Source organism: Anticarsia gemmatalis, chromosome 11, assembly GCF_050436995.1.
Source record: "Anticarsia gemmatalis isolate Benzon Research Colony breed Stoneville strain chromosome 11, ilAntGemm2 primary, whole genome shotgun sequence".
In the NCBI taxonomy this organism is placed as follows: Eukaryota; Metazoa; Arthropoda; class Insecta; order Lepidoptera; family Erebidae; genus Anticarsia; species Anticarsia gemmatalis.
Genome location: NC_134755.1, coordinates 8,340,561 through 8,412,649, shown reverse-complemented (window position 1 = coordinate 8,412,649; position 72,089 = coordinate 8,340,561).

The following is a 72,089-nucleotide window of genomic DNA, read 5'->3' as shown; positions in this document are numbered from 1 at the left end:
ACCAAAACAAAAAGCCGTGGGGTGTGGCGTTATTTTCAAGAAACCCTAAACTTGGATAAGGAACGACGCATTTCAATAGTTCTTATCAAAGTGTAAAATAAGTAATACAAAAATCAGAATAATAAAGCAAATTTAAAACATGCTAATAATACGAAAAAAAAGTCATACAAAGTAGCAAAATAATATGGAAAATCTGCTACAAAACATCCACAAGGCTGAACACATGCAAACAAAACAGCAACAAAAAAAAAACAAAACGAAATTACAAAATTACAACACTTTATGAACCGTTCACAAAACGCATACCTACTCGTTTTCCAAAACCGTGTTCACATTACGTTGATTTATGAATACTTATATTATATAGTAGGCAACAAATAAACAGATAACACAATGTGAACACCTTTAAACAGAACTGAGTGGTGCTCAAGGCTGTTTAAATTCGGCTGCCATTAATTGTCCAGTGAGTAGCTCGCGGGTTCCGTATAAAGGGTCTTGACATTGCTCTCGCGTAGAGTAAAAATCGTTATCGTTCCCTTACTAATGTTTACTGAGCGTTTAGATTGTATTGTACTTAAGTGGGAATTGAAATCGGTTTCAAATGAGCGTTACAGCTACTTAGGAGATTGTGACACTAAGGTAGCGTTTAGACTCTCGTTACGGTTTCCTTAAAGATTCTGTAAAGTTTAATACGATTTTTTTTACCGTGGAGTTTTATGTGCAATTGGTTTAGGGTGATATAATATAGGTCTTTTAATTCAAAAATGTATTAGATAAGAACTAAAACAAGCGAAATATATTTCTATATACGAAGTATTTATTATTCTATTCGTGTAAAACTGTAATGAACGATTACCGTAAACAAATATGCCAGTTCATTATACGGAAACATGATAATGCAGTAGTAGGGGTCACTGTTTTAATGGAACCAAAAGCTTAGATTACGTAAGGCAAGCAATATAAACAAGGCTTGGTAACTGAGATAACGTGCGCCAGGGTATTTAGTCATCTATTTAAAGAAAGAACACCATTAATTTCGGTGGGGCATTATTTACTGAGCTAAGTAGGCACGAAACGGGTTCCTTGTAACACGATAAATCCGGTCGAACGCCTCGAATAAATCTCATTGGTACGCGATAAGAATCAATGTCTCACGCGACGTATTTATTTATTTAAACCTTAGTATATAATACGGAACCCGGAAGACTTGGTGTCGACGAACTCGATATTTCGATGCTTTCTCTTTTCAAAAATAAATCGAGCTTTTTCCGATTATGAACTGAGTTTCTCGAATATCGAACGTATCGATTTGGTTCTTGAACGTGCGAGTGAAAACACTGGTACGAATTTATTGGACGCGAAAATTATCGCTTCAGTTTTACATACGAATAAATCTGATTTATCGTGAGTTATCTTAACTACGGCCGGCGACGTGAGTTATAAGGCGACCGCATATAAAACGAGAGGTGTCCTCCCTCAAAGGTTTCTCGAAAATATAGTAGCCATGATTTTATGTACGACTACCCACCTAAGTGAAATTTCTGCAATCGAAATGGGACGCGATAAGCTTGTATTTCGAGTTCATGATACGCAAAAAAGATTTTTTAAATGGAGTCATAAATTCCACGGATTCATCATCATCATCATCATCTCAGCCGGGAATCGTCCACTGCTGAACAAAGGCCTCCCCCATCGAGTGCCAATAGGACCGATCCTGGGCCGCCCTCATCCATCGGACTCCGGCAACCCTTACCAGGTCGTCTAGGATTAATTAGCAAGTATTTTCCTGATGACTTAGAGATGTAAATTAATATACTTTATATTAACAATTTGAATTAGACTTGTTATTTATTAGTTAATATTTGGGTTAGTGCCCACACAGGTATGTGAAAATTATTTATGTTCGTAATAATTGACTAAAATCAAAATAAATTTGAGTGAGATCCCATAATCTAGACTAATATGAGTAATAAAGACAGTTTATGTGTTTGTTTCTTTGTTCCGCGGATCTAATCTGAGGAAGTTGTTTCTTTAACCGACTTTTGTTTGTTATATATTTTATGCGAAAAGTTAAAGGCACTGACAAATATCAATAAAAATCATACCCCCACGGTTCTACTGTGCCGGAGGTTTAGAAGATGTACCTAACCTAATCCAGTATGCAATTTTAAGGTTATATTCTTTAACCTTATACTGTTAAGGTTAAAAAATAACAGTATCTAACCCGAAACTTAAAGCCAGAAAAATTCAGGAGTCGAATTTATTCTTAAGCTTTGAATTTTGGAAAACCATTCGTTAAATTATAATAGCTGAAATAAGAGACATAAAAAAATGCGTTTTTCATATCCAGACATAAATAAAATTCGTTTTCATTAATTTATGTACGACACTACAGTGCCTCCTTAATAGACATCCAGTGGCACCTGCGTGATAGTTTATAAATATCTGCCAGGCCCATGATATAAACGCTACGTAGTTATTATTGCAAGAAAACAGAAACTGTCATGTAAATATTTCAGACAGTAGGAGATGAATATAATATAAGAAAACTATACAATGAAACAATTAATTCAGATCTGATGTAGATGTCAATTAAGAAGTAAATAAAAGTCTCGATAGATGTAAGTAGCCTATTTTATCGGATATATTAAGCATAAACGATAGAAGGGTAGCTAGAACAAAAATATCGGCCAATGATATACCCACTCAGTTACGTCAACGTACACTGTTCGTGCCCTCATATCTAAAAGGTTTATATTTATTTCATTCCGCTCTTTTGATTTATGTCCGACTTCCACAATTTATCACTCGAAATATCAAAATTTTCCAACGTTTCTTGATGTTAAAATGTATGAAATATCTACAATAAATTACCTGCGCTTTTAAAATGTTTTGTACCGTTTATAAATATCGATGGGCCATTTAGTCATTTGAAACATGCTTTAAGGAGAATTTGTTAGTAGAAATGAATAGATACGTAACTATATTTTTTCATTGGCTGACTAGTTCCTATAAATTGTGATTGCAGTTTGCCATTTGCAACATGCAATAGAGAAATGATGACTTAGAATTCATATCAAAATTATTTATATTTAACCTTTATAAATGTAAGTTATAGATTTGCGCTATTTCCTAGAGGGCCAATATTGTTTCCTACGTTTAGCATTGCAGATAATTTTATTTTTATTTGTGTTTTACACGCGGCGATAATACCTCTGATGATTTGAATTGCCTATGCCAGGAAATGTCCTGGTAAGTACTTAGTTGGGCCCAATGCAGTCCCTTGGCTTAAACCCGACATTTTGTCAAAATAGTTACATGTAGCATCATAAATAAAACGTACTGTATCATTTATTCTGTCAGACGGAGGGGTTAAATACCTGAGAAAATTGCCAAGAACAACAAGAAGGTTGAATTTATCAAGAATTATTTGTGATTACCTTGTTAAAGGCCTCTTACAAGTCGATGCACTGTAACGACCTATGTTTATACCGGATAAATCATCGTTGATTGCAGTTTTGTCTGGAAGACGAAAATGAATATTAAACAATTTTGCAAAATGAAAACAATAACCAATTCAGAAAGAGCATTCTTTTAAAATTTTACCCTAGCTTTTGATAAATATTATTCAATTGCATTTATAGAAGAAGGAAGAGTCACGTATTACTAAAATTACTGTGATTCTTAGTTGTAAATACATGTTTTCAGAAACATATATTTTTATTTACACATAAATATTACTGAAATTAAAATTGTTCGACCAGTACTTCCGTTTCTAAACTAATATTTTCTTCATATTCTAAACCGGAATCCCGTTTTTACGTAACAGTGATGTAGTGTGCAGTGTACACATGCTGTTTCATAACCGAAATGGCGGGCAACGACCCCTGCCTGGGGAGTGTGTCGGTTGGTCGAGGCCATTGCTAACGTTTATCATATCATATAGTTTATAAAATGCTATATCTGTTGCCCGTTGACATCCAAATTGACGTGTCGTTGAATTTTTTCATGCAAGATTTTTTTTGCATGTTTTTGTCGTGTACTTTTGTGCACCAGAAATTGAAGTAATGTGAAGGAATTACTACAACAATAGGCAATGCCTGGATGCAGGCAATTTTGTAAATTAGACTTTAAGTCAAATCTTCAGTATAAAAAGGTAAAATAGAATCATAAATATGTTTAAAAATGAGGAATTGTGTTTATTCGATGGTATTGTAAGTTAAGTCAGCGAATGTTCCGCCGATTTCAATCAGTGAAACATTTGCGTTGGTAAACAGTTTTGACTCACTGAAGCAATTCACAGCTCGGCTAGAATCGTACTTACAGGCGCACGCCAGCCATACCACAGCACAAAAATTTGCTAAGCTAAATGAACCATTATTTAATAACCGCTAAAGATCATAATCCTATGCTTATTGTTGCGTTAGAGAATACGGAGTGCATGGACATACATCGCGTGTTAGAGTTTAAACGAAGACATTCCGCATTCAAATTTACTCGGCGATATATTTTTTTAATGTCACCGGCATTGGATACTTGGCCTTTTGCCATTGTTACGGTGCGTGAGGTGAGATGCAAGCGGGGCGGGGGATGGGCGTTACGAATGGAAATCAATACTAACTGCACACTACTCCACTGCTGCATTGCTCCAATATAAATCAGCCCCTCTGACCGGCACCCCGTTGCTTGCCAAACTTTCCATTATTGTAAATGCAATTTTATTCCCCAGCAAGAGAGTTTAATTTCCTTTGTCCGCGTAATAAGAATGGTCGCGAATCTATTAGAAATAATGTACCTATAAGTCTCTTCTTTGACATTCTATATGGATATTTATTAGTTTTTTTGTTTTATGACACCTACGTGTCTATTTTTTTGTTTTGACAAAATTCTCTTGGCGATCAATATTTTACGAAAGCGGAGTTTCTACGGTAGGTGCTATTTTCTTCAGCATTTCTTAGATTGTGATAAACATTTAACTATATTTCCCGCTGGTAAATGGCAATGGAATTTGCGAATAAATAACAAGCAATAACATCTGTTAATGCAGGTTTTCCAGCTGCCCCATGTTGTTGATAACTGTTCACCAACATTATTTATTACTGTTTCGTTGTCTGCGTTTCATACCTCGTAAATATCGACATTACGGGCTTAAAAATGCTGTTGTTGACCTTTGGGGGCATTGACATATATTTTAATTCAGAAGTGTGTATTAAAATATGTCACATTTCTTTATGTGAGAAGTTACATTCCAACAAATCATGATAAAGTGATTTATTTGTCTTATACCTTACTTTTAAATTTTCTCTCATAAATGTTGACTTTTATTATTATATAGATTTGTATCAATCTAGAAAACATTTCTAATGTTAAGATTATCCATTTATTATTACTTAGAACAATTTAGTTATGCAAACTCTATACATTTCGAATGTAGTCCTCATAGAGCATTAGAGGCGTATTCTTACGTAGCTTAGTCATACATAGGAGATGCAGACGCTTTATTCTGTACATAACACGAGCAAGCCCGCCTACTAGCACCGGGTATAAAATATCTTCAGTAAACAGATACAATGATATACTTTCCGATGTACCTAAGCGTCTAACCGAGTGTAGGGTTACCCGGCCTAGTACACAGGCGGACAGATAAGGAACAAGCTCCGCTCACGGCGAGCACTAACTCTCCTCTCCTTTATTTATTACGCGCTACGTGCCCGAAGCGAGCGATCCTTGAACCAACATCTTTTTACATCCAACAAACTAATTGCCAAGCAATAATGATCCTTATTTCCTTGTAATTAGAACATTAACATTGATTTTAAGAATTGTTCGACGGTAAATATAAATTTGTTAAGTAGTTCTAATTGATAACGCGCACTGTATCTGGTATTGTCATGATTTAAAACCGTCTTTGGAATCCGATTCGCGATTTATGGGCAGTCTGTGCAATACATTCTGTACTAAGGTTTATTTACTACGTTTAATGCAAATATGATGTATGTACGTTGTCAGTTGCCTATATTTATCATTTATTAATTTATTTGTAATGAGTGTTCACTGATAAGTGTGAAATATTTGACTGACATTTTCAAGTTGCTTCAATTTATTTGACTTGAAACGGATGTAATTAACAGTATTTAGGAGTGTATGTTTGTATTCGATTTTATTTATTGTAAAGTTAAGTAATTAACATCGAAAGTAAGTATAATTAGGTGTGTTTACAATTTATATGTGACCATGTTAAAGGGAACCGGAAGAAAATGGAAACGATGCTTTAAAAGGTCATGGGAGAAGATCTTACTGGTCATTATATTTAATGGATGAAAATACGCTAACAGTGGAGCTTCATTTTATGAAAATAAATTGATTGTTGTAAGTAAACGATTTGCGCTTAGTTCAGGTTAATTTTACCATGATACCTTTTTTCTTTATAAAGGCGCTTTCATACGAGAAAATAAAATATCGATTTGCATAAAAAATACCTACTTCAGTTACAACATAAAAGTCCAACAATAAGTTCCTTACTAAAGTTACAATTAATCAAAAGAATGAGAGCAGACTGTCTAGAAATGTTGATCAAAAACGCCCAGCCCCTTCCTTCTCCTCTTTCACTAAGGGTGTCCATAATGACTCGACAAATAATAAAGACAGGCAGCAGCCGAGTTATAATTTATTAACGTTCGCAACACCGACCATATTTAAAATTCATACCATGCAAATTAGTCAAGTCCGATGCTAAAGCAATTACCCAAGCTTTAGCCCGTAAATCGAAAAATGTTTTATGTGCTAGCAACAAGTTAAGAAATAAATAAAACTGGAATCGCCGGTTTTGGTGTTACCTGATATTCTTCTCTCATTCACACAATAAAGCAGTTTAATAAGAGTGAGCAAGATGGAAGATAAGACGAATTACCCGTTCGGAAACCAGTTTATCATCGGGTCCCGAAGTTGTCGTTTTTTGCGAACGTTGTAGGCGTCGATGGCTGCGTTTATTGTGTTCTTCGAAATTTGAGGACTCGGAATTTATGCGGTTTTGTTTTATACCCACCTACGGGTATAGGTATAAAAAATTACCTGCCTGATATTGGTATTATTAACTGGTCTTTTTTCTCGACGAAACTTGTTGTGGCTTTAAGTAGGTATTATGATTACGCCATTTTACATGAAGGTATGTGATATAAGGTTGGGTTCTTGACGTCATAGCGTTGATTTTATCGCGCTTTTTATCTAGGTAAGAGAATTTGACTTGTGCAATCTTCAAAAGTCGTAAGTACTAGTAAATCTGGAAGGAGTTTATCACCTTTTGGAAATACTGCGGATAGCTGACCTCATCTCTTTCAGATGACTCACGTTTGTGTGACGTTTGAAGTAGCTGCATAATGCCGCGCGGTTTGAACTCTCGACATATGTTCCGATGTCAACCATTCAAGTGTTCAAGTGGACATCACTTGTTGGATGTGTTTTACAGTCTTATATGTGTTTAAATATGTACTTTGTGATGTAAGAGCTTTCAGACCCCTTTCGTTAGGTATACATATATGCAGAATGGACTATGTAAAAGGTTGGGAGCTATGTAAAATTAGGTTTTATTAATGTTACTGTTATTAATCCTCCATTTTAGATGTTTTATTGTTTATTACGCAGACCCTAAAACAACGTTGTGCATTTTGAAAAAAATAGGAACACAGATAGTTTACAGCTTGGATTAACACATGGAATACTTTTTATCTCGGGGGTTTTTACGCAAGCTAAGTCGCGGTCAGTAGCCAGTGGTTAATAATTATTACTGGTGAACAAAACTGGAAATTATCAAACAGGAAGAAGAATTTGCCCAGTAAATTAAAACCTACCTCATAAATAACTTGCAAAGCTTTTAAAGAACCACCAACTAGTCTCCAAGCTGTGAAGATTAAGTGTTTTGTTGGCGAAGTTTTAAAATAATGTTGCTGGCAATGCAGCGTGGTGTCGAGGCAGCCTGCTATAAAGCAGGCGCGGGTGCGATTTATAATCGTTCAAAACTTGGCCCGGCCAACGGACAAATGAGTGCTTTTTAATAAACGCCTACACTGTTCCGCTGGAAATTAAAAAGCTGTTCCACTTTGTTTGTTTTTGGAGTTATTTTGACGCTTATTTCTGTATGAGTAGCTGTGAGTTTTTCACGACTTATGTGTGGAAAAAGAGGTCTGTTTAAATATTTTTTTTCTGCTTGTGTTGAATGTTTCATGCTGGCGTGTATTTGGTCGTGTCTTCATAGCATACGAACGCTCCTCTTTAAAAAGTAAGGTTACCGATACAAATTAAAAAAAAATAAAAAAAATTGTGGGTCATGGTTCATAATCTGCCCACTGAACCCAAATGTATTTTGGAAAAGCAAATATTTCTTGGCAGATACGAAGGTTCAGATATCTGAACTAAAATGCAGCAGCAATCTGTGTTAGAAGCTAAAAGCTTCGCTACTCGGCCATCTAACTCACTCGCCCTATATCTTATAATGAAAATACTCCTATATATTTCGCAGCCGACTGAAACCTATGTCCAATCAGTGGAAACAAGATAAGTACCCATTATTCTGCGGCGTACTTTCTCTTATTATACACCTACAGGCTCGCCATCCATCGATTGTCTTCTAGTTTATAAACCACTTACTACTATACAATTACATCTGTATCAGATCGAAGGTAAACACTGCTCTGCTAAGATTACATTGTTGTACTGCGGCAATATGGAGCGATGAGCTATCTTTACATTGAACAATTTACTGAAGGAAACTCCTCCTGTATTGATTGGTGATTTATGGCAGTATACAAAACTAGTTAGTTGTGGCTCGAAGCCGTTATTGTGGATCGACCTATAACCTATTGGAATAGAATTTTATCATAATAATAATCACACCTTTGGTATTAAAATCGGCTATAGACAAAAGGGTGAATCAAATCATTACTTACCTTTTAAAGTAATTTAATTTGTCTTTAAATCAGCTGGGCATTACCTGAAACAATAAAGGAGAGTTTTTTCAATAAAAGCAAAATATCGGTTTCTGATTCTAGGAAAACCAATACGAATAATAGAGTTTCATAGATTACGATAATTCATAAATAATAATATCACATCTTCTCCCGAGAGCAAAATTCGTGAGAAACGGGTGAAACCACTTGCATGTAAGTATTTTTAGCAAACCAATGACCAATTATTTTAAAATAATAATCGTTACATATCAAGCCTGGCATTCCCAGCAGCCAATTTCTAAGTCTACAACTAGTCCTATATGAATAAATTCTAGATTGATTAGAATTGCAACAGAATTTGGAAACGTTAGTTGTTTACTACCGTCAACGCAGAGTTATGTACAAGCAATCACAGTAAATATAAATCAATCTGAATTTTAACTAAACATGGATTGAACTAACTTGATTAACATAATAGCTTTGAAACATGGAATTGCTTTGTTATAAAACTAGGACAGTATGACGAACCGGATAGCAATATAGAATGCTTAAGATTCATTTTAGCATTAAAACATGCAAGTCTTTTTGTAAAATAAAATGCTCTTGGTTCAAGGTTAAAATGGTAAATTAAATAAGGCTAAAAAATCATAGATGATTAAACTTTGTTTTCTATCTCGTATTTTATTTCTAAAATAAGTTTTTAACAATATGTTACAACAATTTTGACAGAATCCCTTAAATAAAGATTGAAAAAAGTCATCAATTTTTATAAGGATAGTTTCATTTTGACAGATTTGCCTAAACAATGTAAATTAGACACAGAATAACACAGATGCAAGATAATGAATATCCCAAATGTATTTAAAATAAAGAACGTTGTGAAGAAAAGCTCTGCTGAAAAATGACATTTTAATTTAGTTTCACGAACATCTGTAAACCAAAACAAACATTTCATAAACAAAAGACTATCTACCTCCAGAGACTGTCAAGCGTAGCATTTTATAATAGTAAAACAATGGCCAATAACTAATTATGGGTTTGGTAATAAAATATAGTGACAATATTGAATTTATGTTCAAATCAATGAGATGCCACGCAAGTCGACGAGCCTTGTATGGCCGGTTAAGTAATTATGACCAGGGGTCTTTTTGTCTGAGGTGACTAAATACCTATAGGTAAACTGATGTTTGTACGTCTGTACCTTATGAAGAGATAGGACGTAACTTGGTACGTGCTCATGCAAGCTTTGAAAATCTTGTAAAGTTGGATCAGCAGTTTACTGATGAGCCTCACATTTCCTACTATGGTGTGATTTCAGTAGATGTAAACTTTTTACAGCTGTTAGTAGCTTTGCTTTCTATGACAGGCATTCATTAAAAGGCATATTGCAAACTCATTGTGTTTTGCTGGTATTTATAATTTTGACCTTTTAATATGCCACAATAATGATATAAGGATATTTATTGGCTCATTAACAGCTACTTTAATTACCTTGAATTATAAAGTTTGAGAAAAAATCTTTAAAACTGAAACAACAATTGTAGAAAATTAAAGTTATTGTAACTACAAGAGATACAAGGAAATAAATTATCTAACTATTCGAAATTAAATTATGCTTACTGGGTTACGCCTCTACTTCGCTATAATGTATTTTTTTAAAGATAACGAGTACAACACCTGTATTTAAAAAATCGTAATCGACGGTATTTAACTAATTTAATTACATATTTAATCGCACCTGCTTTGTAGGGGAAAGCTTTTTGCTACACACTGATATAATTACATAGCAATAAATAAGAAAAACCTATAAAAATTATAATTTTATTGCGCAAGAGATCACTCAGACGTAAGCTTAAGTTTTATTAAAACTCCTTGCAGGCATGCGTTCAAAAAATTGGGGAAGGAATATTTACATCTTTTGAACGAAGTTAATCGCGACCTTTTAGTCTTCTCTATCTAGTAGTGTTTGCATTACGAAATATGAAATAAAAGAAATCTGGGTAAAAATATCCCAAATCGTATAAATAAATAGTAAAATATTCGATTATTTTCTGTCCATTTTTTTTGCGGTATATTTTTGCAATCGCAATTCTTTACGTCCCCAGTCTTGAAGGTTTCGTTAACCAGTGAATCAATGGGCGCAGACACGCTATCGGCATTTCTCGAATGTTTCCACTTCTTTTGAAACGGCCGCTTCAAGTTTCAACTTTATCTGACTTAACGGGAAACTGGTCTCGCTTTTTACCAACTTTTTCAAGTGCGGAGCCATGAAAACAGCGTGATAAACAGGTGTTGATACCCTAAAAATATAATGGCATGAATTTACTCATTTATAAATACAATTCAGTGATCAAACAACTAAACCTATATTCTTCCAAAAAATACATATGCTGCTGCACTACGTATGTGAATGTGATATTCTTTAAGTTGTCTTAAAACTCAAATTTGAACATTTTGTCGTCTGATTTAGTTCGGTAAATAAACCTATTTTGTTATTAATTCCAAAAGTGTTTATGTCTAAAAATCTTTGAGATTCACGCGAATAAAGTAGTAGTTTATTCACAAATTAAATATTAATGTATGCAAACTATACATCAAGCCAATTTCGCATATAAATTACCTTGTTTTACTAAAAATAACTGCGTTCCAAGTATTTTACCGCACGGTAGAGCCTTATTAAGTTTCAGTTGATCGCTTGTTCCGTTGCTTCGTTGCGAGATTTATTATTTCGAAAGTCCCTACGACAATTTTCGTGCCCGATAAGGCAACAATTTAAGTAGGCCTCAGCTGGGCCATCGGGTCCTGTAGAACATCAATTAAAGCCTACAGACTAACTATGTTTTGATTGAGCGTAGAAGATTACAATTTAACGGTGGATATTTTTATCAGTAAGTTGAATAGTTAACCGTGTGATCGCCTACTAGGAATAGTAATGATGGTTTGATTGCAGGTTAAAAGCCATGAAGCGATTACAGCTACGGTAGTGATGGGTTGAATTCGTTACGTAATCTGGGACTTTGAACTCGAATTGCCCTGTTAGGGTGTAATTTGATGGTTTCTTTTTATTTATACTGAACTCGGTTGACTATCTTTATTATAAGACTTGATGAACTTTATGACACATTGATTTTAATATTATAAGGAAATTAATAGCAAGAAAGTTAGTGTACTTGTTTAATTTCGTTTCAATTTATACTTCATTTAAAGTCGCCGTAAGCGTAATAAATGTATGTTTCTATACAGCTAAGGTAAGCTAGTAGATATGATTGCAACACGAGGTGATCTCTTGTGTGGGCTTGAAGCGCCATGGTTCATCATTATAATACACGGAGGCGTTCGAAGCTCTACACGAACTAATGCGAAGTCTATTAGTGTAGCTAGACAAGTAACAAGTAAAGCGTGCCCACGTTATTCCCAGACTTTCTAAGATACTTACTTAACACTATAAAATATTCTTATATCTGTATATTTTTGCTCAAGAAGCTAGTTGCTTTCACCAAATAGTAAGCATTTTGGAGAGTAAAATTTCGTTCCTTAGACTTTTCGTGAGGCGTAGGTGACATCGTATTGTCTTCTTACTGTGATCGAGTATTCGAAGAGTATATTATATTGCTTAAAAAATTAGTCGTTCGAAATACGCTAGAAACATTTATTAAATTCGACATAAAATGTCACAGTAGCTGGAACCGATTAAAATCTGAGCTCAAGTGTTTCTTCGTAATGGGAAATAAGAAATTAGGTCCATGTTGGTAAAATGTAACAACTACAAAATTTTACTAAGTACTTGGACAAAACCAGATAAACTTAGTTGAAATTTAACATTTTAAATTAGACTTGTCTAATGTTTTCTACTTGCGAAAATATGTAAGCTTCAGAATATGGAGTTTCGAAAGATTTAATTTTAGGTTTAGGGACTTTTGAAGCTCACTGTAGCTATACGATGTTTAATTCCAAACCCCATACGTTATGGTCACGCATAATAAATGAGTAATTATTATACCGTAACTTAAACATACGTTAAGTATTGTTCACGTACCGAAAAGGTACAGTGTACACCCAACTTTGTTCCGAAGGCAACATTTATGGGCTTAAATTATACTTAACATTATACCAAACAGTAAACACCGAATTGAAATCATGTTCGAGCGAGACCATGTTAAACATAATAATTGCTTTACAAGGAAATTTATTGAAGCTAATTTTAGATTAAATTTTCATTTATGTGGTTAGGAATTTGCTGTTTTGATGTACATTTTGAAATTGTTTGTATTTCTGCGAAGTTTCAGCAATTTTAAAAGGATGATTGATTAATAATCTGCTCGGGACTACTTTTAAAAGATCTTAAAAACCAATAAAAATAACTTGAGTAGAAAAAAAAGGTTAAGTATTTGGTACAAATTTTAAGTGTGCATGATTTTCAGAAATTGCTTATTTACACTTCTGCTCCATCTTTCACTAAAATATCCTTACCTAAAAATCTGTTATTATCTTACTTGTAATGATCTAAACCATAACTTCATCAATGCATCATAATACATTAATATGCCACAGACAGAACCAATCACTACAAGTAATTAGTCCCTTTAATGCTTGTAGTACCTGTTTATAATTAACAAGTCTCTGTCTAGTGTCTATGCAAATAATGTAATTAATTCCAACTGAGGATTCTGTGTGGGACTTCCTTATCACATTCCACATATTAAGGTAAATAAATATACGTCATCCATACTCCATTCTAATATTAAAAATGCGAAAGTAACTCTGTCTGTCTGTCTGTCTGTTACTCAATCACGCCTAAACTGCTGAACCAATTTAAATGAAATTTGGTATAGTGATTTTTTGATACCCGAGAAAGGACATAGGCTATATATCATCACGCTACGACCAAAAGGAGCGACCAGTAAAAAATGTTACAAAAACGGGGGAAAATTTCGCCCATTCTCTCTTATTGGATGCAAGCGAAGTTGCGCGGGTCAGCTAGTAATAATATAAGGCTTTTATTAGTCGTTTGCGCTATTTTATAAACATTTCGTTCAATACGCCTCTTCATAAAATCCTCTGACAGGAATTGTTTAAGTGCCCGTAAGTTTCAGGATGTTTCTATGCTTACTTTTCGTTGTTCTAGGGACACTTAATTGACCAGCTGTTAATTGCAATATTTTTTGATTTTGTGACTTTTACACAGATGTAAGAGAAGCATAATTTAACTTTCAGACTTTATTTTATAAACTTATTAATTGAAAGAAAATAGATTCAACGAATGGATTATTTGATTTCTTCTGAATTTTTAAGTGTGTCGTAAAAGCTTTTATTGTTTTATATCAAGCTATTGTTTAAAATCTATTGTTTTACGTAAATCAACAACTTTCTTTAGAAAATTAGTTGTTCGTGAGATTTCTAAATAAGAACCATCTAGAATTGTGCACAATTTCAGATTGTAGAATTACAAGAAAGTATGTTATTAATATAAAGAAAAGTTTTCTTAGGAATTCAATTTATCATAAACGGTTTGACCTTTATGGCCGAACAATATGGCAATATACCAAACTTATTGATATTTAATAGCCAATCTCCTACTAATTTAATATGAACACATATTTTTTACGACACCATCATAAACACATAAAACTCGGTTACAAATCATTATGCATCGTAAAACTCAGTTTTATACGTCCATCAGCTATTAAATGACTAATTTAATTTATCGATTCAACAGCTGATTCGATAGTCTCATCACTTTGTAATTAATAAGTTTCACTTTTACCCGTCTCATACCAATTAGGTATCGATAAAAGTGAAATGAATACAAAATGATAATGAAAATGAAATCGAATAACTTATTAACGAGATTTTAATCAATTTGTTGTGACTGAAATCGAATTTGGTGCATGGGTGATTGTTAATCACAACACTATTTATGCATTCGTAAATCGATTATACTCTAATCGATTTCACAAATGGTATAATCATGGTTTCTTACGATATTCTTCATCTTCTATGTATAATTAGCGTCTAATTCGCTATAAATTATCGATTTAAATATACAGATAATCGTGAGTAACTGACATTCTGCTAATAATATAATAAAATTATTAGTTTCCTTTACTTGACGCTTATAATTTGTTTTGTAAAACATCCGCTGCGACTCAAAACGCCATCACGTTGACTAATAAATATTTTACTGGTATGTTATAGACTTATGCCTGTCATACAAATATTAATTTATTACACTTGTATTGGCAACTCCTCTTAAATAGACCTTCACCTAAATTACGTATTATTAAGGACTAACAATATGGCCTAATAATATCAACTATATAAACGGTGACTCTTGGGATGGCCCAAGAGTCACCGTTTTTAGTTCAGTCCTTCAAGCCTTCTAAAGGATAATCAACGCCTGAAAAGGAGAAGTGGATCACTAGCTATTATTTATAAAGTAGCCTTACCTTTCAATGTAAAATAGGCTATATTTTTACAAGTCAACAGAAAACGAAATCTTCCCCAAAATGTTTGTCCTTCTTAATCTTACCCTGAATAAAAATGTGTTAAATCTACAAAAGTCCTAAGGTTTTATCACTTTACGATCCACGAAACGAATGTTTACGAATTCTAGCGTAAGAATCAGGGGAAAATATTTTGATATTTTTAGGCTATCACAGCTTCAGAGGTAGGGATCCAAACGACACGATGGAGGCTTATACGAAAATTATTCATGGGCGTCTCGGCGTAGCCACGCGAAAGCCTCTCAGTGTGACGCCGGATAAACTCACGGATGAATACATTTAAATAGTAAACGCGACACTACATTGGATTTACAACAGTATAATGCAGCGGGGTACATAAGTCCCATTACTCATGGATATAACTCGTAGTGTTATAAATATGGCGCTCTGACATGCTTTAGAGCCGAGTCGGCCGTTACTCTGTAGCCACAAAAGGGTTTGTTAGTAGAACTTATGAAGTATGGGTTTCGTGCTTGCCCACGCTTACGAATAGAAGCACGGTATTGTGTACTGTATATACTTTGATAGTCACACCTAGTTATGAACGGGGAAGTTAGTGTTCCCAAGTGCCTAGCTACCGATTTAACATGTTTGTTTATAGGTTCTCAAGTATGTTGGCGTCTGGCATTCATTGGTCTAAATGGCGCTGGTCGACGCCTATTAAAAGCATATAGGCTGCTTGTATAGACTTATGTTCTTCAGCGCGGAATTGTCGTAAGATAAATTTGTACACTCGTAGCATTGAACGACGATATTTATGTACCGAAGACCTTTAATGATCACAAGTACTGTATTATGTCTGTCAGCTGCCGTTCCTGAGAGTATCAGACGTTGTAAAACACAGTCAGTTGCATTTACTCATCTAAAATCAAAAGCATTCTTAGTGTCTTCACTTCACATTATGAAGGTGAGTTGATGTTACTAAAACGCGCAACAAAAGTCTAGTTCTCTTTAAAAAATCTCTTGAATTATTTACACAAAGGTAAAGTCAATATTTCCTGCAGAGTATGTTTAATCACGCAAACAAGAATGCCAAGTAGTATGTCATTTTAACGTACTAACAGCTACCCTGTTTATACTAACCTTCATTTGGCAAAGCACGCGACTCGCGCCATTAACAATATGAATCATAGCTTTTGGCAACTCTCTCTACCAGTTTCATATATTTCACAAATGCAATGAAAATTTAACGCTTTTTACAATGTATCGGAGTGCAGAGATCGAAAGTTGTGACATCGTATCGAATTGACCCCGATGTCGACGGTACCTTTTGAAGATCTTGATCGGACAGATAGCCCGTTTATATGGAACCGATGACACTGATATGGAAAGACAGTGGGCACGGCTACTTGGAATAAAACATATATTATTATTACCTTTATGGAATTTTGTACACAACAATATACTCACAAAAAACGTTTAAGATGTTATATTAAATACTTCCATATAAAGTCAATGAAGTAAGTAACACGACGTATTCGGCGTCGTCACGAAAATCAAAAGCCAATAATGACCGTGAAACGCAAACTCCAGAGCTATAATAATGAAAACAAATCATTCTAAACGACGTACTTCTAAGCAAAATGACTGAGAACTGCCTTTATATAGTCGTCCTTCATCAAGAAACATTTATGGGCATATAAAACGAAGCGGGAATTATATTCCCACTTCATTTAGGTGTCTATCAGCGGTTTGTGCGCGAAAGGCACAGAAGTGGGAACGTTCTGTAATTAACGTCAGAGAGGCCCTTTGATCCGGACACCTTAAATGTTCATGAATGTATGACGTTCATGCGTTCAACATGCCCCTCTAGAGGTACGTGTAAATCATAAGCTCCAGCGTTCTTCTACCGTTGACTATCGAAAACCAGCTGGTTTTGTACATTTTGTATGAAAATCTGACCTTTAATGTGCGCCGTTGGAACTATATTGGTTATATATGTATTTTAATTGTCAATCTCTCGATACTCGATAGTACCTTCTGTACAGAATCGCGCTGCAATTCTACAGAAATCACCTGGGAACATATAGCCTCAGGCACAGTAGGTGATTCTTATACTTTTTATCAGCTGAATTTAATGTCACACTATCATTATGGATTAAATGAGCAAAAAATCTCGTATCTGCTTCCGATACCACCTTAATGAGCATATTAATTAAGTTGGCATTAATTACCAGAAAATATATTCACACGGTCTTAACACCATATAATTTAATTAAGTTTTTACGCATTCCACATTAACCTGAATAATAATAAAATTATAACTGATAAGTCCTGACACGTCAATTAAATTGGTTATTTACGAACGGACGAAGAAAAACATCAATTTACTGTTCGAGTTTTTATAACTAATCGAATTACCTATATTCATTGCTAATGTTTTAATCGCATTTTCATCTTCATAACCGTTTAAAAAAGAGCACCTTTTTGTAGCAATGATCTGTGTATTTTCCTCCTATTTAAATTGTGGTCTGATTCTACTGATAAAAATAGACTCAAGATAGCACGTAACATTGTAACAACCAAATGTTTTCAATCAGCTATGAACTGGTTTCAACTAGAATCGGTAGCTTTACCAGCTTGCGCTTGTTTGCATTGAAACAAGCGCAAGGGCCTTTATATCAACACTCGCTCTTTCTTTTAACTTACACCGTACACTTGTGCGCAAATGAAACTTGTGGAATTTATATGAGCTCTGTACAGGCACGTGTTTCGCGTATATTTTGACGTTTCCTTGCAACACTCTCGTTTCATTTTCAAACAGAACTGGTTCATGCCAATGAATAACTATGACTCGCCTTCATTAACCTTTATTGGACTGAGATTTTAATAGACATCCTCTAATGGGTTTTTGGTTCGTTATTATGGCTTTATTAGTGCCTACAGGATGTGTTTAGTAGTTAGAACAGACGAAGTGACGGCACAACTGTGAGACAAATATCTTAATAAAATAACCAAAATAGCAATAAGTAATTAATGATCAGGTACTTTAAGCTTTGTTTGTCTACAAGGAAAAAAAAGTATAGAAGCAGTTCTTTCTGAAATATTTTCATTCAATCAACCCAATAAGTTAGGAAGCTTTAGCTTGATTCTTTACTTCTACCGACAACCGGCTTGTCATCGAGAAATGTTGTATGAAAATCTGATCAGCGCCTCTGACGGGCGTCATAGCGACTATTTGGGCAGTACATTTTAAATCTCGAACTTTCAATATTCGACAGTCCCGACCATAGAAAATCGCGTACTTGATGCAATGAGTAAAATAATGTTACAAAATGTAAACGTGTTAGGACTAAAGAAACGGGGAGGTGTAAGAATATTATTAACCAATAGCAACTTATGGTTGCCGTGAACTAGACAACCGTGTCAAGTCTTAAAACTTGTATGAATATTTCGCGATACCAATCTACAATCAGCCGGTAGCGTGAAAGATGATCTATGAATAATAGTTTTAAAGTGGACTACTGATCCTCATGAGGAGATAAATGATAGTTTACTGAATGCTCCAGGCTATTGTAAAGATAGTTAGTGGTGCAGTAGCGAGCTGTCAGTAATGGTGAATGATTATAATCTTTAACTCAAGAAGATGAAGATGAAAATAAAGTCCACTGAAGATTTAAGTTTGTAATACTCTTATCTAATGTAATTCAGCTTTCGTAAAGTGTGTTTCTTGTTGGAGATACATAATAAATAAATAAATAAATCTCCTCGGCAAGGGATCACCATTGTATTGCCTTTGGCCTCGTCGGCAACTAGTCGTCAACTTAACGACAACTTAACGACACGCAAGTGCAGATCAGCAGCACAAAAGGCAGGGCGATGTTAAGCTTTCGACTCGCCGTCCGTTGGTTGTCGCGTAGCCGTCAATAAAAAGTATTCTGCATTGGTTGTGTCGTTTGATTTTAAAAGTTTTTGAGACAGTCATTCTAATGTTCGCGTTCTGAAATTATCAGCAAGAACAATTCAGTTTATGTTTCTATCTGTATATATCTGTGACTACATTATACACATTGCAATTGAATTTATCGTCAATATTTGCGCCGGAACAACAGATTAGTGACCATTGTCAACTAAAACTCCAAGCGACAATCAATTGAAACAACATTTCTGAAGTTCAAACAATAGAGCCAAATCACATATTGTTTTCAAGCCTTCATAAGGCTTATGTTACATAGTCTCAGATTACAATGCAAGTCACGTACAAACATGACCTAGCTGGACAACTGATGTGGAAAATGACCATTTTAACTACTGCCGGCGTATGTGTACTATACCTTATCTGACATATCTAACCTTGAAGATGGTAGCTCACCAGGGACGTGAGAAAATTTATAGTTTTTTTATTGTTCTTCTAGAATAATCTAATTTTAACTTTATATAGGGAAGTTAAGGTTTCTTTTTCAATGGGGTGGGAATGATTAGTTTTGTTATTATTTTCTTGTGTAAACACGGTTGAAATATATGTAATAATAAAGAAGTAGTTACAACTTTACTATTTATCTTGGTGTTAAATTAAGACTTCTCATATTTTTATGAGAAATTAATTCAAAGGGAATTTACATGAACATTTTTAATATGGTTTATCATGGATTCAAGTTTTCAGGAACTTAATAAAAAGCTTATTTGCTCGTTGCAATATTTGTTACTCAAATTTTAATGTGATTTCGGTATTACAGTCTGAAAATAATATCGACATACAGCATCTTTTTTTGTCATATTTTTTATTTTACGCCTCATTCATTTGAATAAATCTTCAAAATCAAAAAATACTTCTAATGTAAGGTAAAAACGGTCCTAAAGCTCTTTACGTTTTTGCAAACAAACTATGTGTTTTCCAAGGACCGGTTACTAGGAAAACAGCTTTAAGTTAGCTCATTAAGATGAATGCTCTAGTTTTCAATCTGGGATTAAAATCTTAACGTCTGTTTCGCATGAATCTGGCATGACCAGCCCAACGGTATACATGCCAGTGTTAATATATTAAAGTAAATGATTATATATTGCTGTCTACTTGCAAATATTGTACATACCTAGTGTAAGCTAGAGCTGAAACGTTAAGTACACCAAAGAATAAACCTTCAAACATATGTTTTTTTGCCTTCAAGTGAAGCTATATTATAGTTAGATACAAGTTTACGTGTCATTTGAGTTAAGTAAAAAATGTTTTTAAAATTAATAATAGCTTGCTTGATTCCTGGTTCTTTGGCTAATTCTATGTTATGGATCCACAGATTAGGGGTTCAACGAAAAAAAATAAAAACTGATTTTTGTATTCATAATATTAGTAATAGTATGGAAGTATCTTCATATATGATGCTGAAAATAATGTACGTTAATGTAAAAGTTATGATTGCATAGAAAATTCCAGTTCTCTATTATATCTGAAATTGTAACATACAACATTTACATACCAATCGGATTAGCAATTAGTCCAGAAATGTGACATAAAGTACATACGATATGCTTACAATAATTTTCAATTTGCACGTTGGCAACACTGACGCGTCGCGGCGTTGCTAAAACGGCTTATTATAACAAATAGCAGTGTTATTCATCATTTTGAGTTATTGAGGCCAAGTGCTTCACTAGTAGTATCATTATACGTTTTATTGAATGTTAATACGTGTTCTTTTTATTTTTTTAATTGATTAGAGCTGTGCTATTTTGGTTGAGTGAAATTTATTGCTATTGGCGCCCGTTTTCTTTGTTATACTTTGATTTTTTTAGTGTGGAAATTGTGTTGCTATTTTTTTTGTTAAAATCGTACGGCCTATTTTACTGTAATAAGTGTCGCGACGTAATGCTATCTAGACATAATTTGGTCTAGATTGTTTCCTTTAAACATTAAATCTTCTCCAATTTGTACGATGATTAATTTACTCTAGATGTTCTAAACGAAGCCATTTAATAAATAATAACGTTGTAACGAAAACATAGCATATAATTTAGCAATTTCTACTAACAAAAATATCGACCATTAATTCTTAATGTTTACTTTCGGAAAAGAGTAATAGCTACTCAGAGAGACAACTATATCTCAGTATAATTGGAAAATGAACGCAATAAATAATTCGAAAGAGCTATTAAAAAGGGACATCACTAATTTTAGGCCTATCCAATCTAAAATGGTGCATGTACATAAACATGCTACGTAATATAATTTAACGGACTTGTTAGAGCTGAGCGTCAACTCATAATTTTCAATTTGTGTCCGCGGCCCCCTTTAAATATATAAGCTAGTGTACAACAGTTTATAGCTATGACTTTAACTGGATGTTGCATCATTTTATGTCACACATTTCTATGTGTTCTCGCTAGTTTAGATAAGCCTTAATGCGGTAATGTGCAAGTAAGATGTAAACTACGGTGAAAAGTTTTTTTTATGTACTTTTTTGTTCATGCTCTCCTCAGCAATATCTTTCATACACAAACTGAAGTACAGCGTATGTAGAAGAAAATGAAAATAATCTAGGATCTCTCTTGGTTTTCTTGTAGAATTATGTATAACCTGACTAAAAAGAGTATAGTCGACCCTTATTTGACTGTTGTCTGGAAATAGGTATGTTTTAAATTATTTTGGGATATAATGGTTTCTAAAACAAAATATCTTAAACGCGTCTTCTACAAAATTTACTCCTTAATCATGATTTCCTGATGTGTTTCTTTCCTTACAGTACTAACTAATCAATAGTCAACATCCCAGTCCTTCAATTTATTGATCACCTATTAAAATAGCTATAGGAAGTATGGACCACACAGAAGAACAATGCTAATGAGAAAATGAATGGCATACCATTATCTTAATTAGATGATCTTGGAATACAGAACTGAATCAATAAGTAGTGTATAGTCATGAGGAAAAATATTTTTAAAACACATCTATACTAATATTATAAAGCTGAAGAGTTTGTTTGTTTGATTGTTTGTTTGTTTGTTTGTTTGAACGCGCTAATCTCAGCAACTACTAGTCCGATTTGATAAATTCTTTCAGTGTTAGATAGCTTATTTATCGAGGAAGGCTATAGGTTATATATCAACACGCTACAGCCAATATGAGCAGAGTACTAGTAAAAAATGTTACAAAAACGGGGAAAAATTGTACCCATTCTCTCTTATGTGACGCAAGCGAAGTTGCGCAGGTCAACTAGTTGTTACATATTCAACCTCATCTAAAAATACACGCATAAAGCTAGACTTTTTTTCGAGTACAAAGTTAGAGTACAAAGTACACAGTACCCAAGAACGCCATTTGCTACCATCTCTTTAAGATTTGGTTCATTCACATTCATATACTTATATTGTCATATATGACCGCTTGTTATGAGTGCTACGTACCTGACTTTAAACTCAATTTTTTTGTAACCTGTTTTATATAATATCACAAAAAATATGTAGTAAAAAAACTACACGTTGTTTAAAACGGAATGGTTGTTTAACAGTTTGTCTTTTTCAGACACAGTCTGTGATGAAAATTAAGAATATGTATATAACTATAATTATGCATATTTCTGCCCACGACTGTACAGTTTTAATAAGGTAGGACCTCGATACTGCTTATTAATTATAGCAGCCAATAGCAGGTGGCGTATGAGTTAAAAATAGCATGTTGTTTAACTGAAGGGCGGTGTAAGCTCATGTTGTGTTTAATTTGAGCCTATAATTGATAAGAAAGACTAGTATTTTATTTCATAGAGATAACTTGTGCATTTATGTCCAGTATAAACACCGAAGCCACTTTGTTAAAATTGTTGTGCAGTTTTTCAGTTTTGCTTGAAGAAAAGTGCTCGTAGTACTCGGGAAAAAGATTGTATAATGTAATTTAATTATTATTATTAGAATCTTTTTATTTAATTCATTTATCCAATATATAAATACATTAGTTGACAATAAAATACTAGTTTTAAATTTATACATATAAATCAATGTGTACGAAATAGTTTTTAAAGACTTCTGAATTAACCTTTGCTACATTAGTTGCATAGTCTGCTACACGTGTACAGACAAATCATCGAACCCATTTACTTAATAAACGTTCAAATTTTTAACACGTTAACAAGAAATCTATCAAAAAAACGTCCAAAAAAGAGAAATTCCAGTGAGTTGAAATCTATTAATATCGTATTAAAACATGAATTTTATGTTCTACCAGTAGTAACGTATACTGCGCAGTAAAAATAAATGCCAAAGCTAGGTAATACCTAGTTCACACTATCGAATGACTAACGGTAACTGTTACTGTTATTTCTCGCTGTATACAAATATAATGGTCACGAACGCCAAACCGAGAGATTTGACTTGTTTTCTATTATTTTTTTATCTCACAAGAGAGTTAGATTTTTTTATTTGATCGCGTCGAAGGCGATAACGTTGGTAATTTATTCTTAGTTTGTATTACATCTGTTTGTAATATGTTTTGTTTTGTAATGATTGGTTGTGGCTGTTGATTGGTAGTTGAATTGTTGGGAAATTACTTTCTTATTAAATCTACTAAACACGCTCTTATCATAGACGTAAAGAAACCTTGCTACTTATAATATTATTGTAGCATAACTAGCACGCACATAAAATGATGACTGATTTAGCACAAACATTCAATATGTTTTCCTAAATTCTTAAAGAATACTACTACACTTTGCATTGTATAACAGAAGATTTCGTTTGAAACAAATATAAATTATTTTCACACGCGCCTATCTAAAGTAAAAGGATATTATTACATTATCATCATTTCATCGGCAATAGAAAATCATTTCTTCAAGCATCTTAAACTTAAAGATCAGATATGAAACCCAATCAACCTTTGGCCAGAGGCGTGCAGTCTGGCAGCCGGTGTAGCCGCCGCCTTACAATACCAGTTGTTAAATTACCAATAACTTCGTATTGATACAATCAATTTAAATGTATTGTCAGTATAACTGAACAGTGTTTTATTAATCTAACCATCACTAATCAATTGATTGATTTCACAGTTGATTTGAAAGCGTTGTTACGTACTCGTTACTATTTTATATGTATTTTAGATTTCTCCGTTATAAACGGTTTTAGTTTACCAATTTGGACATAGCGGGATTGTACTACGACTTTTTAATGACGCCTAATGCGTTTTCCGGGTGCTGAATAGCGCGAAATTAATGCTAAAATGCAATTTATAAATCTATTTTATTGATTTCGTATGTAAATCAGTATATTTGTTGCGAAAAATTATATTTCTACATACGTTTGGGACTTTATTATACGTAGATGTGTTTAGTACTGTCAGCGTCATTTATTATCAAAATTATTGGTCCAATACACCTCCGGAACCCTTTTGTCGATTACGTTGTGACATATGGAAATAGAGGCAGGCAATTCCGGCGATAGGTATTTATGTAAGAATACAAATGATATCGAATTGCTCCAACGAAATACTCGCTATCTTCCCTATGTTCTCCTAAAATATAGCAACCAATTTACTAATTCCGCTTTTGGCAACAATCTCCGGCCTCGGTAGGTACATACGTAGGTAAGTAATCCAAGCATAAACCTAGGTAATTAACAAAACTTTTCTTATTACGTACTTAAGCTATATCTACTTAAGTTTAAGACTCTTAAGTTTAATTAAAGTTCTCCCTGAAGCGCAGCGCAATTACTCGGCCCGTGTAAATGCAAATAAGTTTGGAACACCCTGTTGTTTATACTGGCCACTGCGACCAATAGTGGTGTTCCAGCTACGAGCACTGTGTCAATTTTCTTTGACGCGAGACGACGTGATAAAGGAAATGTCGACACTGTGCGGTGCTGTGAGGTTTGGTGTCGGAATGGCGCCGATTTCGGGCTTCCCACAAACTTGTTGTAACTTATTGCGGATGTCCCGTAAGTTTTACCGCAACACAGAAGCTTGGAAACTTCGCCCGCCACTGTTTAGAGTTTCGGTTGCAAAGTTTTCAGACTTGACAATTATTAAGGTTCATATCTAAATCATATAGATTGTTATGTCGCGGGATCTTGTGTGAAATAACGCCGTGTGTAGAGACGTAACTACTTTTGGAAATTGAATTGTGTTAAAGTAAATTACCTGATATTATAAAACTTTCGTGTTTCATCTGTGTTTCTTGTGTACATAATCGGCATAAAGGAAACAATCTTTTTATTTACTTACAATCTTATTTTCAAAGATAACGGCTACTTAGGTACATAAAAATAATATGGATGTAGAGCTAGTCAAAGCAACACTTGTTGACAGTCTTCAACACAAGACTCTTCATATTGAAGTAATCAAATACATAGTAACACGTCCAGCCATTTTAAAATGGAAACTTAACAGGTGACAACTAATAGCGTCTTCATAACTCAACCAGCATATCAACGATAAAAACAAAGACATTACTCTTAGAAAACGATTCTCCATTCATCGATATTACAAAAGAAAAATGAATGATAAAACTCAAAGTTATGGCCATTTAAGTTCCTCGCACCTTATATATAATTACGACTGAAATACGTGAGCCGTATTGTTAAATTTCATTGGCACTTTTTGAAATGTCAGTGCAATTAATTTTTATTAATTAATCATTGGTGGTAAGGTACGCTTCACACTGCAAGGAAGGCGTGGAATGTAATTTGTAGCTCGCTGTTCAAGTGAGCGTGCGGACCGTTTAGAATGCTATGCGTAAGTGCTAAATACCGCATGTGATCATTCAGCCGCGAATCTTTAATACTGCGATGCATTGAATTTGTTAGAATACTTTTGTTTGCAGTTGCTCTTAAATAAGCCGTTGAAAATAATTGTGTAGGTACACCTGTGTCGCGATTTTCTCTCAATGTAGACGGTCGAATTTTTTTTTAATGAAATCCTGATTTTGCCTGCCTGCTCTGCCTTAGTAACTAATTCTTTAGTAAATTTTGAACGTTTGAACTCTCGAAACCACCATCTGTAGAAAATCTCGCTCCTGTTACATTAAATATTTGTATCATATACTATTTAGTTCTCTATAAATTCAACAAAATTAATATTGTATTGAATGAAAATGATTCAAATTCACTCTATAGGTTCAAAAAAACTGAAATAAGACGTTGCATGTTTGTATATTGTGTTTCTGCATAGCTAAACATATTCTAAGTCTATAACTATATGCTGAATTTATTTCAATGCAACATAAAGTTAAACATGTTATGTATCGCATAATAATGAGAACAAAACGTTGTAGGTACTTAAGCTAGAAAAAATATGAATGTGTTAATACGTTAATGTACTTATTTACATCAAGTACAATGTTTTTGATAACAGTTCTCTAAGACGTAAGCCATAAAAAAATTCATATGAAATATGTTGAATTTCAAATGCAATTTCCACATCTTTTATTTTGGCATAACCTACAGAAACGATTGTAAATGTTGATGTTTATTCTGTGAACATGCCTTATAAATAAATAAATAAATCTTTAGTAGGTAATACATTTACTGAGTATATATTTTCGCTTATCTTACAGTATCATTAGTACCTAACAATAGGCAAGTACATACGTATGGGGCGAGTCATGTCGCAATTTCGTGGACAGTACTAGTTTTTCTTTGTGTCATCAATATGAAATTTATCGCCTCCCTTTTACAGTCACTTGATATTTACCTTGGTATTCTCCGCTCATGTATATTTCAACCAATAAATTACACAGTGGTTAAAAATACATTCGAGAAACTTGAGCTGAATACCATTACTTTATTACATAGTGAGTAGGTACCAATAGCGTTTATAGCTTGTTCTTTAAAAGGCACATACGGGTTAGGTAAAACAAGGGGTTAGAATTTCTATCGATATTTTATTTGTACGTCTTTTAGGTTGAGATAAAAAAGTTTAGTTTCATGATTCACATGAAGCCAGATTTTCATCTGAATTCGGTTTAAATTTATGTACTTACTTTGAGAAAAAAATAAAAGTTATTTACTTCCATTATTCAAAAGGTACATCTGAGAGCGGATTTTGATCTCTTATTTTCCAGTCTCAATATATTTACGCTGCATCATTAATTTCCCGCACCCAAATTCCAATTTTGAACACAAAAGTTTTCTTAAATATATTTTGAAGCTGACTTTAAAGGCGAGACAAAGAGTACAGTATGATTAATAAAGCAGGTTCATCGGCCCCAAGGCGAGACTGATCAAAAACTCGTACTTCAGTTGTGCGACTGAGCAATCCATTACATTGGAGATATCGCATCGATGCCCCGTTTGAGCTTGTTACACGCCACTGGGTTAGTTAACGATTTATTTACAATTGTAGGCGAGTTGAATTATTGGTCGGTTAGGACAATTGGTTCTGTGCTTGATTTATGAAGGTTTACGGTGAAAATTCTGTGGGCTTGTGGACAGATCACGCAACAACGAATATTTATGGAACTTTTACCAACAGTAAACCAAAGGGTACCAGCTATTTACATGAAATTAATTATGTCTAACGAGTAGGCGTGTGTCATTTGTCTATGTACATAAATATAACAGAGCATAATACACATGAAATAAACTGATTAGCTTTTTTTAGTTAACAACGCGTATTTTTGTACAAGTAGTTGTAGTTGAGCCTCCATAAATAAAAAAGATAGAATTGCCATTCCTTTGCCATTAGCTATAGTCTCGTAGCAGTTACTGATCTATTTCAAAATCACAAAACATTTTAATGTGCACCACATCCATAACGAAACCATTGACAATATCCAACCTTTTTCACCTGTCATCGTCTCAATAACATCACATAACATATCGACACTCCGCAGGTAGAAGGCGAGTCGTATCAAACGCGGCATAAAACGCACCATCCCGATTCCCGTTCCATATTTCAATTCGCGCATCACGCATTAATGCCTTCAGGAAAAATATAGAATGCAACAATCGTAAATATGTTGGAACGCGTTGCGTGCGGAACGCATCAACATCATCTCTGTGACGTCAATTAGCGGCCAGCTCGTAAACAAACGTATTATAGGTGGAGATTTATGCATGCGATTTATGCACGCAACTAGCACACCACTAGTTTTGATGCTAACGCAAAAATATGGAACGCAATTTGCGTGCGGTTCTGTTTTAGGCGGCCTCCGTTTGCGTTTTGGCGTTTACAGTTTCATTTTAGTGGATTTAGTAAGTGCAAAGTTTATTACACTTAGGTATTTAGAAGAATAATTTATGCATTACTAACAAATTATTTCTTAAAATATAATTAGTAACATTATAACAAAAAATAAAACAAAAAAGTACGAGAAAAACGCAATTACAATTGAAAACGCATTACGTCATCTTGCAAGTAAGGCGGGCGCAATGAATTTATCTACGTACGTTAATTCAAATGTATGATCAAGTTGTAAAGTCAATGACCCCACAATTTATTATACCTACATACAGTCTTGTTTATTCGAGAATACATTCATTAAAGTCATTATATAAGAGAAAATTATTGCCTGTTCATAGATTTTTTATAAGCGATAAGGGTAATTTATATTAAATGGGTACTTGATTTAGTACTTATATTATTACGCGCGGTTGTAATAAGTCACAGTGTCAATGTAGAGTTATTATGTACGCTGGTTATATGTAAACTTTCCCTATGTTAGTTCGTGTAATAAATTCTTTTCTCGCTATTTACCCCCTGGGTCTCTATATGCTATATGTCTTTTAACGATCTGGACACTATAAAGCATGTATATTTTGTATTAAATTGACATAAAAATAAAGACGTTTTTGTTCGTAATATTTATGTGTATTTAAAACACATAAAGAGGTAAATAACCTTAGGGCAGGTGTTTTGATATTAATTTATAGTGAACATTCATTGTCACGTTGCAAGGTTACGCTGAACATTTTCTGAATATCTTTTTAAACTGGTAGAAAACATATGTACTTCATTAGATTCACAGCTTCTTCTTCAACTCATTTCAACATTCGACAGATGAATCTCTTATTCTTTGAATAAGCAGAAGCAATTGTTCCGTTCTTCAATTCTTATTTCAATATTTTGTATTTTTACCTGACTGTGTATCGCAAGGGAGGTTTTTTTATCTGTAATTTCATTGTGGTGAGTTACGTTATTTTTTAATTCAGTATGATTGAGAATATATCAGAGAATGGTATCAAGATATATTGGTCTCACAATATACGCTTTCCCAGCTTTATTTATAATAATTCGATTATTCCAAGAATGCACAGTTCAGAGGCCAGTATATCGTCAATTCTCATACGCGGAACATATTGAGGCCGCCAGTTTCATTCCGCAAATTGAATACGCGAACGCATTTATTTACGATCCCACCGCCATCTACCGACCAGTATTTTTTATTATTTGATCAGGCAACACTGATAAATCAACGGGTGTAATTGGCCGGCCAGTGTTGCCCTTTAATTAGTTTATTTCATTTTGCGCACGCCCTGCAGTAATTAGTTCATGAATTTTAATTCAAACGCCTTCTTGGAGGCGTTAATTGATTAAGGGGTAGTTGTAGTTTAAATGGCGATTATGAATCTTTTATGTTGTGAGAAAATTGTTACCGTTTACGCACATTTGTGTGAAGGTCTTTATCATTACGCTTTGAATGTTTATTGAAGATTACACGTTTGATATGTATGTAAATTGGCAATAAATATGTGTAGGTTTATCCTGTATGTAATACAAAACCTAATGATAATAATCTGCTGTTTTTTACTCGATGTTTTTTTGGGACGAACTTTTGTTTTGAACCCGTTAGAGATTTATAACCCGCGTAACTGAGCCTTAACACCTTTTTTTTTTCTTTAATTTTCAAGTTCGCTCCCACAAATCTTGTATAGATATCATCTGATTTATTTTGAAGAAAATTAGAAAAACGATTGAGAGTCCTTAATAAAAATTATTATAAGGTTTCTAATAGTTACTTAAAGTGTTATTATAGAACCGTTTAAGCAATACATCTGGTTTTATAGGAAAAAAAAAACAATTATTGCGTAAGGCGGGGACTTCTTATATAGCAACAACTGGAAGATTTAACGGAAGGTGTTTTAACAAAATTGCCAATAAAATTCTAATTTTACACTTATAATGGCGGTTATCACACCTGCACACGTTTTAAGAAATAAAATTATAATTTTATCACCGAACACGTTTTTCAATTCACTTTGAACAATTAATTGTATTACTCGATACATCCTTTCTTTTTAAAAAAACAAGGTATATATTCATTTACCTCTTCAAGTATGTAATGCTCGACATGGAATATTTACCATTAACATTTTGTGTATGTTATACAAGTGACAAAATTGTCCAAATCCAAAAGCTTTCGTTTAGAGCCTAACTAAAATTATATAATCCATCCATTTTTTTCCTAGCTTTTCTTGAGGTTTTGGCACCGGTTGCTACGAAACTTAAGCTTTATATATCATGCAATGCATAATTCCAAAGGCATTTAACTTGACCTGTCAACGTGCTTTCGAAGCAAAGATACGTTTAACTATAATACCACTAAACAGCACTTCACAGATCGCTTACTGGTGATTGATTCCGACAATGAGAGCCTTAGCGCTACAATTTTGCTCTACAATCGACACTTCTTAAGCGTTAAGCTTGCTACACACATATTTAGTTCGGAACGTTCAGTACGGCAATATTTATCGAACAACAAAACCGACTCGACTAACCCCCAGTTTCTGAGGTACATTTAACGGTCGTTTATCCATTCAATAGCTTCAAAACTCATGCAAAAAAAACGCTATTGAATAGATAAACTACCGCTAAATGGATTCTGAAACCGGGGGTCACTCATTCGGTTTGTGCGATTGGGTTCATCTACACACATTCAGTTTTGCATCCTCATCTCATAGCTGAATATGTGTGTAGCAAGCCTTAAGAATTATACTCCTATTGAAACGATCTCAAGCATGTAAACGTAAGCATGTACCAATTATCCTAGCACCAGTAATTGTGGTCACATTATTTGTAATTATACATTTTTGTTCTACAGTTCTTTAGCAGTTATTTATTATGTGTTGGCAACGATATCAAGAAATTGTTTCGGTTTAATTTAAAAATAAAAATTAGTTAGCTATTCGGTTATTGTTTGTCTCTAGTTTAGCACGTATTCCAATTATTTTTATTGTAGTCGGCCTGAAATAAGAGTATGTTTGTTTGCTGAATAATAAATATCTTCCTGTATGGGAAATTGTTTGTAAATGTAATTACGGTATAATTTTTATTACACAAGTTTAAACATACCTGTCAATAATTTTACTCCTAGCAAAAGTTATGAATACAGAATTGACAAAGGTTATTTTATAGATAAGATCATACTTAACACACTAATCCATAAGTTGTTACTTTGATCCACAAGCGATTAAAGTTACAAAACCAGTCATAATGAGAATACAAATTCTACTTACTTCTATTTTTCCAAAACGTAATTATTTCACCGTTATATCTTTAAGACTATTTTTACCAGTCATTTACGGTAATCAGAGAGTTATCAGCTAATCCTGTACATTTATCAAGCAAGTCATAGTAATTCCTGTAGTTTTAAGTCGTAGATCAAAAGCGATGTAGCGATAGAGAGGCAATACGCGCCGGAATAGGCCACGTTGACATTTTTATAGTTTAAGCTACAGCCAGCGATAAATTTACGAAGCGTTTTGTCCAGCCATTCCGCGCTACAGGCTCATCAGAAATTCATGCATTTTCATGAACGTTTTACATGTAAAACTAAATTGTTTTTTCTTTTTAATTATTTTTGTCATATTAATTTCTGGTGCGATGTATGTTGCGCGTAGTTTGTGGAAAAGGGTTTTTTGTAATTATTACTGTGTAGTATATTAATATATTTTAGTAGAGATGATTGTTATTTTGAAAAACTCACTGATTTGAAAGTTCTTTCGGAAGTTCTCGATCTATCAGGCTTCTAAAAAAGGACCCACTTGGGTACTACTTCTTTAGTTCTGTTACCATTCTTAATTTTTTTTACATATTATATACTTACCTACATACTTCCAGGAACCCTTTCAAACACCTGGAACACCTTCAAAATATTTCGGCCTCTTTAACGGTCATACTATTATTTTTCGCTGTTTAACTATAACAGACGTCAAAACCGAAACAATTCATTTTAAAACGTCATTTTACAAACAAGAATGACGCTAATTTGATGTTTCCCACAGAGATAATTACTTAAGCTTCACAAGCCTAGTTCAACACTATCTCTTAATAAAGATACAGCAAAAACATTTTTACAAACTACAGGTACTTTAGTGCATAAATGTAGGCTTACAATTGCGTCAATTAAGATAATACCTGGTTTACCTGACTACAGTGATGTGTTATTAAGTAGTGTTCGCGCATAATTACGGCCTCAAGTAAGCACTCAATTAGACCTTAATTATTTAATGTTTTGATGTAATTATGATTATTTACGATCTGTACATATTTTATATAATTAAAAGTACATTGGTTGCTTTATACAATTGTTTTTGCGGAAATTGTTATTTTGTACAAAATTTTAATTGCATATAACTAGACTTCTAGACTAGATATACAAAATTATTGTTTTTACAAAGTAATAAACTTATATAATTTAATAATTTATCTACTAAATTTAAAACGAGAGAAAATAAATACAGTGAACTCGAAAAGTCTATGAAGAGAATCTAATCGTAACATTTCTTTTTTTTCTTTCTACAAAACACATCCAAAATAAGGTTTGGTTTGGTGAAACTTATTTACTTTACTATTTATCAAACAAGAAAGTAATTACATAGTTAAATATTAAATTATCAAAAAACTAATTAACCTTGAAGTAAATAAATGCATTTTATACACCCTTATACTACTACAATTGACACACTATCCCTCAATTAAACTTGTAATTCATCACAATATAAAGTTATTATTCGAAAGTAGTTTGTAAAAGCTCATTGTGTAAATAAAGATTTGGAAATCTGTGGGAGGTTTTTACTCAAACATAAGACAATCCCATGGATTAATTAATATAATTGGCTTGAGACTATTGTATGGAGATAATTAATAGGAACTTGTCGAAATATATTGTAGGGAAATCTGATGACAATTTTGAGAGTTCAGAATTAAGTTTTCATTGTCAAGCCATGAGCCAATGCAAGATAATTATTCTTATTATTCTATTTCTTCACGAGGTTTTTTCAAACAAGCCCATTCCGTGTGAGGCGAAAGAGTGCTCCACAAAATTTTAACGCAAACAGTTCAACAGTTAAACTATGAAAGCATTTTAGAGGGATTATAAGGGGTTTTGTAATATACCTACCCGTTTATAATACGTTTATAGTACCGTCAGCTTCAAAAGTCGCTGAACATAATCTTTCAAAAATCTACGTTCTGAAGCATAAATCTTCAGTATTCTATAAACAAATATGTATTAATACTGTTTGATGATAAATAATTGAACTTAATTTTTATCAGGTATTTATAAAATTTTTGGAACAATAAGATTTTGAAATTATGGAATGGTTAAACGACTTTTATAGCCCAATCTACCTATGAAACTATTCATTCATAGATATCGAAATTCCCATTGAGAACTGGGTATTTCAACCTTTTAATTCATAGAACATTTTAGGCACAGTTCCGGTATAAATATTTATATTTACAGGCGCCATCAAGGCACCGAAATGTTTAATCACTTGCTTGAATACTAATCTCTTATTTATAATCATAAGTTACAAATGTACGTTATTTGCTACTGATATTAAATATTCAGATAACAACATTCGGCTTATTTTACATGCATAGTATAATTTGCGGAGGTTGAGGTTTATAGGATTCCGTAGATACAGTTAAAAAATAAGAAATAAAATATAGAAGATCTTGTTTTACTTTATTGTGCATAAATGTATAGATGCAAAGCAAAATAATGTTACAAATATCGTAGCAAGAAGTATCTTTTCTTGGTGTCGTGGACGTGATTTTAAGTAGGTACATACGTGTTTATTAATTTAAGAAGGTGATTTAAGAACTTTCACAATTTTAAAATATTAGAAACACAGTTTTTGTTGCCACAGTACTGAAATAGAAGCTTCATTCAGATAACCAAAAACTGCCATGTTTGTTGATCTTCTCTTAAGCCGACAACAAAAAATAACTAAAAAAATCTAAGCAGATAATCCCGCTTTCCAAAAAAGTTAAGTATCACCACAAAACAGTACTATTCTGAAATAGCAACGGAACCCTCACATCACAAATAAGTTCACACTTACTATCTAGAGTTTTCAAATATATTTATAGTAGAGTTTCGTGTTCGACGACGTTTGTGAATAGATAGCTATTAGTTTATATCTCTCTCAGCCTTAGAAAAATACGTATGTTTTGTCAATCCCCAAAAGTGACACATTAGACAAAAAATACATTTCGAGAACACACTGTAAGTATGAAGATGATTTTAAAACGTAGGTACACGTGTCAGTTGAAATTATTTTATCCCAAAGTTATGTTATTGGTTACCTAGTTTACCCTTTTAAAAGGGACGAGCTTCTGCGCAACGGAAAATTTGATTTGTTCCGCATTCGACCCGCGATGTTTTGCCCCACATGAAAAAATCCGTATTTGCCCTACATTTTATTCCTGTTTTGCCCCGAATGCCATATTTATTCTTAATTTAAGCTTTTATTCCTGTTTTGCCTCATTTTTCGTTCTTGATTCGCCTCGAATATTTATGAGTTCAGATTTATACTGTTTTAGTACAGACAGCCTAAAAAATCATAAATATTCATTGATATTTTATTACAGCTTTTTGCACACAAACTTATGAGCAGGTACAAAATAAGACAATAGATCGGATCGCAACCCTTTTTTTCAAGACCAGTCAAATGTGGTCAGCCAATCAGGGACATTATCAGTAAGGGTCGGGCGACACATAGCAAAATGTGGGTAATTAGAATTAGTACTCATTCGTTGTTTGTGTGTTTGAGTTAAAGTGCAAAGAGGTGTCTAATTCAAATTGAATTTAGTTAACGTTCATTATTTTATTTTAAGTATTAATTGAAAATGGAAGAACCTTTTCAATCTACATCCCTTACAAACCTATCGTTTATTAAATCAATACGGGGCGACCCTATGCTTCTGTTCGACGGATATGAACACGTAAAAAGGAGAAATAATAAAAATGGTACTATTTCGTCGAGATGTGTAAATAGAAAATGTAAAGGTGGAGTAGTTACCATTTACAATCATGTAAATAGAATATTGCAACACAATTTTTGCAAACCTAATGTGGCAAAAAATTTGATCAAAGAAGAATTGTTTCGTTATAAACAAGAAGCTGCATCTGCGGATGGTAAACCCATCACATCAATTTATAATGAATGCTTAATAAGGATGAAAAACAGAGGTACAGATTTAGTTGAAGTTTTACCAGAATTATCGAAAATTAAAATTGGTCTCTACAATGCGAGAAACAAATCTCAAAATTTTAAAAAGTCAACGTTTAACGCCTCTTAGGTTCAAATACCTAAAGCTTATGAAGACTTTTTACTTTTTGACTACGGGTATAATAAAACAAGAATATTGGCATTTGCTGATCAAGAAATCAGAAAATATATACAAAATATAGAACATTATCGGAGATGGCACTTTTAAATGTACTGTTAAACCATTCAAACAGTTATATATCATTTATGGAGACCTCGGCAGCACTCGGGAGAACATACATGTTGTACCATTAATTTACATCCTATTAATGGATAAAAAAGAAACAACATACCTACACAATTCCTTGATATTATTGATAAATTAAACCCAGACATAACAAACTGTCGCATTAGCCATAAGACAATTAGGTAGAATCAATTTGTGTGCCTACTCTTTTCAAGTGGGGCAAAACAAGAATCAAATTTAACATGGGGCGAAAAAGGATTTTTTTGGAATGTGAGGCGAACGAGTGAGGCGAATGCGGAACAAATCGAAAATTTAAATAATATAAGACGTTATGCAAAAAAAATGAGGTTAAAATAGAGACCTTTTCCCGACCTAGGAAAAAAATAAAAAAAAGTGATAAATTAATAGCAGGCCGTTACTGCTGTAGATTAAATAAGCTCGTAATGATGACCGGCTTATTGCCGGTAACTTAAAGAAAATAGATTTTATAAATCTCTACGCGTAAATTATATTCTAAACTACACGTGTATACACACACATAAATGCATAAAACAAATTTTATTTTGTCCATCTTTCTTTCCGTAGCCGCGTGCCCATGACACTCTGTGTAGGGTATCAACAAAGTGTGAAATGGCTTGGAAATATCGTAACCTCTCCCAGCCAGACATTACGTTCCTTCTCGGTAGCCACGCTCATTATCTGCCATTCCTAATGTTTCTTTGTTGGTTTAAGTTGCTTTATTTACTCACCGTAAGTGAACCTACGAACATTGACCAATATAGCTTGATAACTTAGTTTTTTAAATAAATGATTATTTAGTATAGATAGAGCCTTGTATGCGGTTACGGTTCGGTTTGACGTTGGTAGAAGGAATCACAATTCACAATTTAGAACATCAGTGACCAACAAGCCCATGCAGCTGAAGGTAGCCTGTCTTATACAGTTACTATATTTTTGAACTACATAAAATAATTGATTATAATCTTGATAAATCGTGCATGCCAAGGGTCTCTACTAACTTTTCGGGCCATAACAACTCAATGTTTTTTCCAAACCAACCTTTTTGCCCACTTTACATAATAGCCAATAAATAACCCAAAATATATTAGCTTACTACTATTTACATAAACGCGTTATTTACCTAATCCCATAAAAATCCTACTGTATATATAATAAATGATTATTATTGCGTCACCATGCGGGTAGGTGCGTAGATAAAATTATAACTAAAATACGACATTAAGATTGTTAATCGTAAATTCATTATATTTATTGTATATGAATATTTTTAAACGTGGGTGTTTTATACATTTACATGAATCAGATTTGCCAATAAGATATATTGTTTGGTACAATGTTTACTGTGATGTAAAGAACATTAGTATGTCATCGAAAGTTGGGAATAAAATAAATAATATATGACACGTTCATAAATAATTCCGTACGTTTCCGACGGAACGGCCGTATCCGGTGGGGAGACACCCCACTCGGCCGCCATTTTACATTTCAAATGTCATTATTGTTATAGAAATATGATAAACAATGATCTGTAATGTCTCTTTGAAGTATTGAAGCATTGATGTTTATCGTAACTATGAGTTACTTTATGTTATTGCTTAATAACTAGTTACTGTGTGAAACGAGTATTTGTTTGGATTCAAACTTGTTATACCGTAGAATTTCGACTTCTGTTTGTTAATTAATTGGATATGGTTATTGAATTACTTGTTGAAACTATATTTGATTATTTTTATGATCCATAATGATGGTTAAATATGAATAGATTAGCAGAAAATATAATATACATCCAAGTAGGTACATAGGTTGCGAAAAACAAACAAGTTTTGGAACCCAGTTTTATTTTCTACCGTAAATAGTTGTGAGATTCATGAAATACCAAGTCGGTTATCAATTCCTTTAGCTTTTAACTTAAATAGATAAAAGTAAATAATATTTAATTATTCGTAAACTAGAGTTAAATGAATAGTTCGGATCCTATAAATTGTTTTATAAAAAGCGCCTGCAACTTACATCCTTTTTTAAGCCCTTATCCTAATGTAATTTAACTTTGAACGACTTGAACAAACGCGTGGGTAAGCTCCCACATAATTGAAATGATGGACATCCCACTGACCAACACAGTTTGGACTACCGCACCCCTTATGCAGTACACTTTTTAAATATCAAAGGGGTAGAAGTACTGCAAGTCAGGGGTCTTGTTAAACTGGTTGTGTAATTCATAAATGAGTAACAGTGTTGATTGAATTAAACAGTAGGATTTATGTGGTGACCAATTTAGCAATGATATGAAACATGTATAGGGGCCCCTTAAGTGGATATGTAAGTGTTAATGGCGTGTTTCTATGTAATTATTTTCTAGGGGATGTGCTTTTTTAATTAGATTTGTTATAAATATTAATTTTGTTAAAATGTTCGTGGGACTAATGCTGATTAGTTAATAGTGCGACGCTCATATTTTTTAAAGCTGATTACTGAAAGTTATATGATATGTTTATGTAGAGTCAACACATAGTATATCTAGCTATATTGACAAAAATATACTTCAATACAAAAACCTACAACTACATTCCTAGATTGATTGTATTTTAATTCAGAATCAAGTACCAAAAACAAAAGCTCTACTTAAACAAACAACATTTTTCAACACATATTAAGCTGGATATTCCTCTAAAACGATGCAGTTCACTATCACACGTATTCACGCCCTAAAATCTACGCTAAAACATTTAAAACGACATAAAAGTGATTACATAACAATAAAGTTAATTTTACGATGCTCGTAGCGCATCACACTGGTGGTGCCATCTAGTTGCGTTTATACAAACTACGTGCGGACGAAGGCTTCTACGCTATCAAAGTGATTGGAAAAGAGAACCTTTGGGACAGTGGCGCTGAAAAAAATTAACATCGTATATTGCATTTTTCAATAGGTACAAAATTAAATTGATTTTGATATCTTGGGTTCATATTCTCTTATTTAATAGTATTTACTATTGATTCCTTCATTTGGTATTAGTATTAATTGTTTTCAGTGACATATTAGTCATAGTTGAAGGTAAATGAGGCCATAGGGAATAATTACTACTAAATAATGGTGAAATTTCGTCACGCTAGCGCTAAATTAAAGTTTTGACAGCTCTACCGTACTTTATTTTGAGAAACATAATATTGAGCCAGTTCTTTTGCTAGATATTAATTAAGTTAAAGAAAATATGTAATTTAGAGTTTTATATGCAATACTACATTGGTTCTTATTCAGAGAAGTTATAGGCTAGGTGAATGTGTTAAGGCAGGTGGCGATCAGTCATTAAAAGAACATGATATTTTCTATATTCAGTAAAAAAATCCTAAAATAGAAGCTAAGTGAAGAAAAGTAGCTACAAAAAGGCTTGTAACTTCAACAGTAACACACGATATCTACAATTGCGTAAAACTCAACCAGGTCGCATACAAGTCAATGTTTTATTAAAATCGTTTCTGAATCTAATACGTTTGCTTCTCGAAATACGGTCGGACGGTTCCCCATAACGAATGGGAATGACCCCATTAAGGGCACCTTTTAACGTATTAAATCGAAACTTATCGGGAGACCTGTCCTCGGACTAACCCAAGGGTGAGTCTTATCGAACATACCACTCACTTAGACCGAGGGATAGTGGATGCGCAATATATGATTCTCATTTGCGGTTTATTTCGGAGACATCTCTATAAGTTAAACCCGGCTTAGGTCTATGTTTATGCATCGCTGAAGTAATGAATACACATTGATATGTTAAGGCGTTCCCTTTCTGCTATAGATTTAATTTATTCATATTATGTGGGTTACGGAAGTTTGCAAGGTCGATTGTCGTCTAAATTATTATGCTATAAGCCCACGAATTGTAGTTTAAAATAGTTTCAATCATTGGGCAAGATTTGGAAACGGATAAATAAACTGTTGACGAAATATTTTTGTTTAGTTGCTTGTTTGAAGGTGGGATCACATTGTTACCTTATAATATATGTGATAAAGGACAGGTGACCTTCTAATGCGTATATCTAAGCAATATATTACAGATTTACATAATAAAACAGTCTGCCTACTAATACTAAATTCCTACCAATACACCGATATCGCTTTATTTAAAGGTTTTTGTGAATTCATTATAGATTAAACAAACACGGCCCAAGAGGTAGATAGAAAACGAATAAATTACTATAAATAAAACTTAAAGTGTTGCGTAAAAATATTATGGCCTCAAATATTTATACCTTTAGAGAGTTACTTCATCCAAACAACCGGCAATGCGAAGTAAAATTTACCATAATATTTGTATTTTTTTTTAAATCAGCAGTTAATAGCAGCATACAAAAGAAACAGTTCTGCGTCATACTGTGTAGGTATTTAGTAAATCCTTTAGTTATAAACATGAAAAAATAGCGATATTTCAAGTAATCAATTAGGTAATCAAACTCAGTTACCAAATAATATACGGTCTGGAACATGCAATCCATATCTAAAGCAATCGCAAACATGGTTTCGCTGACATTGCGCTACGGCAAAAAGTAAAAAATATACGTTCTACTCACTAAATTATAATACATTGTATTTACTTTGCAAACGCACTTTAAAGAATACATTAAAAACAATTATTTATTGTTTGAAATACACTATCTTGTTGTCATCACGAGACGAAGAACATAAATTTCTTTTCTATGCACATATTTTTTTTCCACAATCGACTTTTAATCGCACAGCATACAATGTTGGATATTTATAGTGTTTATAAGTTCAGATGCGTTTATAGGTTCATAGCTTAATAAAACAGTTATGACTAAAGATTACGCGTTTAATAAAAAATAAAATGTCATACTTAATAGTTTATTGGATGCTCTCCTCCCGTAATAAGGGAAGAGTTTGGCCAACTGCGGGTTGGGGACATTGCATACCTTCAAAAACTGTTCGCATGCGGCGCTGCATCACGATGATACGAATCCTCGTCCACTTAAATAAGAGGCACATGCTTGTACTTGGCTAACACTGCTCTTTTTATAATATAAATAAAAATAAGTAATAAATAAAATAGAAAAATAAGAGTAAATATAATAAACGAACAATTAAATCACACAAGATGTGACGTTAATGTGTGTTTGTATGAACTTAAAAGACCTTTAGAATTTATTGTGATCTTCGCTTATTCACCTACTTGTATTTTTAATAACTTTATTTTAGATGTTTATTAGGGAGCTAAAGCTGCAATTTTATTACGATTTTAATAGTAGGGTATTACGAATTAAGATTAAAATGAGTTACGGGTGGTTTTATAATCTGCATAAGTCAGTTTCACTGTACAATTTTGGTGAAAGCGATGACTGTGATACAGGTTCCAATTTAGGAACAGATGAAACTTACGTTTAAAACACTAATATTTCTTCACATAATAATATCTGATTGATTGTTCTGTACTTGTGAACCCAGATCCCCGTGACACGAAAATATTTTTTAGTGCGCGGGGATCTATAAATAAATGTTATTTTACATTTTCTTGCAGTTGTCAATTCAATAGCTTGATGAAATTCTACACCTGTATTCAGAATTCATACATTAACATTTTCTTTTAATCCAAAATTAAAATTTTTCATGCTCCGGGAAACTTGAAAGGTTGAAGAATATGTTATTCTTCGTTTTGAAATCTCATTTACAGTTAAACAAATACTAAAGTCTTCTTAGACAATTAACTCCACAAAATGTGTCTTTCAACTTTGCCGATTTTAACAAAAATATTTAAATAAATAAATGTTTTTTTTTTCAGTTTAATTATGTCGCTTCCGAAAAAAGGAACAATGTGTGTTTTTTGCTACCGTAGTCAACTAGGCATAAAAAATAAATAGGTTTTGTTAGAAATAAAATTATATAATTAACATATAATTGTACAAGTATTATGCGAATATAACGGGCTCGTTAAACTCATAATAACTTAATTATTTTTTAAGTATGCCGCTTGAGAATCTACATCTTAATTCAAATGGCGCTAATGTTATCACGTAGGCATATTTTTAATTAGGCACGTCATTGAATTTAGTCTAAAAATAGAAAAAAATATTTAAGTTTCTTTCTCATTATAATATTTATTCATTAGACAGGTATTCACATTTTTGTCTCCCAGTATAATTATAATTTACATTTTAACCTTGAAATACTATGCGTAAAACATACAATGCCTATTCAACATTCCTAATGCCATCTAGTTACAGCATTTGACAATATTTAATTAAATATGTATAGGAGTGCTAAATTTATTATATCGTGAGTGAATAGTCAGTTTTATATGCATTTATTCTTACCAGCATTAAAGTATTTGAACTCAAAATTATTTTAAAATATAAGGGGAAATGACCGTTTTACTATAACACAATTTACTACCTATAAACGTTATTACAAAGAGTGTTAAAACTAGAATCAAGGGAAATTTTTATGGTATTTTTGAGTGTTTATTTGCTTTCTCCCCTACGTAGAACTCCCTAATAAAAATCAGGCGAGATTATTTCAATGAGAAGAAGTATCATTTGGTACATCAAAATGATTAATTTGTAAAGAAGATTGATAATAAACAAATATTAGGTATTGTATAATAAACCGGTTTGTTTTATGTAGATAACTTCATATTTTTTTAATGATATTACGTATGTAATTAACGTTATCGTAAAACTTCAGGGGATTTTTGTAATCTGTCAAAACAATTGCTTAAAGAAGACGTATATGTACATGACTTTAAATCTTAAGATAATATGAATTGAACATTTCCTTAGAAAGAGAAGTATGGTGAACTTCTTAATATTAAATATCTTTTCAATAATAAAGATTATTTACTACATTCAAAGCTGAATCTATCCTTTATATACAAATAGACAAAAAAAAGAAAAATTAATCTTAAAATATTACTTCATTCATAACATTTTGCTTTAATTTATCAATAGAATGTCGGAAGTTGGAAACACACATCTAACTAAAGCAACGAAGAAAAATAAACTAACAAGTTTAGGCGTTTCTTTTATTTCGACTTCAACAGGATATTTTAAAAACAGTTAAATAAGTGATTCCCTGCAACGTTCTACTAATCTCTACGAGCTGTGTTGTCAACGTTACAGCCAAACGGTGGTTTAATGGCATATAAACCGACGGACAACGCCTCCTCTACCTGTTAACGTTTTTAAAATGGCCACTAAACGACTTGTGTGACTTTCATTGTTATTATGTTCCGTGTAGAAATATATACTAGAGAAGGTTGGCATGGTTTTTTCTAAATGTTACAGTACAGACCTAGTAGATAGTATTGGAATACACGATTTATCTAGATAAAAAAATAAGAATATTATGTATTACATAGCGGGTAGCCGTATGAGGCAGGCCGCCGTCAGTTGCATAGGCCTGCGGCTCACCGATGTTCTAAATTTTGAATATTGTAGGTATACCTATGAAAGCCACGAACGTGGAACACAAGGCTTTCTACTATTTTCATGGGCTATAAAAAGAATTATTTGAAAATTTTAAAAGCTTTCAAAATGCAATCAAAGTTTTGATCAAAGATTTGAATATATAAAAGAAATATGTTTCCAAATTACCGTTAGAAAGTTGAAGAAAAGTTATGATTTTTATTTGATGTCTTTTAAAGTGTTTATCAAAGTGAATTGATGAAAATAAGTTGGTTACTGCAGATAATTTATGGTGAAATGTACTTAAGATTGGAATTCGGTTCTTCATAAGTACATATTATTTTATATGATCAATTAAGAACGTGTGATCTGTTTTCCGAAAAGACATTTACGAAAAATATGACAGTTAAATGGAACTTAAATCAGATAAAAGTATTCTTATTTTCTGATATAGAATGCAATGTTGCCAATGTTTTTACGAATTAGACAGACCTTTATTATACTCACCCGTAGCCTAAGATATAAGTTGCATATTCCAGAATTTATTCAATTAGTTGAAAAATGAAATGAAAAAAAAAAAAACTGTAACAGTATGCACCAGTTACCCTACAACGCAAGTACATAAAAATAATTATAATAAAGCACAAAATAATTTGGATAGGTACGTGTAAAGCGACCGCCCTCACCGTTTACATTCGCGACAGCGTATTTTAATTAGCTATACATGAAAATGCTTTGAAACTGAGAAGCCCGTGTGCGGGCGCGCATTTACCAAAATTATAATAGCAATATCACACTCCTGCGTTCGCCGTGTTAGTTTACACACAATGTTTGCTTTGATAATAATGCCTCGCTCTAATTAGAAATTAAAAGTTAAAAAGCTTGTTCGTGTATTGTCTGAACTTTCTGCACGAAGTTCCCGCTTTATATTCTGGTTAAATTCCTACAAAATTGCTGCTACACTTTCAAATGTGCAAGTGCTTCTCAAAGAACCATTTTGGAGATTTGTGCCACAGAAAAAATGTTTCGCGACGGCTCAGTATAATAAGTGGTCATTAAAGATTTCATTCCAGAACACTTGACAACCCTAATTAGGAGAACTGAAATCTAATAAAAGATAACTCGAAAGTCATAGCGAAAGCCGCATTCATAAGGAAAACTTCGCCTATTAAAATTCCTCTAACGAGTGCGAACCATCCAGTTTAATAAATACAGGCCCCTTCTAATTTTCCTCGGAGAGATTTAAGCGGCATAAATTTTGCACACTGAAAAGAAACTCTGTAAAAGAAGAGCTTGTACATTTTTACGATGGCGAATCTCATTCGCCCCTCGAACGGCGAGTTGTCTCTCCTTTAAATTAAATTTTCACTCCTAATTTGAAAGTATAATGTCATTTCACTAGAATTCCGTTATTAAAACTTTTAAATCATTCGGAAGTTTCCTTTTGTGAGCGCCTGAGGGTGGGTACTCGTGATTTTTTAATCAAAATGGGATCATTTCTAGTGATTTTTTACGACTGCGCCATACCGTCGGCATCAAATTGTCATTAGCCACTTGCGTACCGATATTGCTTTTCTTTTAGAAGTGCTGAGATTTTATGGAATATTTAATTTTCGTCTCTTCGTCTTACTGCAACTTTTATTTTTCATACATGACTAAAATATGTTTCCCACCTGTGAAACATTAGGTAACTTCACAAAATTTTGTACACCCTCTTTTATAACGACTTTAGCATGCTCATGCTGTAGTACAAAAAATATTGTAAAAACTTCATTTTCTAAATACACTTTTTTAAAACCAGTCTTAGCAATATATCTGAGCTCACAATACCGCCTAGTAAAACATTTAAAAAACAATTTAATTGAAAAGTATGTCAGTGTTGTAAAATAGTTTTATCTCAACGGTCAGAAAAAAACACTAACCCAAACATCTGCAGATTTCTCTAAAAAAAAAACTGAAAATCGTCATTGGGATTGTCATCCTTATTCATTAGTGAATAGGCACTTCTAACCGGCAGTTTTAAAGAACATCTGTTTTTAAAAACAATAAAGGGTTGACGTTGACAGTAGGTTGTAAATTCTGTCTCGTCGAATCGTCAGAATGGTCAATAAAATTGTCTGGAGTCCTTGACATACAGACACAGTGCAGACGGAGGTTTTATAGTCCATAAACATTTTACTAGCACGACCTTGAGTAGGGTCTGCAATGAGGTCGTTGCACTCAGTTTTACCGCTATTTCGGAGTTCCCGGTTATGATTAGACGGGGACGGATTGTTTGCATTCGTCGCTACGTTCCCGTATCTATTAGTGTCGTGTGTGTATGGCGAACATGCTGTTACAGCACTCGAATAAATGTATTTTACGATAATGGTGTTTATGCAACTGTGTAAAGGAAGTTTGATGTAGAATATCATTATACTTTGGGTATAGAAATGCATACGTAGATACACAGTTGCACTTGAGCAGTGCGCAGAAAATACTTTGATCACGTAGCTCTAAGCAGGTGCAAAAAATAGAATCAATATGAAACCAATGTTGCGTTGCATGAGTAAATTCCTGATTTATCACATCGTTTGAGGCCCGCTATTTAAAACACTTATTTTTCAATGTAAGAAAGTAACAATTTTTTACCTTCTTTAATGGCAATCCGTTAACTTTTTTATATGAAAGAAACAATATTTTACCTGACCAATGTTTACAAAAAAACAGTAGATGCTTTGTTTACATTCTTAAACGAGTACTTTCCTAGAAATGTTAAAAGGTTTTGCGTCAATATAACGGGAGAACCGAAACAAAAGTCCTTTGTGATTTCAAAGGAAGGGTTGTTTTTCTTTCCAAAGCAATAAAAGGGTTTGAGGAGTGACTTTGTTACCCTTTCTTTGTTTATTGTTCTTTTATTGCGGAGTATTGCACAAAGTGCCGTTTTGTGCAATATTCTTTGAATTTCCTGGCTTACATTGTCCGGCGCTGACCACGACCTCGGCGACGTTTAAAAAAGTAGCTTTTAAAAACATACTTTTGTTGTTCAAAGAGAACCCCTTTCAGCGAGTTTGGAGACAGTTAATAGTGTAATATTGAACGCTATTTAAGTCTGACGTGTCTGTGTATTTTTAAAATATATTTTAATTTTTCTCGGTTTCTCGTAACGGTGGCAAAGTAAACCGTTACTCCAAGAAGACTAATCGATATTGTCAGTTGAGGCAAGTACTCGTTTATAATTGATTACTTTTTCGTTCTTGTGTACACATATTAATAAGTCCGCGAACGTATGTAATACAGCCAAACGTCTAGGCAACATTTTCCTCCTTAACGTTTTCAAACAAAAACACACATAAACATAAAGCAAATGGAACAATATCATCACATCTAAATTTAAAAATCCAATCTCCGCGTGGAATCAGAGCCGAGTCCCGACATTCCTCCTTTTTATCCTCCGGAGTTTCTTATCCTACACGACATAAATCGCATCGACCCGTATAACTTCTCCGCGACCATTAAAAAGATAAACAACTTAATATAGGTATAATAATAAACAAGACGGAGCCACGGAGCCGCTCAGCCGACTTAGTTAGATCCCCGTACACACCGTTCATAATTTTATTTATTCACGAAACCGTAAATATCTGTAGGAATAATTCCGAAGGCTCTTTGCGGGGATTAAGGGGGCGATGCGGCCCTGAGAAAATTATATTCGGCTATAACAGTTATCATGCATCACCTGAAGGAAGCTTAATGTGCCTTTTCGCAATCTCGAGGGCGGCGCGAGCGACGCCGCGCGCAAATTACTTTTTCAAAGTATTTACATGTAAATAGAGTTGGCGTGTTTCGAACTTTGCGGTGGTGTATGCTTCCGGATATCTGCGTGTTGTATGCGCGCTTAAGTATTAAGTATCTCCAGTGCCTATTATCAACACGGGGGGTACGCGTTCATTTGTTTTTACACACATTTATTACTTTTCGTGGATGTACAGCAATGTTGACCTACTTTACTATTAAATAAGTAAGTTGCTTTCTTGTGTGATTGAGTATATTTATATACCCATTATATTCTGCACGAGCAAGGTATTAATAAGCGTAGCTCCTGAGCACGTATTCCATTAAAGTCATAGTGACAATGTAGAGCAAGTTCCACATCCTGTCGTCGGCGCTCATTCCGCTGAAATCACAAATTTATTCATACATTCATAGTGGAATAAATCAGACCGTTCCTCTCCTCCATACAGGATAATCCAAATTTGCAATTCACCGAAAACTCTTTGAGGTGATATCGTTTAAAAAGCACGCCCTATACATAAAGCCTGTATAATTATCATCCATTCTACTTATAAACTTTCATAACGGCCTATACGTCGACTTAACCTCTACTTTCGGGGTTCGCCGGGTGCCGTATACCCCACCCCGGGGTAAAACCCACCCCTCGCCTTATAATGGGCGTCTAAGAAAAACGGGTGCACGGTTCAGAATAGAAAATGCTCGTTTGGAAATAGCTTCGGTGGAAAGCTAGCGATTTATTCGTGCTACGGGATACGCTCAGAAAATATCCAAGAGCGGATTTTTAATGGCCCCATTGTTTCTATTTTAAACGCGGCGTGCGAATGGAATACTTAAGTTTGAGTTCTGTTACGTTTTGTGTACCTAAAACCTGCAGCTTTTTGAATTATTCAGAAATGTGTACCGAGTTTGGGTTAGTTTGAATAATTTTATTTAACGACTTATTCTTATTCTCGGAGTAATATAAACATAATGAAAATTACAAGATCAGTCTATCTTCTAAAACTAATTTAGCAAAATCCAATTTACAAACTGCTTGAAAGTAAATATTTGCGCAAAAATTCACACAATACAGAACGTAAAACTGGGTCCTAACGCTCATAAAAGTTGTCATTAATATGAAAGCTAAGCTCGGGACGCAATGGCTGCCTATCTCGCGACTCCACGCGCGCTGCCTTTTTACACCACATTATAAGCTCCGATATTAGCTCCGTATTTCACTTATAATTCGCTTTGTGACGAAGAGGGCGCGCGTGTTTGACGCAGGTGTGCTACAAATGTGACTGTGTGCACTAAGCTTTACTTTCGCTGATTCACATGTCGTTGTGTACAAAGAAATATTCATCCAATTAAGCGAATGAACGTGTCCGTCCATACCTAATCAAACTATTGTTACCGGCGGCCATTACTCACTGTTATATCTATATAAATTGAGCCATTAATAATTTTTAATTATCTACTTTAAATACAACACGCCGCCGACTTAAAATTATTGTTTTGAAAACAACAAAAAATAATCTATTTTGGAAAGATATGTAATCAGTGAGACGTCATTTTTTATCTCCGGAAGAGATAAAAATGCCTAAAAATAATGAACTAATAGGGTAAGTTCGCCCTATCGCGTCCATCACCCAAATCGCGTCCATTTTTCGAACCTGCCTATAAAAATACTTGCAAATAAATGTAATATCACACTGAAGAACGTGAATGTTATAACTGTCAATAGCTCAATTTGTACGAAGCACGCACATATAGACAAAAGCTCCGAGTGCCTAATTAATCTCTGTAAAAAAAAAAGTTAATTTTGGTTGTTCAACAACGGAGTGCGGACGTGTGGGATTTTAGTAAAAAAAATAGTGTGCAACGGTGCGTTTGGCGGTAAGTCTCTTTATGTTTTATGTGAACTTGAGGACACATAGATGTTTCGAGACATAAATCATAACATAAACTAATTATATTAATTACTAATTTGCTTTTTTTTATCTATTAAATAGTTAAAACAGGGTGGACGCGAAGTGCTACACTGAATTTATTAAACTACCACTTTGCGTCCACGATGGACGCGAACTCATCCATTTACGTTTTAGTTAGTTGTTTATTTTTAAGTGATTAAAATATTAAAACAAATTGGGTTTTCGTTCATTTTGTCATTAAAGTTACACAATTGTAATACCCAATTTGCGTCCACATTATTACGATTGTAGAAAAAGTAACAATAGATCGAAACGTGGACGCACACTATTCCTATAGGCTATAATCTTGTAACAAATCGCGTCCGTCTTTATTAAATAATCGCTTTATTTTTTGTAAAATACTGATAATAGGATGAATATTAATATTTTATTTTATTCAGTATTTTAAATCTAGTAGGTCCATTAAATGTTTTCTATAATTCTTTTTTCTGTTTAAGATGAGTTCTTTAGAGTCAAACAAGAAGAAGGAAAAGGAAACTTATACAGAAGAAGATTTGAAGAAAGCTCTAAGCGACATTCGAGAGAAAAGGAAATCTGTAAGTCAAGTATGTAAAGATTATGGAATTCCCAAGACCACAATATTGGATAAAATCAGTGTGCGCTGACCAGATGGAGTAAAGAAACCGGGACCAGAACCAACGCTAAGTGTAGATGGTGAAAAAAAGGTAGTTGAATGGCTTCTCAACACATCCAAATGTGGATTCCCAGTGAAAAAACAGGAATTATTGGATACTGTTCAGAAAATCATTCGAGACGGGGAGATTAAAAATAAATTCAAAGATGACCGTCCAGGTCAAAGTGGATTGAATTTTTTTTGGCCAGAAATAAAGAATAATCGCTTAAGAATGCGGAGGGCATTAATAAAGCTAGAGCCCTAGTAACAGAAGAATCAATCAGATTGTGGTTTAGAGAACTTGAATAATATTTGGAAAGTATGAATCAGAAAGATATTTTAAGTGATCCAAAATGAATTTTCAATGGAGACGAAAGCGGTTTTGCTTTCTGTCCAAAAACAGGAAAAGTTTTAGGTCCAAGAGATTTTTTTAATAATTAGGTATATTCTTAAATAAATAAATTAATAAGATCTAGTGTTTCTTTACATTTCTTTAATAATATCACCCCCTCATACCTTTTCTAAGCTGGTGGACGCGAAATAGTCCCAGGGTGGACGCAATTTGGATTTTGTGGACGCAAAGTAGGTGAAAAGCCTAATTCTGTGGTTTGCCTTTTCTTAAAAAAAACTCATGATGTTACAAACGAAATTGAAAGTTAATATTAAACTAGACTATATAGTCACCACATTACATAATTTTTTTAATTGAAACTAGTGCTGCAACATTTTTGTTTTCTCCCTCAAACTTGCTAACTGCACTAAATGGACGCGAACAGGCGAAATGACCCTAACATACCCAAAGCTTTCGGGCTAAAGCAAAATATATTAGTAGGCAAGTAACACATCGTTCCGGCGGTATAATGAACATGGCTCCCTCTAGCGCGGCCATTAATCAAGCCCCTTGCACCCGCACACCCCAAGCTCCTCCGAACTGAGATCCCCTCAAAAAAGCCCCCTCTCACCCCTCACCCCCTTAGAATGTTTCCAATTCATCACGAGACCCCGCCCTTGACAACTCTATATGAGAATGCCGCGGTCCAAAAGTCTCGGATCGCCGCCCCTTACAACGAACTGTGACGACTGATCAGAGACTTTTGGACCGCGCCGGTCCCAAACTCCCCGACCGCGAGTAGAAAGTATTGTTCGTAAAAGCGATCACGGACTTTTGGATAGTCGAGTGTATTTTCTTGTAATATCAACTCGGCAGGCTGTGTGGCGGCCATTACAAATAAATTTTACCTTACCTTTATTTTTTAACGCAGATTCGATGTTATTTCGTCGCGTTTCCACTCCTTTTTATTGTTAGAAAATGTATAATGGGTATACTCGACGTGAATTTTAATTAACGAAGTTTGTAATAACGAGTTAGGTATATTTGTGTTGCTATTGAATTTCGATGTTCGTGACTAGTATTTTTCATATTAATATTGTCAAGGGAGGAATTTTCTACCAAGCGTTAAAAACCTTGGCCTAGATTATTATTTTATCCTATAGATATAATTTTACAAAGCCACGAGAAATAAGAAATCCTAGTACCTCAGTAGATAAATGTAGTAAACCAACTATACTTAAATAAAATGTATTGAATGTCACCATGAACTTAGTTCACACGCTCTTTCTAAATGGCAAAGTTGCTCTACATTACAATTCACTATATTCCAGTAGTATTCTACAAACAGCGTAAATACCCACATAACATTATAATAGGAGATACATCTAGCTAGTATGTACATCAGGCTTCGGTCGACAGAAGCTGTTTAATAGCTTGGCACATTAAACGCATATAAATTGTCGTTCATTGCGCCCATTGAGCTCATGCATTGCCTAATGTATACCTACTGATTGTACACGTGACAACGTTTAGGTAATAAACATAGATAGCCGTTATGATGTTTGGATGATACCTATTTCCTGTGGGAAGTTAAATGCTGCTGTTTTTGCAGCAAAAATATGAAATCAACTTGGTACCTACTTGAAAGAGAAAATGGTTCTGATAAATCAGATTTCTACGGTGTGGTCGATATATAGAAATGGTTTTGAGTCTGAAGAGTCACATTAATTACCTATATAGATAATTTCGTTAAAGTTATTTACGCATTGGTAAAAAAAAATATTCTAAACTTATCTAATTCCTATATTTGAAACATAGACTTATCAATGGCGTATTGATAAGTCTACTCTTGTAAAATCTCCAACTTATAACTTTTCTTCTTCACAATAGTTTTAGTCAACAAAATTATTCCAACATGTGTTATGAAATACGGAGCGAAATAAATAAATTTTCTTTCCCGTCGGCATAACGAAATGCAAGGGTGGAAAGCACAGAATAAAGTAAATCAACAGAAATAAGAGATGTGACACAATTACTTAGTAGAATGCCGACGGCAAATGATGAGGCGCCTTACAAAGTTTATCTTTGAACATATTTTAGTACTATATTTTGGTAATATGAATCTTTTTAGTATAAGTTTGTTCAATTCTGAAAGCCGTTTTGTTGTGTTATTTTAATTGTAAATCGAGTTTTAGAATACGTTTTAGAGCGAAATTAGGAACATAAATAGAGTTTTAAATTTGAATGTATTAACTATCAATAAACTATAATTTTTATTTATCTATTTGAACATAAATTAATTCTTCCATATTTACGAGACAGCTAAGATAAATAAATAACAATAGTCTTGCATATTAAAACTTCACAACTATCAAAAACAACATTAAAAAGTTGAATATTCTTATAAAATTAATAAAACATCATCTTTATAACCAACAGCGATCAATTAATGCACAAAGAATATAACTCGAACCAAACATTCTGACGATTCAAATGTCAAGGAAAGTAGCACTTAATTTTCAAAGCACCACTTTACTAAATAAAACGTGATCTTCACTACGAAACTCAAATTAAGAGGCGATAAACAAGTCATCAAATCAAACATCAAAATTCTATAAACGAATGAAATAGAGAATATTATAAATGTGGGTATTTACATAATAAAAAACGTTAAAGTGTAGGAGTAGAAGGCTTTATTGGTGTTGAAACAGGTTGGTGTGTACTACGCCTATAACGCTAGTTCGGAAATAAAGCGGCCATTACAAATCGTTTCCAAAACACTTTCAGTAATGAGTACGATCGTAAGTTCAACCAGTAAATTACGTGAATGCTATCTCCGATTGTTTGGTTTGAGGGAAAAGGTGTAGCGGTAGAATTAGCGGGTGAGAAGTCAAAACTCTTACAAAAAATTGCGGACACTTATTATGTGGTAGTTCGAAAATATTTACCACATACCTTTTTCTTCTAACAACGTTCTTGAGAAAATGTTGTTACTCCCTTTTTCGTCACATTGTGATTAAATGAGACCCCGGTTAATTTGTAAATTACAAAACTTTTCCAAATTTGTTAGTATTTGTTAACAATTGAACATGTAACATAAAAACTATCTGAAGAATTATCAAATCAATTTAATTATTGCATGAGAAAATTAAATTTCAAACATGAATCCTCAACTCTGCATTGTCTTCAAATAATATAATTTGGTAATTTGTGTTTTGTGTGTAACAAAAAATTCGCTTTTCTTTCAGAAATTGCGTCTCAATGCAAGAACAGCACCAGTGCGGGACTAGTTTATTCGCAATAAAGAAAGTGGAATCCCGGGTTGCTCTCCAATTACCGGGATATACGCGGCAATCCCGGTGACGTGTGGCCGAGTCCCGGGTACGGCCTAGCAATTATACATATTGCGAGAAAGCCGTTCCTATATATTGCAAACGTGGGAAGACTTGAAAAACTATGGATTCGTTTTTGTTTTACTCTATTTGAGGTACAAATAGAAAATAATTGGTATATAAAGTAAGTATTATTTTTAAATGTTAAGGTACATAACAAATTCAGTTGCATTGTCTGAGTGTAAACCTCAGTACTTAAACTGTCAAATAATCATTGAATGTCAAATAAAATCTGTCAAATGAATCTAGGCATTATAAGAACATAATTGGTATATAAAGAAGTATTTCTCTAAAGTTTAAGTGGTAAGATACTAAACAAATTCAATTGCGTTGTTTGAGTCTAAACCTAAGTACTTTAACTCTAAAATGAAGTAGCTAGTCTAGCATAATAAGGCAAGATAAAAATTTTCTTGACCAGTCATACAAATTATGTTATAAGCCTGCTATTTATATAATTTCAAATTCTTCTATTATTACTGTAACATACCATAGTTCATGTTGTAACATATTGTTCGGTTATTTATTTTAGGTGTCGATTTAATTTTATATAAACTTTGTAAATAAATCCTACAGAACCTATCAATCCATAGCAAAGATAATTCAGGTTGACCTTACACATACAATTTTGCGACCTTTGTCACTACAAGAAAATATACATTTTAGATTAAATACAGTATAATAATTCAAAGATATAAATCTAACAGATTATGTAAATAAATAAAGATACTTGTAAAGTCAATATAAACTTAAATTAAACTTAATATTCACATCACAATCTTAGTTTATTACTGATATAAATACATAAAGGTGACTAAGGTTTAATCTCTTCATAATTATATTTATTTACCATACGGTTACATGGCTTTATTATAATCCTTATTAACTATTTGTTTTTGCTATTTTGTATAGAATCTGTGAACAGAAAAACATTAAAAAGTATTCGAGTATTTATTTTTCCAAAGGCTGTATAATAAATGTTAATAATGTTGTACGTTTAAATCGACTAATGCCATCTGTCGGTTACAGCTTGAAACTTCAAGTCGCTTCTGTGTATAATTTTCTTTAAAAATCAATAGCTTAGATTGACTGTTTTATGTTATTACATCGACGGCATTTTAGTAATGTTTTATAGAAAAATAATATAACTAACAGATTAACCCAATTCCCACCAATCTATAGATACTTCCTTGATTGCAAGATTTACATATAAATAGAACAATCCAAGCTAATATTAGATATACGAAAGGCAAATGAAAATCAATCTTTTCTCGCCCACAAATGTCGTCAGGGCAATACCGATAGTCGTTTATTTTCCCCGATCGTCTTTCCGTACGCACGTCGTCTTAACCCCCCGACGGCGATGCGGAGCAGACAGGCCCCGGAGTGCGCCCACGGGACACATACACTAGTTTTTCCAAGCATATCTTATTGCTCTTTTGTTGATACCCGAGGCAGTTAGTTTCATCGCTCGGGGCTCACCATCGCTGGCTTTGTTGCAAGGGAATTTTGTTAGCTAGATTATGTAATTCGCGAAATTATGTCAAGATGTCCTTAAACATTTTAGAGAACTCAAGCAATACGAATTTCAATTTGTTTATAACCTAGTTTCTTTAAATTTCAATAGTCTTACAGTTCTCGTATGTCCACTAAAGCCATTTAAGAATATGTCTAATGTATGAGGACCACTCTAACTGGGATATTATTTAAAACAAATGTAAATGGACGAGTACAACCATGAATACAGAATAATTTCGCAATTATTTTAGTGCAACTCCGTATCTGCATAAAGCAGCTCTTTCTGAGAGTAAGATTTGGAAAGGATTAAAACATGCAAATCAAACAAGTACCTATTCTAACATTGGGGATGGCCCCTACGAACTGCGACCCTTCTCGTCTTATTTATTCATCCGAGTTGGAAAAAAAATGTTGTTTTGTTTACTCCCCATCCCTGTCGCGGGGGAGGTCAGAATACGCTCCAGAAGCAACTCTCCCGATTTATTATGTAACACGAGAAGATATTTTTGTTTGTTTTGTTACTATAAATCTAACTGCGAAATGTAATAGCACTGTTCGCGAAAGTTTTCACTTTGCATACAGTATTTCTTGGCTCAATATAGCGCCATATATGTAACAAATATAGTTTCCGCAACCGATTTTAAATATTCAAAAGTTATTGCTACGTTACGAGGTACCAATTGTATTAAAGTGCCAACGCGTACAGTTTTATCGAGAGCCATGATGAAATTAACTGCGGACTAATTACAGCCCTGCGTGTAACACGTACTACTGCTAATAAAACTATGAATAAAAATAAATATTAAAAAGTCGTGTACCTTTTTTCAACATAGACGTTTAATGGGTTAAGTCGCGCTGTGTAAACACGGATTTAACTCACGACGCTATCTCTCTACTTTTATACTAAGAATGTAAAGAAAGAAAATGCTGAAAGAATAATATTTTAGCTCGAACAGATATTTATCGAGTCTTGGTAGAACTATTTTAGTAGCCCAAAAGGAAAGCGAAAACCCGATTCATGTTTTAGTACCGCTATCATTTTAGTAAGTTATTGGGGGAAATTATTGATATGTGTTCCATTTTCTTCATACGTATAGATTCCAATATCGTATTCGACGTTTAGTAGTGGAAATGCACTGAACGACTCTAAGTTTTCGAAAGGATTTAGTTGGAAGTATTTAGCATGAGATGAGCTCCGTTGCAAGGCGGGCTCGAGGGTATAAAACGGCATCCTCAGCTTACCCAAACTTTGTCTCGACGTTCCTGTACTGATATCTTACCTGGCACCGTTTCCCAACATATTAACCATTAAACGGCTCAAGTTAGCTCAGATGCAGCTGTACAAACGTATAGAACGGAATCTATTGTTACTATTCTAATATAAAATTAAATTCCTCGCCGTTCATTCCTCGTTACAAACACTTCTTATTTAATTTTCTTTGAAAGAACATTTTTGAGCGCCGCTGGCTTCTTTTATTCCACCCCAACGCTACCCTTTTTAAGGGGATTTCTTTATGTTGTGAGAGCTCATTCATAGCGTCCATCAAGACGATTCCAAGCATCGTTACGGTCTCGGCAAATGTACCGAAATCATCGCTTCACTGCCGAGCGCCGGTCGGTGTGGCGTACGGACATATTGTACCTACCTAACCTAGTAGATATTGTAATAAGTAGATAGTGGGGTATTTGATTCAATTTGGAATTTCGGTTCCGGAATGAAATCACTGAGTAACTTGTACGGGATGTTTGTACGTTCTCAGTTGATTTTGTGCGAATTCTTTTTGTTAGTTCCCAGGAAATATGTTGAAGTTTTTGTTATATCTACGGGATTGCGGAACTTAGTTTTTGTTACTAATATAGTTGTGAAACTTTGACCAATTGTTACTTAATAAACTTTTACCAAATTGTTTTCGGAAACGATGTTAAGAAATGTAACACCTATTTTTAAACATCGACATTTAATTAGATATCTGAGTTTTGTAAACCTCAAGGCTTGTAATAAGAATATATAAGTTCCATCGATACAACGATTCCTCCACATTCTTGTATAATCACGATATGATTGAAAAAAGTTCAATGTCATTATTAAAATTTACACAAAGTTAACACAGAAACGCAACCAAAATTTATCAGGAAGCATTTTTAATAATTTAAATTCGTATCCGAGTGTACGTAGAAATGTTCCGACAAAGCTTGTGGACATTTTGCGGCGAGAAATTTTGTTTTAATAAAGGCCCTATTGCGACCACCGCAGCCGTCGCTTCGCTGATATTACAGACGAACACCCACTAATGCCCTCTTTTCATATTACGCTCAAGCATTATTATGTGCTTAGGGTTGACAATCTCTGGCTTATGCCGTGTCTGAGATCAAAGTAAGGAATTATGACTGAACATTCTACTGGTATTAACAACATTTTTAAATTTCGGTGTTGAATTTCCGTTCTAAAAAAATACAGTTATTTCAGAAAATCAGTGGTTATTTGTTTAAAATTAAGTCGTAACCTTTCAAATGGTAACAAAAGTAACTGCAACGTACACACGAAAACATTTAGTCAACCCTCGTAAATGAGGCGTACAAACAAAATAATATAGTGCAGGTCCGTAGGTCACAATGACCACCGCGTGTTGTGCCCGAGAATGTTGGCAATTAAGATTGGCGACTCCCTACGTAGTTAATCCGAAAATACGTGCGTTGGGTGTTTATTGACTGCCGTCGGCATTTACGGGCTGGTTTGTTTTCCGAAGAAAAATGGCTATTACGCTGTTTAGAGAATGAAAATGACTTGCTCAAGCACGCCCCTCTCCCTATACATACAAAATTAATGATATACAGTGACCTTATTTCATATTCATGTAAATTATCTGAATAAAATCTCTTTAACATAACGCAGTCCGTTCAAAAAATGTTTTCCTCACTTTCCGGTCTCTTTTTAAAGTTAATCGGTCCTTACAAATCGTAATTATCCTTAAAGATCCTAATGCTCCACTTGTTTAATCAACTTTGAATTGCTTAAGATTCTAAAAAACTTCAAGAAGTAATTACCTATTTAAAAGTTAACAAGTAGAACTCGGTGGAAATCGTGAGTACCTAATAAGGGGCATAGAGTGGAGGCTCCAGTCCGGCACGTCGGGTTTATGGACCGTTAGTGCTACTGAAATCAATAAAAGTACCGGAATGTACCGCACATGCGCAATCGAGACACCCACTGCTACTGACTCAGCTACATTCATTTTATAGCCACTTGTATTTGTGTCTATGGCCATTTTGTACTCTTTACTGTTGACGGAGTAAAAAAGTAGGGAGAAATTAATTGGCACGGGTCGTAAATACCGTCAGCGGTAATGCAGGGTTGACTTTTTGTACTGAAGTAATTGAATGTTTTAATAACTTTTATTGTTTTTATTTTTTGCGACTGTTGATTTAGTCGGTCGTTTTTGGTATATGTCGGTCGAAACACCTACAAGTGTAGAGTGCTGACGTCATTTATAATGGCATTGATGATAAAGCTACCATGAAAGGTTAATGGTGTAGTTAGTTTTAGGGATGACGTCACGGGACCATAGATTATCATAACCCTTACCGCGCTCTCAAATCTACACCTCGTTCCAAATTCGTCCCATGAATGGGGTAGCGAAGGGTTTGTAATGTAAAAAGAATGTCTGAATTATCAATAAATAAGAAAATCCCATCTCAGTGAATTTATTTTCCTAAAAAAACACGTATACGTACTGTGAGTGTCACTTCGTTATTATTAATAACTCTACGTAAGAGGCTGTGTGTGTACCTATAATGTATTCCTAATAAATTTAAAATGCTTTCTTACAAATCAAACGATTTTAGTTTTTATGACCTAGAATATAAGGTTTACACGAAAGTTAAATTATAAGATTGTTTGGGAAAATTATTTGGAGAATCTTTTTATTTATTGCACAGATAGAACGAGCGGTAAGCAAGAATAGATGAGGTTTCATGCTGTGACTAATGGAGGCTGCTTTCATACAATCTTGTATAAGTTAACATTAGTTTGAATTTATTGCACAATGAAGATATCTCAGCTCCGCCCACCGAAACCGATTAATTGGGTGTTTTATCTTATAAAAACTTCGGAATTTACTGATCAAGTAATTTATTATAATACATTTAAAGCATCGACGGCCTAAACATGTTAATCGGGTTTGTATTTTAGTCGTAATAATTATAAATTAGTCGAACGCTTTTAAAATCAAATTTAATAACAATCGACCAATTTGGCGTCATAAAATCCTTTCACTAACATGAGTTCACGTAACGAGAACTATAAATCACAGCTGTGGGAAAATTTACGAACTTAACGATTTACAACGAACATTTTACGAGACTTTTATGAACTGTCCGACCATCAAATACGTTTTATTATTAAATCACTATTCGTTTAACAATTTCCCGGCCATCAGCCATCAGCGACAAAGCTGATATGGCTTTTAACGGCACGACAATTAATTAAAAAGGCATAAACGCCACTTTTATACACGGAGAGCCTATAAAGACTAACTTTTATGCGTCGTAAACGCGATTGTCTGTGGACCCTGTCGACTTGGATGCCGCGGCTTTGTGGGGGCCGACAGCCGCCGTACTACTTCAAGGATCCCACTAATGACAACGACCGGAAATGTCGAGGGATTGATATTTCTCGTTTTTTTATTCCGACACGCATCAAATCAATTCGTCAGGTAGATAAAAATAGTAGTAACCGTGATTCGATCTATAAATAATCGCCATTATGTACACCTGATTCTTATTTAGTAACAACTCTAAACTCGTTCATAATGTAATATTCTCAGGTATGACAAAAACTACGCACGTGTATTTTTTATTCGGCCTCGTTTCGCAGCAGCGATTTCAGACTCCATTAATACGAGATATAAGTCGATAAAAAAAGGATTCCTTACGTATTCAATGGCGTCGTACGATGCCTCCTAGTTTCTAAGGCGAGTCGTATCTATGAAAGAAGGACACGTCGGCCAGACTATAACATTAAATCACGGAGATACTAAAGAAAGAGCACAAACATCACATAAAAGCAATCCCGATCAAAAGCTGAATGTCTCAGAAGGCGAATAAAAGAGATTTATCTGCCTCCCTCGAAGGAAACTTGGAATGAAAATTGTGAGATTTTTTAAATAAACCATTAGAGAAAAAGTTCCGGGCCATTTGAGGCGGTTTATTGTGGCACTATCGGGCGCCATTGTTGACTGCAACGTAGCTTTAAATACGCTGATGTAGATAGCATAGAAGTGACTTTTGACCGCATTATACAAATTAAACTTTTATTATGAGATTAAATTTTAACTGTTATTTATTTCAACTCATATTATATAAAAGAGAACTTAGCTCTAATATCCCTTATTAACATTGTATTTTTTTTATTCCAGGTTCTACCAGGGCCGTACAAAGATTTCCAAGAACTTCAACAGCCTAAATTCCTGAATATCGGTCAACTGAAATACTATTACGCGGTCCTAATGTCCATACATTCATTGCGTGACTGCTCATAACCAATAATCGTTAACGATCTGAGAATCCTTCTGTATGACCATCTACTATCTCGATTTCGGCTCAATCTACATATTTCTGATAGATGTTTGATAGATTGCTAACTTGGTGATTTGGTAACTAATTGACCTCATGCTCTACCGACATTCGTGGGCTTTAACCAAGTAGGTACCTACAAAATTAATGGGATAAGTTGATACATTTTTTTTATTGAAGCAGCGTAGTTTAAACTACGCGGCTACTCGTAGGTACCTAGTTCCTTTGCCAAATGAAGAAAACAAAGCAGAACTTCATACAATAACCCACATTTTGAAACCCGTTACATGGTGATGTAGTTGCATTTACTCTCGTTTAGATAACTAAGGCAATATTATTATAAAATAAATAAACAAAACAATATATTCTAACGTCAAAGACCAAATGTCATGCTTCACATAGATTTATGGACACGATCCCATGAGTTAGCACGAAAAGAGCAAATATATTACAAAATGTATCGAGTAGGTACCTACTGATTAACATAACAGCTTTACAATAAATATACCTTGACCTCGCTGTGAACTATTTATATCTACTATTATGGTGTTTTGTATATTGCTTATCATTTGTCACACAGCTTATCATTTGCTTTGATTGAAATAGTTAAGCTTTTGTCACTTAAAACCAGCTAAGACGTTAATAGTAAGTTTCTCATAGGTTTCATGGTCTCATAGGTTTGTAAATTATTATAAGCAAATCGAATTCAATTGTGTTTATGCCCCATTTCTAAATTTCGTGAACAATTGATTATACTCTAAAATGGCGTTGATGATACTCTAAAATGGCTCACTAGATTCTATAATGTTTAATATTATTTAATCTTTGTTTTATTCCATAGCTGATAACTGTGACAACCATACTTTATTTCTAAGTCTACAGTTATCTTGTAACCAGTTCAAGGACTAGAGAAATTATTACAGAGAAGAAAAAGATACACAATAAAATATTCTTGTTGCTAAACGATATTGTAATCGTATCCAGCATTTCTTAATCCCTCTACATCCGTGTGTTAGACTCTAGTCGAGATTTGCCTCCAAGTTATATCCCTGAAATGGAGTGTTTGTAACCATTAATTTTTATATCCAACCGCATCCTTTGATCTTGTTACACGATAACTAAATTACACCATAAGAGTATTATAAAACAGATAAAAATTGTAAGTTAAAAACTTCACACTTATAACGAGTGCACTTTATATGTTAATATGTTATTTTAAAGTTAAAGGGATGAACTATTTGATGGTACCCACTGATTATATTTAAATTTCATAGTTTTTTTAATTAAGTGATAAATATTAATATGGAGTTCACTGTTATATGGCGTTCTAAAGACTTGTTATTGTTGAAGTAACTGTTTATTTATTGTTGTTGTAATGAGCGGCGGAAGTTCGTTATCTTTGAAGTAATACCCGGAAAAGTAGAAATAATATTCATCACCGTTGTCGTAACGCTTATTAAGTAAGTACACCAGAAGTAATCAAAACTAGCGATGAACGAAAATAAAGTATACCTAAATACTACAGAACAAATATAAAACAACAAATATAATATATTTTTGAATGCCTGATTTTATTTTCTATGATTATTATGTACTTACCTACCTCGAAATGGTAAATTAGGCAGTAAAATTCTTTGTATAATTTTCACTACAATTGTTTTAAAAACTAAGTTTATTGTTCGCAAATAGTTGAAATTCGCAATACGAGTATATCTACATTAGTAAAGCAAAACAGATTAGCAGATTACTAATAGCATTTTTGTGGGCTCTACATTTCTTGAATAGTCGTGTAATGTGATTTCCAAATAACTACGCAATATTTCGACGAATAAAAGAGATTTGTCAAATTTATTGTTACACATGGCTCAAGAAAATAGGTTTAAAATCGTTGAATTAAAATCTAGATTTTGTTTATAAAATGTATATTGGGTTGGGCTTTTAAGACTTGCAAGTTATTTAGATATTGTTAGCTAGATTTTTTTTTATCATTTATTTTGTTAAGATTATGAGAGCACAGTAAGCCGAATCTTCCACCATTGACTTTTGACAACTGGCTAGTTATCGAGAACATTTACATGAAAACCTGATCAGCGCCTCTAGCGGGAGCCTTAGGAATCAATTGTTAATTACATTTAAATGTCAAACTCTTGATACGCGTCGACTAGTGAATCGCGCTACTCGATATTACTGTATTTTTTTTACCGAAATGTCAATAACGACGTGAAAACTCAAATATGTTTCTATGATTCACAAATCCCGAAACACATATAAATATTTATAAAAACGTTATTTTTCGTATCAACAGATTTATTCTCGGAGGGTAGTCGTATTTATTTGTGGAAGCAGTCAGTCAGGGGTCGGGGGTGGGGATGGCAAACACAGGAAACGGATCTGGCGAACTTTCCCGCGCAACCGGCAAAAGGGAGATCGGGTATCCTGTACCAGTGGGGTAACTGTAGCTTTTGGATAATCGTGGATTTAATTTTCTTTCTTTGTCTTTATCCTTTAGGTATGGGTACATAGAACAACACACTATGTGCTTTGTAATGTGTAGTATGTGTGATCTCTGTGTGGTAAAAGTCTGCTAACTCATGCTTACCATAGATTATGGTGAGTGAAAACTTCGGCTTAGTGAGGTTTTGAACCTGAAAGTTACATCCAGAATACAAACTTATAGGTCATCGAAACCACTAGAATAGCAGTGTTGCTGTATTTGTACATAAAAGGATTCTTGTATGAAGATATTTCCCAGAAATTTTGCAAAAATATTTATTGACTTCAAGTGAAGTGAAGAAGAAGCCTTAACTCACTTTTATGTTAAGAAAATCTAAAACCTCCAAACTTATACTTTAGATAATGAAGTCCAGTCCATTAAAAAGAGAAAGAGCCATAGAAAGTCCACCCCGTGACCTCAGAGAGCAGTGTCCACCCTATTCTGATATATTTATATACATTAATACCGTTTTATAGCCGTGAGATAAGCATAAATCTGGCGGTAGGCGGACCACGATGTATCTACATCCCACTTTATTGTTATACCGTACAATTTATTATGAATCTCCTCGAATTGCCTGTAAATGTAAAAAAGATAAACATTCGACTATTGTTCTATGGGATTTTTTATTTGTTGATGCTGTTCCGGTGAGATAGTGGTCGTTATTAATTGGTTTGTCGCTGTGAATGATTTCGATGTTGCCTGCTGAGTAAATAGTGGGAATATCGACCTCTGATAGCATGTGTACAATTGTACCTTTAGCTCGTTATGTCGTATTGTTTGTACGTATTCTTAACAGAAAATAATGACAATGTGCAGATGTGAGATGCAAATTCTCATTATTTTTTTACTTTCGGCACACAAGGAATGCACCTTTTAAACCCCGAATCAAATTATTGTTAGTTGCACCTGCAATTATACATTAAGTGACGACAGACGACAAGCAGTCGTTATAATATAATATTATGATTTAATAACTTTACACATATTATTATGTCTTCAAATTTATTATTCTACACATGAATTTCATAGCGTATGCATTCTTTTCATTCGTAATAAAAATTCTGAATATATTATGAAAATGCAATAGCGAGATGCCATCGTGACGCGTAATTTTTCAACCCTTTTCATATTAAAATTTTATTATCCTGTCTGTCTTGTAATCGCAGAAGAGAAGGACAATCGTGTAATTCCAGTATAAAAGTATTATACTTCATATTATTCAATAATAGGTATTATTCCTGAAACCAGCATGTGCTTTGTGTATCTCAGGTGGCAACTAGTGTTCGTCAATTTGACCACTATGCAGTACATTGCTGCTTTGACGTAATGTATTAGTCAAGATCATTTAAGAAACCAAGCAATGCACAGTATTTATTGTACATAACAAATAGCTCTCAACTAAAACACTCAAAAGAACTCAAGAATTTCTCCTTTCTGTTTTAAACTTACTTCAAAAGATACGTGCTTGAATGTTTCCACTCAAAAAAATCCAAATAAAATATTCCACGTTGAACATTTTTTAACCCTCCACGAAATATAAGTACAAGAAACCAGTGAAATTAATATAACAAGCCCTAAAACCTATAAAACACATGCTTGCCGGGATGTTTTAAACATTTATTGAAGATATAAGGAAAGCAATTTTGATGGTGAAATGGTACAACTGGAACGTTTTGGTACATTACTTTCGAGATTTGGAGGGTAAGGTACTCTGGTTGGGGATGATTTTTATTTATTTTGTCGTTTTGTAATTGCTAGTTTCTCTGCTGTCCAGCCTAGCTAGTAGCTTTCTGCCTTTTTTGCGAAGGCGGTAGGTGGTAATTAATGAGAAAATCGGCCATCTTAAAAAATAACTCAGTGTTACGACTATCTTATGAAATGATTTAGGCAATTTTGTATATTCTTGCATAGTTCGGCGTCCTAGCAACTTAAATATTGCCAAGAATGTGATCTTAACCACGTAGTCTACAACCCTTGCTACTCTTTTCAGTGAGATAGAAGAGTTCATGACGCAACGCTAAAAAGGTTCCTATACATCATGTTAGCTGTTACTTTTGTTTAATATTAAAAATCTCATATCATTATGTTCTCTGAGCTCAAAAAATATGAAACTAGAGCAACATCCCGTTCATATCTTCCATTCTCTAAGCAACGCTACACTAAGGGAGACGGGAGTAAAATATGAATTCAGCGCGTCTCGGCTGTTTCGCGCACACGCGACTTGTTTATCCTTTTAAGGGAGACTTCTCATTTCACACAACTGCTATGATTGCTATATAATCGCCAGATTACCTTGACCTGCCCCACTCCCCTCACCACCGCGGGATAAGACGAAAAAAGTATAATGTAAAAGAAAACGGGAGCTCAAATAAGATTGGTTGCAACGTTAGGCGTTTTCGTAATGGCGTCTCACGAATGAAAGCAGATTTTCGGCAACTGATTATGAGTCCTAATACGTTTCGTTATGTTAGTTTTGTTATGTTTACTAGTTTGTTTATAGCGTGTTTATGTTGTTCAGTTGTTTGATTGTAAGTAGGCCATGTAGACTTAGGAATGTCATGTTCTTGCTTTAATTAATTTGAGAGCGGTTGTATACATTAATAGGTATTATTATTAAAAAAACCATTATATCAGCCTTCAATATACGAATGATTATTTTAAAAACAAGTACCGATGTAATTTAAAGCAACTGCTCAAAATTATTTTGTCCTTTGTTCAGAAGAGTTAGCTTGTTCCTATACCTACAACAACGTACTACCTAAGAGTTATTGACTAAAATGAATTTTGGCATAATCGTGACATGAACAACGTCTAATGCTCCAACAAAATAGGGAAATAAATTAGACAACCCTACAAAAAACGCTAACTAGAATGACCATGATACAAACAACTTTGTTGCTTTTACAGTAGAATAGAATTGTTAAGGTTGACAGACTAGATTAAAAGTCATGTCATAACAAAAACACTGCGGTTCACATATTTTATGCGTATGTTTGCATGTTTTGGCATCGTATCAAAGTATTTTTGGCTCGCATAGCACTTCATGAATGCAGTTGGTATTGCCATCCGATATATATTACGATTATGAACTTATAGAATGTAGAACCTCATTTTGAGTACAATTAGACAAACTTACAAATAAATATTTTTTTTTTTTTTTTACCTAGGTACTTTTTTTCAGAAAGAATAATCTCTGATATTGTTAGAAAGATAACTTTAGCGTAAGCATGAATAATATTCAATTTTAATTTGTTCTAAATTATTCCGAATTCTACTCTCTAAAACTGAGTTGCTAATTTCAAGAGAAGATTCATTCTCTATAGTTGAACTTACTTTATAAGAAGAAGAAAAGTAAAATAAAGCGACCGAAAAATCGTCTGTTTTATCTACAATATCAAGTTGTAAAAGTCGAGGCAGAAGGGTCGCAGTTACACTTGTAGCGTCTTGTAGTATCTAGTCGTAGCGAGGTCGACTTATCGGCCGCTACGAACTACACGGCTTGTCAATGATATTGCGGGTAATGTAGTAGGAAAATATTGAGGATCGTAGAAGTTTCTTGAAATGTGTTTTGTTCTTTTAAGTGACTAATGTCGGACTTGTTTTTTTTATAGACGTATATAGGAAAGAAGAAATATGTACGGAATGAACTAATTAAAGATACTAAAAGAGTATCATTATCATGTTTGTTTAAGGTAATATAGTGTTTTTTTTTTGTTTACAGAATTTCCAGTGCTAAAAGGAAGGGTTGCGGTTATTATACTCAAGAAAATGTCATCCAAAAAACTTCGTTATGTAATTTTAAACTTTAGACGACATCAGAATCTCAATACGATAAACAAAAAGAAAGGAATAACACCAACAAAATTGAAAACAAGCCATTGTTATGTTATACGAAGGTTCTACCAGAAAAAGGCAATCTACATGGAGGGTTCGCGCCGGACGCCTCGAGATGAGGAAATAAGAATTCATCCTTTCTCGCCCGGGGAGATGGGGTGCGGGTTGCGCGGGGTGGAGGGGGGGCAAGACGGACGACGCCATTCCAAAAACCCATTATACGAGCTCTGGAGCTGTTTTCTATCTCAGAAAGGAACCCGCGCCAACCCGTCCCGCGCCCTCCCTTCCCCCCCTCTCGCCCCATCTTCGGGGATTCTCAACTTTGTTTATGAAAATTACCCATTAAAGTGGCTATGAAAGTAACGCTTTTGCCACTCCCGAAATTAATAAGGAAATTGATATAGATTATTTTTAGGTCGCATTTGGTGCTCGTATTCGAGAGATCGATATCGTTATTGTACTTCGCGTGGAAATATTTTACATTAAAATTGCCTCTTCTATAACATTTTTTTGGACAGAATTATGAATATTAAAACGGTTTACGTATTCATAATGAAAGTTGTTATTATTTGCGCCTGCATGTAATGAAAATGAGTTTGTTCGTATCTCCAAAATAACTGTAATTACTCCTTGCCACAGTTGCTTGCTAAGTTTAAGCAAAACTTTTTGTATGTGAATAATGTTTATATTCTTGTAATGATTCGCGGCGCTAAATAATAAAATCTGAATCTAAAATCATGCTTATTTAACTTCATATGAATTCAACTATTTCTGTAGCATTGTACCTAAACAGACTTTAAATGAACACAAACCCTAAATTGAGTTGTAGGATTTATTATGAGTCGAAAATAAAAGTTAAGTAAAGTTCCCTCTTCAAGAAAAGAAAATGAGATCACAGAAGATTTATGCCCCTCACTCTCACCCTACACAGATTTATAACGCCATTAGAAATTAAATTAAAAAACAAAATTATTACACTTGAACCAAAATTTAAATACACATTACTGTTCTCCCCTCTTTATTGAGAAGTCTACCGCTTTCTTCAGTCTTCAATATGCGCTGTCCTTATCTCGCGTATGAAAAAATGTAACGTTAAAAAGGGATGGGAGTCGGATCCAGTTGCGACTCGTAGCTCGATATAAAGAAAGATTATCCGAAGCCCCTAAGGAAGTTTGAAATTGCTATTGTAGCGAAAAGGATTATATGTTAGTGCTACGTAACGCTGTAGCGGGTCTACGGCGCGAGGGCCGGATTCAGAAGATTGTACGACGAAGTTTTATGTATATTATGTATTGGTTTCAATTATATTACGATACGCTATGCACTTTATGTAAGCATCACATATTTTTACAAGGTCGCATTGAGATAGCGTAACTATTTGCTGTCACAATAAGTATACTAAACAAGTTAGCAATAAGTTTTGTTTTACATTTTTAGTTCGAGTGCAAATAGGTTATGTACAACGTAGGAAAAAAGTTTAACACTGTTCAACAACGATATTGTAAAACCAATTTACATAATACGCATTAAACAACATTTACATTTAAACTGTGTGTAAGCTTTCGAAGTCGAATAAAATAATTTAACCATACACAACATCGCACACCAAAATAATTAAAATAATCCATTTGCAATTTTAACTGTGGAATAAACAATGTGATATCTACACAAAGCACTGGCACAGCTCCGAACGGGATTAATCCGTTAAATCCGGTAAATACGCCGGATCCGGGTGGGATCCGGGCGGCGGCAGGCGTGGCGCGCGCGATACGGCCCGGCCTAGCCGTACGGTGTTAATCCCTATTTTAAATTCTGATAAAAGCTTCACCTGTTATTCGTAGGTACCCTTAATGTGCAGCGGATTTGGTACGATGAATTTGTGTGTTTAGAATTAAGGCGCTTTAATTTGGAAAATGAAGCACGGTCTGCATAAGCCAAAACCTTGGAATATTGGGTAAATTCAAAAGCATCAGTAGTTTTTCGCACTTAGAATACTTTTGATTGCCGCTTTTCCTGTTATCTTTTAAAAAGAAACGTTTATTTTTTGTAGATAATCTTAAGTGTTCCGTAGAGCACGTAAACGACATTAAGAAATTCCTCCACATTGCGAAACGAAAAAAGCTGAAGGCAACATTGCCTCTGAATTATTCTAATACAGAGCTTCGCTCAGCCCAAATAGTTTCACCTACGCCAGCCGATACATAAGTTATTAAGGCCGCTAAACAAACCCGAACCCGAGTAAATTATCAGCTATGTTGATATAACATTATAAATTCAGATATCTCGGGCCATCACCATTACGAATTTGAAACGAGAGGGTCGCACGTACGCATAATCCGGCGTGCATAACGGGATCGAAAATGATACATAAATTGTTGAGACGGACTATACGGACGATTAAACCCATTAACATGGTGCACGGGTCATGGGGACCCGAGCCCCGTCCAATCAACAAACCCTTCCACGCTACCGCCAATGTAGCTTGCCATGTTTGTTTTTCCGTGCTACTGAAAAGTTGAGTGCGGTACTTGCCACTGGGAATCATTTGAGTGTTGACTTCCGAAATTTAGCTCGTAAAAACTATTTAAATTATCTGTGTAAATGTTATGAGTTTATGTTATGTAATAGCTAATTTGATTTTGAAATAATCGCTTTATACATCGGACGGTTTTATGAGTCTCAATACTTTGTATGGGTGTTCGACTTACACTTTCATTTATTATAAAGTTTCCTGTAAAATAATTTCTTAAAATTTTGTCACATCAGAATTGTGTCTCGTGTTAAACGTTATAGTCGGCTTGAGTGTACATTGAATCCACAGTTCTAATGCGTAGGCCCATTATACTTACAAACAAACCATTAAAAACACAAAAAAGTCTCCAATTTTTTTCAATACACAGAATAGAAAGTCCATCCTCGTAGTGGCGATCGTTAAAAAGCTCGCGGCTCCCAATAAAGCGGTCGTCGTGTATCAGGATTCATGATAGGGCGCTCCCATACGCCCCCTCAACAGATATACGGTAACGATCGCACCACAATACCATACGCAATAAATACGTACACTACGTACGAGTATGATGCCGGCCGAGCGCGTACGACTCCCGGCATTTCTATTGTTTATGCTGTATTAAATTGTTTCAATGTTGCCCAGTTATTGCCGAAAACGTATTTCGGTACGTATTGTTGCAAGTTGTGGGCTTGAGTTGTGGCGGTTACGACTTCGTATCGCTGTTAGTTCGTTGTTATGATTTGATGAAAATTGCCGCGTATTGCCTATTGAGTTCGGTCTCAAAAAATTGTGACTTATATTTTGGTGCATAACGCTTTGACTGTTTTCAGTTTATGGAGTTGTAGGAATATGAAAAAAAAATGTATTGAAACAATTCTTTTATTTTTTATCTACTCCTTTCCTATTTCCCGATAACCAGAAACAGCAATAGTACTATCAAAAGCCTACCTCGAACTAAATGATACATCTATCAAACTGAACTGAATAAATATATTTAGTTACATTAAAAGATCTTTTATTTATAAGTCTAAAACGCTGTCTAACAATTACTTAAGACAGGTTAATCTTAAGTAATATCAAAATAACTAACACCTAAACCTTCATTATTTCATCATAAAATAACACAACAAGGTCACAAACGAACTCACACAGTCCCTTACTCCCTTGCCAACAAGGCAGATGTTCACAACTTTCCAAATTAAATACAAAAATAATAATAAAACAATGTAAAAGCTACACTTCATTAGCAGATTATTTCATATCGCGTGACAAAACGACGTAACTCATCCGTGCGTGCTACAGTTTTTGAAATTATGTTCATTAAAATACCTCTAAGATAATTTATGGCTTTATTTATTTTGTCGTATGTAAGGCTTTATGTTTTCCCTTTATGTGTGCTTTAGTGTAGTAAAAATCGATTGTAGAGAACGAAAATTATTTCGTCAAGATATGTTAGGCTCCTTTTAAACTGGTACCGGTCTACGGGTATGTACACTAACGTATGTTAAGTCCACTTAAATGTATGAAAAACGCTGTAAAATTCTCCAAGGTAAGCAAATTAAAAGTGCGAAAATATTTAATTTCAATTAAAAGTCAGACTAATTCTAGTGTATTTAAACTATATATTTGATATAGGTACTGTTTACATACGATTTTTAGCCAAAGATACTTTTTTTACATAAAAATAGTCGTAACATCAGCTACACTTTCTACGCGTATAAAGGGCAGCGAACTAGTGAGTTACATATAAGATAAGTTGTAGCCGCAGTATCTTAATTAAAAGGCAGTGACCTGTAATAACATCGGATAGAATTGGTCCAAAGTCGGTCAGTGTTTGTTTCGTGTGTTTAAGAGACTCATCGTTGTATACTTAGAGGGTAATTTAGAGTTCCAGTTAATATCTTCATAGTATTTTATTCTCTTGAAATTTAGACATGAAAGTGAGTAGAAGTAGAGTGATTATTTTAAGAGTAGGTATTATATACGCTAGAAAAAATAACTGCTAATGCGCAAGAGCATGACAAAATTCTAGCAATTTCTAATAAAATGCACTGATAAGATTTTTCAGCTTTTCTTCTTTTAATTGTCAGTATCATGTCAGAAGCGTTAGCTTAACACGAATTGCATTTCCTAAAACGATTTCATCACAAAATCACAATATCACAAATTTACCCTCAAAATAAGCCCTTCCAAAACAAACAGCAAAGTTTTACAACGCGATATCTTAAAGGAAGTAAACAAGACGGGAAGGCTCGGGATTATGTATAAAGCTATATCGATAACCGCGATCGGATAGCTCTCAGAGACACCTTATTTCAATAACAACGACTCCTCACAAAGGGATCTTATGCATATATTTATTTTAGCACACGCCTTCGACACGGATGCGAGGAGACGGTACTACGGTGAAGGCTTAATATACTGGATAGAGTAGTTTTAGAAAAGGGTTTTTGTTTTAGATATTGAGTGAGACAATTTTAATGTGACAAAATTATATTCGGCTATTTTAAAACTAGCGTAATCTTTTTACTGAACTTTTGTTTAGATACTATAATATTTATATTAAGGTTATTATGAACAATTATTGTTGGGATTACTCAATGTC